This window comes from Opisthorchis viverrini (genome assembly GCF_000715545.1).
Source record: "Opisthorchis viverrini unplaced genomic scaffold opera_v5_99, whole genome shotgun sequence".
Classification (NCBI taxonomy): Eukaryota; Metazoa; Platyhelminthes; class Trematoda; order Opisthorchiida; family Opisthorchiidae; genus Opisthorchis; species Opisthorchis viverrini.
In genome coordinates, this window is record NW_008751754.1 from 1,272,548 (window position 1) to 1,332,236 (window position 59,689).

General features: G+C 43.4%; 2 protein-coding genes across 2 annotated transcripts; one reads left to right on the plus strand and one right to left on the minus strand.

Moving 5' to 3' along the window:
* Nucleotides 1-13,650: 13,650 nt before the first annotated feature.
* On the plus strand, nucleotides 13,651-46,866 carry T265_05293 (hypothetical protein; the record flags this gene model as incomplete). Its single annotated transcript, XM_009170268.1, has 6 exons — nucleotides 13,651-13,849; nucleotides 13,883-14,026; nucleotides 14,068-14,546; nucleotides 32,341-32,698; nucleotides 41,613-41,991; nucleotides 46,581-46,866. The coding sequence occupies 5 exons, from the start codon at nucleotides 13,651-13,653 to the stop codon at nucleotides 41,981-41,983; spliced, it is 1,551 nt and encodes a 516-aa protein (XP_009168532.1).
* On the minus strand, nucleotides 40,048-45,524 carry T265_05292 (hypothetical protein; the record flags this gene model as incomplete). The annotated part of the gene is made up of 3 exons (XM_009170267.1): nucleotides 40,048-40,290; nucleotides 43,130-43,283; nucleotides 45,382-45,524. The coding sequence occupies 3 exons, from the start codon at nucleotides 45,522-45,524 to the stop codon at nucleotides 40,048-40,050; spliced, it is 540 nt and encodes a 179-aa protein (XP_009168531.1).
* Nucleotides 46,867-59,689: the final 12,823 nt, after the last annotated feature.

The following is a 59,689-nucleotide window of genomic DNA, read 5'->3' on the forward strand; positions in this document are numbered from 1 at the left end:
GCAACAACGCTTTTGGTTATTCTTTACGCCTGTTGGTAGACCGACGGGGTATCGACCATTATCTCTGACACTGGTCCGTACATAGACACCCTAAGATACTCCAAACCCACCAGTTGAAGGCTCGCTTGCATCAGTTTGTTATCTGGCTCTTTGTACTATATGCGTCATACCGGCAATCTGAACAAGCTGTCAGCCGCTGGACACTCAACATAAATTTGCCCTGATCTAGGCATATATATTAACTTATCATAGATCCCTAAAAAGTGATAAACTTCAAGTTTTTCGTTTCAGAAAAATGTATGCAGTCAAGCATCCCACTATGCCCCGCCAGGTGCCATTAATCTCATACCATTTTCTACTCTTCCCAAGTTTCCGGGCGTTACCTGCTACGGGCGTTAGGCCTGGTCACCAGCCACTCAGCCTGGCCTATACTCGTCCTTTGAATAGACCTTCAACAGGATCGAATTTACAAGAATTTATACACTTGCGTGATTCTGGGTAACTCAAAGCATGCTGACCACAGTAAGGCACATTATTTACCCGATCACCTCGGTCATAGCTTTCTTTAAGTGGCCGTTCGGAAATCAACGTGCCAGTGCAGTGATGGCGCATCATTGCCATTCCACATCCGGCGTCAAACAACTGTTTTATCCACGTCCTCCGCTATTCATCTTGCCCTATTAAGCCCTTAATTGCAAACACAAATAAGCCGTATTTGGCCTCAAATCGGTTCGGGATGAGTTTGTCCTCATCCGCTGAACTCCTTCCCGGATTCAACCATCTTGATGTCCGATGACACTTTCTGCCTCTTTTGTCGACGATTTCAGTGATTTTTACAGTTTTCTCCCCGTCCTACGCATCGGCGCTTGCAATATCCCGCTAAGCAACAGCAAAAGTGATTATCCAGTTTCACTGTGCACTATAATTGTGGAATAAGCATAGACGTTTACCCCAACTGTGAGTTTCTTCATCTCGCCATCCTCATTTGCACTTCATGTGCCCTTGGGTATTAACTCATCTCCCTAAGGTCATTGAGCGCCAGCAACGGTTTTCAGTACGAGTTAGGGCTGACTGATATGAACGAATAAGTGCCCGTCGGCTCCGGTACTGTCGTTCTGTTCCTTCTTTCTGTTGTTTCCTAAAGTTTCTACTCGCTGTGAGAGGTCTAGGTCCTAGGCACTGTTGCGCTCTCAGCTTTCCAGAAAATGCATGATTTAGAATGGCTAAAACCCGCGAGCCACCCTCCTCCATTCGCCACTCAGTCTATGGCAAACCATGTTTAACTGCCGACTTTCGACAGTTTGTATGACCAGTTCAGGAGGTTGGTGTACAAGCCCTTCATCGTATTCACAGGCAAGTCGGACCGTGGGGAATGAGCAGCGCTCATTTTCTAGGCCCTGCTTTCGGGTTTGTCCACCCCATCATATGATTTGGGCCGGGTCTCTTATGGCTAAAATGCATTAGGTAAAACCTAAGCCCTTCGCACTGCCTCCATTTGCCTAGCGGGCTGTGCTGTCAAATTGTGCCCTGAAGTTTCTTTCTCGTCTGTTACATAATATCCAAAGCTCTGAATTTTCGCCATAATTGTGAGCGTGTTGCTCCATCATTTGACAAAAGTTAATTATTTGCTGTATTCTAACCTATGTACCAAGCTACGGTGTCCTACCCTTACTACGTTATCCCATGTGAGCTTTCGAAAAATCGTTAATGCTGATCTCTCTGCAGAAGGAGCCTTCCCCTCTTTGCGTCACGGCTTACATTAGACACATTTTTTGAAAGTGGTCCGAAATACTTATAAAGTGCGTTCTTACTTCAGCTATCCTTCCGCTTGGTTTCAGCACACGCGCTTATGGGCGAAAGCCTTCTTTTGTAAACCCGCATATGGGGATGCTTCCCTTCCTATACTTCTTGCTTAGTGATTGCTCTCTTACCTATCAATTTCGCACAAGTTTGGCGTTTGGTAGATGCGCCTGCACCCGCCTCCTTTGACGTAGATCTGTTGCCGACAGCGTCTAGCACTTGTCTTCGTAATTCTTTTCAGGCCCATATCCACTGGCCCCTTTATTTTTCCGCAGTACCATCCAAGAGCTTCTGCGGCCGGCTTATTTATGCCTGGTTTCTACAAGTTGGGTTCAATTTCCGGACTACTGTGTCGTCTCTGCTTAACTTACGGTGCTTGTTTTACCAAGTTATAAATGATATAGACCAAACCAAAGCCATGGCTTCGCACTCCTGAGGGTCGTGCATCCTCTAATCGCTCAAATAGTCGGTCTGGAGATGCGCAGTGGATAAAATCCTTGATTGATTCTACAGCCGATTTACTCACACGCTCCGCTTGGCATAGTAAATCACACGAACGCCTTACTATTAATGCGAGCTGTGCACGTTCCGAACAACTTTAATGAACTCATATTGCTTCAACTGCAGCTGCCGTTTTATCTGCTCCTTATGTGACTCGCCTCTTCCAGCGCTTTGTTGCCTCATGCGTGTTCGACCTGGGTGAGTTGTTTTATTGACCTGACGTTTTTAAGGGGCGAGTAAACTAAATGGCAGCTGGAGTTTACTAGTAATGTACGAGAAATAACTATGGCTGCCTGGCGGCTTGCTGCTTTGCAGATCTGGTAACATGACGGAGGGTCGAAAACTTCGTGTGGTGGTCGGGTAGGCCGTACAAAGCTTTTCGCCACGTTGCATTGCACCATGCTGGGTTCATGTATGCTTCATTTCTTCAGTAGCATTGTTGCGTCTTCCATCGTCTGACAAAAGTCACACTAATCACTCGCCTCTACTGTCACCTGGAGTGGTCACATAGAAATGTGAACACCTTATAGCCACCTTAATACTGGCATTCGCAGCTTGTCTCTATTTGTTTTTCCATCTAATACACCTTGCTTGGAGCTGAGAGTAGTGATTCAGTAGTTTGTAACCAATGGTAATACATTATTGTTCAGTTGATGGGACGCTTTCCAGTTAAACGACAGTCCGTATCCTATATCTATGGAGTTCCCTTCCAATTATTTCTCAGTTGTATACTGTCATTCTTCACAATAACCACCCACTTCACAAGGGGCCAATCTGCTTGGGCTCTTAACAGGGCGAAGAACTATCAAAGCTTTTCGTATAATTCAGCGCGTAACTGCCCCTAGCAATTGGTCTACTGGCCTTCCTTCTCGTTAAATTGTTGGACTGACTTAGCACCACGCCAATGCATCTCAGCAACACTCATCATGGCTTTAGGCCTGCTGATCGGCTGACACAGTGTACCACTTCTACCACCGATGCTAATCTCTTACGTCGTCAGCTGAATGTATTGCGTGCCTTCCGAGCAGAAGCACACTTGTAGTGGTATGCTTTCTTCCTCAATCTATCTATTTCCGTAAATATATCCATTCCTCCCCTAATGCATGAAGGAACAGCTTCAAACAACTCATATGGTCATTATTCATTCACTTCTGGGACGCAGCAAACGTTCAAATGGGCTTCCAACTTATCTGAAGTTACCTATGATTCTAAGGCCAATGAAGTCTACCCGTGTTGATCCCGTTGGCTAACCTAACTTCCGCTCACTTTAGAAGCGCAGCCCCCCTGTCCGGTGATCTCAATCATGACGTCCGTCACGGGCTCCCTCAAAACAGAAGTGTGACAGTGCCGCGATGGCGCGACATCATTATACCCAGTCTGGAGGCACATTCGCACTTGTTCTGTTCCATCACTCAGCTGCCACCTCTCGCCCTTGTAAACAATTACCAGCAAACACAAACATATTGTTTGTCCGGCCCCATCCGCCAGTGGGACGAGTGTGTTCTAAACCACTGAACATTTATATAGGATTTAACCGTCTTTGTGTCCCGTTGTATTTTCAGTTTGCTCTATCCACAAATCCGACCCGGCCCCATCCGCCAGTGGGACGAGTGTGCTCTAAACCACTGAACATTTATACAGGATTGAACCGTCTTTGTGTCCCGCTGTATTTTCAGTTTGCTCTATCCAAAATCCGACGATTTAACTTGCCGCACCCATTTGATCCTACGCGGTATCTCTATATTTCCCATCTATTATTTTTAACACCCGGCTTTCTTCAAGACGCAATGTTACTGAGTCTACTCAGTTTCGATGTACGTCCTACGTATGAGAAACAGATATTCATTTATTTCTTCTGCAGATTTCTCTATCTCATAACCACTTACACTTTTCACACATCCAAGGTCAATTATAGTCAGCAGTGGTGCACATTTTTGTTCAAATCAACCAACTTCCCACAACTTACAGCAACTTACCAGGTGAGGAGAACGTATGCTTGGTTTTGCTTCTTCATCGAATGCACAGTTACCCGCTACGTGCGAATTGCATCAATATGATTATGTTTTGGTTGGCATACTCCTTAAATTTTCGAAATCTATCCCACTATAATTGTTACATAATTAGAATGCGCATTTGTTTCTACCTTGGCCATTTTGTTGTTGCCTACCCCATTCAAACTGTGACCGATTGATCGTCCCCTATTTGGTGTGCGCACAACAAGTTGAGAAATAAGCCTTCCCTTACGTCTGTGCAGTAGCTCATGGGGGATATCACTCAGGAGGACAGAGTGAACGCTTGATAAAGAAGAGTCCACCGCCACTCAGCCTAGTTGTGGCGGTTGAATTTATTAGCATCCAGGTGGTGTAAGTACAGGAAAAGTGAAATGAACGTTAGGAGGCCGTGACAAGCTTACCCCCACTTTGATTAATCAGTGGACAAATCCTCAATTTTATAAACATTGGTATCATGTTAACTAGTGGTAAGGCTTAGGTGAATAAGAATGATAGAGGGGGATTAATGCTTAGTTCTGAGTGACGACACGATACGACTACAAATAAAGCCAAATGTACTTTAGATGGCAAATCGAGGGATAATTTCTGTATCAGGCATATTTGGGGTGAGCCGAGTTTCATCAGGTACAGTTGGATGGGGGATATGAAATGATACCTAACAGTGGGAGTCCGTGGAGCAGCTCAGATGTCTCAGCACACGTGCCATGCGTGAATATCTTTACCGAGTTTCATCAGGTACAGTTGGATGGGGATATGAAATGATACCTAGAAGTGGGAGTCCTTGGCGCAGCTCAGATATCTCAACACACGTGCCATGCGTGAATATCTTTGAGCACCTTTTCTCCAGAATATCTGTGACCCAGATGGCACGCAGACAGCTATGGTGGAACAGGGGTAAAGAATGAGTGTTTACTTTCTTGCCTGGCCAGTGTAAATGTTACTGATAATGAATAGCAAATCCACACCAATACTGGAGCGTGGCCATTAAACGCCATTTTTCCAAATTATTGGAGCGTAACAAGCATAGCAATTACCGGTAATATACCAAACTGGAAACGTTCCTTAACCCAAATTAGCCTTGGTGTGCTTGCCCTTCTTTGGTGGTGATACCGTCAGTTACTTAATGTAGTGGTCTGATGATTTTTAATGGCATTCTATGTAGAGGGAGACCGCTGACGTTATACTAGATTTTACAAAACACCTCTTCATTCCAACAGGCGATCGCTGAAGGAGAATAAGCCTCATTTATCGATGCCGCGACTCTGAAGATCGTAAAATCATGTTGAATTTTGTGGCGGCTATATGATAAAACGACTGGCTTCTATGGCCATTAGATGAGTAATCAGGGAATATACACAGGGCTAGTAAACTAAGGCCAGCATTTCCGGTCGAACAATCAATGCTGGATTTTTCAGCTACCGGAGCAAGGCCAGAGCACCCCTGTGGCAACAGGTTCTGGCCTCTTTGTGCTGCATTACAAGAAAGCTGTATGGCTGGTTTTTTACGTTCGCGAACATGTGCGGCAAAAATGGCTCAGTAACCTCCTATTACACGATCTCATGGATTTTCTTGAGGTTGGTGGGAAAAGGGGAGATATATATTGGTAAGTATACTAAGTGGGTTGAAAAGGCGGGGGCAGAAATGGAAAAATTCACACAGTTTTGGACTGCAACGAACCAAAGAACGATGTGCCACGACGGTCCGTTGGCTAGTATTTCAATCATTCGTAAGTCAGTCCCAAAGATGATGTCTGCAACTCGATGATTTGGTTGATTCCGCCTCTTCCAGGCTTAATTTTTCAGCGCCTCTCTTAAACAGCTTGCAGGCAACTTCAACAACTACCCCATTGACTTCAACGTAATATGCCGTTTTTTATAAAAATGCATTTTTCGCTGCATTTCATCAAAACTTTGATAGTGTTTTTGGACTTGAAATAACCCGAGAAAAAATATAGACAAAGATGCTGATAATTAACAATATATCCATTTTATTTACCGACTTTCACTGATGGATCTCAAGGACTCCCGGTTGTCGCCTGGTCAGGCTTTCCCGATCATTTTGGGTGTTCCAAAGGGGTAAGGTCGAGATGAAAATGCCCCTGAGATCAAGACAGACTGTGGAAATAGGTCATCAAGTTTACAGCGTTTTGCCGAACATTCAGTAACATGTTGTGGTCCTGCATCATATAAAGAATCAGGACAACACTACGGTGTTCTGAGTGAGGCCAGCCAGAAACACAGTAGTACGGAGAACAACAGCATCAAGGCGGAAAATGGAATACACGCGAAGGAAACTGACCACTGATAGCCCCAACCGAAAACAAACCGATAATATTCTGAAGATCGATAGTGCATCCAACCGCTTCACTCTAGAATTATTTTGGCGCATGTTGAAACTGTCTAGCACGTTTTGCATTACACGAGTACTGGTCTCAGGTGCCTTATTGCTTCGGTATCAGCGACTGGCGATCCTCAATCTTACTCTCCTGTTAGGTTGACGTAGTGGACCTCAGTTAAGCCACGATTCTTATCACTTATCTGGGTAACTGTTGCTTGTCCGCTTTTTACTTTTCTACTGTTCACACTAACCCCTCTTTCTGCACAACAAGGACCCTATGTCATGATGCTTTGGTAAGCCAAAAACTACCGCCCGCTCTCTACTAGTCCAACGGCTAGCCTCCCTTTTAGCCACCTCGGCAGCAAAGTTTTCACTTTCGCAAAACTAGGTACATACTCTGGCGAAACTGGTACTTGGCTTCTAGATCAGTAAACGTAATCGCCTTTCTCCGGTCTATTTAGCTTGCTGTAATCCCCCTTTAGACTTTTTTCTATTGACGCGATTGTATCTTATGCTTCCTGACACTCGTCACAAGCTACGGCTCTCATTCTACTTCCTTCTCGTTGCCCGTTTTCTCAAGCTTCAAATCTCGACTGCAGTTGCCCAAACGCCCCGTAGAACTGTTATTATTTCAAACTGGCTGGTGTCCGGTCTACACTCACACGTCCTCCACCGAAAGGGAAATTATTCGTAACCTACGTCTGGATGAATCTCTGCGTCAATCTCCGTCTCACCCAGATCCAGCTGCCACGGAACTACGTATCGCTTCTCCGATCGCGACACCTTTGACGACCGTTATGGGGCTGTTCATAAACCGAAGCGTGTCAGTGCGATGGTGGCATGGCACTGTCATATGCAGTGAGATGGCACTCCCGCAACTATTTTCTCCAGAACCTCGACTGCGACCCCTCGCCCATGTCAGGCCTGTAGTCACAACTACGAGCAAATCTTTCACCCCGTCCCATCTCTGGGATGAGTTCTTCCGTACCCGATGAATTTTCGCTCAGATATGGCTTGCCTGGTTTTCCTGCGGCAATTTCGGCTTGCCCTCTCCACAAGTTCAAATCCGTATACGATGTTCGCGTCACCCTGTGTATTAGCACGTTGCCCACATCCAACCTATCCCCTGCACCTGAATTCCTGCAGCAGTGCAAACATTGAGTCTGCTTGGTTTCAGATTAAGTCACATTTTTGAGACAAAACTCGCCATGTGCTCCCAATTTGAATTATCCTATCTCCATCTCCACTTTTGCTCGTTGTGACTCCGGCCATTAACCTACCCGTCCACGGTCATCAATGGCCAACAATGGTTTTCAGCTTTAGTTCATGCCAGCTGGCTATGTTTTTGAACTAGTCGAAACTCATGCCTATTGTTCACAACAAGCTGTGAAAGAAAACTATTATTACTATTTTATCGGATATTGCCCACTGCTTATGACAGTGTCCTCGTTTTGTGCAATCCGCACCCCCAGAAACCCCCCAGTCACGCTTCATTCTGACTGTAACCATATGATCATGCCAGACGGTACGCCACCCACAAGTTGGGAATGAACATTATTATTATTTTTCTTATTATTACTAGGTTTTTCCCAACTTGCGGGTGGCGTACCATTAGGCATTATCGTAAGTTTACAGTCAGAATAAAGCATAACTGGGGAGATTTGCATGTACTAGAGAGTGCTCATAAAAGAGGACAATGTCATAAACAGTGGGCAATATCTGATGAGAAAATATTATTAGTTTCATTTGCCAACTTGTAGGGAGCATTCTTGTTGAGGCGTGATTGGGTCGTTACAATCTAGACGTGGCAGGCAACAACACATCGATGAGGAAGGTACAACCGACGAGGCATGCTTATTACATGAAGTTACCGCAGTTGAAGAAGAAGAGAAAAACTAGGACAGTGGGCATGAGGTCTGACTAGCTGAAAGATGAAGCCGGCCATTACATGAAGTTACCGCAGTTGAAGAAGAGAAAAACCAGGACAGTGGGCATGAAGTCTGACTAGCTGAAAGATGAAGCCAGCTGACATGAACTAAAAGCGAGAACCATTGCTAGCCAAGAGTGATTTTGGGCGGTTGAGTAAATGGCCAGAGTTACAACGAGCAAAGATGTAGATGGAGAAGGAACGGTTCGAAGACGAAGCGAATTGCAAGTTTTGTCTCCAAAGTATCGTTCAACCTGCAATTAAATAGACCCACCGGTGCTACCATTGTAGGGGATTCAGTGCAAGAAATAGGTTCTACGGGGAGATGGCGCTAATGCATAGGGCCAGACGAACACCGTGTATGGGACTGAGCCTGTGGAAGAGGCAAACCGAAAGTACGGCAGAAAACCTGGTTGGTCCAATTCGAACGAATGTTTCATCGGGATAGAATGAACTCGCTCCAGATGCGGTTAGGGCCAGGTGAAAATTTCGCTATTAGTTGCTTACGCAGGTTCGAGTGGGCGAGAGGTTGTAGTGGAGATTCTAAGGAAAGAAGTTGCTGGGTTGCCACCACAATGGGTGTAGCAATGCAATGCTATCAGTGCACTGACATCCTTTGGTTCATGGACATGTAGTGGAGATTCTAAGGAAAGAAGTTGCTGGGGTGCCACCACAATGGGTGTAGCAGTGCAATGCTATCAGTGCACTGACATACTTTGGTTTATGGACAGGCCCGCAACGGTCGTCAAAGATGCCGCAGTCGGAGAGGGGCTACTCATTTTCGTGTCAGCCGGATCTGGGTAAGGTGGGAAGAGTAACCAGATATAGTCAGGCCGATGCAGAGTCATGGAAGCTCTTCTTTCAGTTGGAGGACCATGTGACTGTGACGGGAGACCAACCAGATTGAATAAACAACAGTTGTACGGGACGTTCGGGAAGCCACAGTCGGAGGTTGAAGCTTGGTAAAAGGAAGAATGAAGAGGGGATAGGATGGGAGCCCTATCGTCTAGTGAGTGCCGGGAGGCATCAGATAAAGCGGTGTCAATGGATAAAAATCTAAAAGGGATGATAACACGCCAAATGAACCCAGAAGTGGATTTGGTTGGTCCAATTCGAACGAATGTTTCATCGGGATAGAATGAACTCGCTCCAGATGCGGTTAGGGCCAGGTGAAAATTTCGCTATTAGTTGCTTACGCAGGTTCGAGTGGGCGAGAGGCTGTGGTCGAGATTCTGAGGAAAGAAGTTGCTGGGTTGCCACCACAATGGGTGTAGCAATGCAATGCTATCAGTGCACTGACATCCTTTGGTTCATGGACAGGCCCGCAACGGTCGTCAAAGATGCCGCAATCGGAGAGGGGATACTCATTTTCGTGTCAGCCGGATCTGGGTAAGGTGGGAAGAGTAACCAGATATAGTCAGGCCGATGCAGAGTCATGGAAGCTCTTCTTTCAGTTGGAGGACCATGTGACTGTGACGGGAGACCAACCAGATTGAATAAACAACAGTTGTACGGGACGTTCGGGAAGCCACAGTCGGAGGTTGAAGCTTGGTAAAAGGAAGAATGAAGAGGGGATAGGATGGGAGCCCTATCGTCTAGTGAGTGCCGGGAGGCATCAGATAAAGCGGTGTCAATGGATAAAAATCTAAAAGGGATGATAACACGCCAAATGAACCCAGAAAAGAGTGGATTTGCTTGCTGAAACACAAACCAGTTGCTGGCTAGGCCATGATAGGTGCTCAATTTTGAAAAGGTAAGGACTTTATCACTGCTAGCAGGGGAGCTAGCCGTTAGACTGATTGGAACGGGCGACCCCACGGTGGCGGTATTCATCCTACCAAAAGAATCCGGAAATGGGGCTTTCGCTGCGCAAGGAGGGGGCTAATGTGATCAGGGACAGTGAATAAATGACAAGTGGTCGGGCGACAGCTTCCGAGACAATGGATAAGAACCACAGTTTAGCTGAAATCTGCTACGTCAACTTAACAGTGAGATGAAACCAAGGGTCTCCACTCACCGAGTCACTGCTGTCGGCTCCAAGAAGCGAATGGATCGTGGCGAAAACAGTCATTAGGCGACACTTCAGACTGCTTGTATTCAGAAATTAATGAGGAATTTAAATTCTATATGTACACGATCAGAGAACAAGTGGAAGGAGCGCCTATTATATCTGGACGATGAATTGGTCTTAAAGTGGTGAAACCCAACTAAGACGAAGGTGGCGGCTCCCGCATGTCGAAGTTAGCCATAAGCCTCGCACAATACCTTCAAGTTACCCCATCGCCATTAGACTTTTACTCAAAGTATACTTCTATAGAAGAGAACTGTTTTTTGCGCAATGCGATAGAACTTTAGTTCGTCATTCTTGTTCGCACATACACTGATTTAACTAAGGCATGAAATGCCCATGGTCGAGCAATTTTCTCAATGGTTATAAATTTTAGTTCAGAACTACCCAATGTTATTTTCAACGTACTTCATATATGCTGTTTCCGTTATCTCAATATCAAGTTTTCCCGCTTTTGTAGCCTATCTAAGCTACCATCATGTCACTGAGGGTTACCATCACGGCTGCCCGACGCACACCGTCCCCAAGTTGTAATGACTTGGTCATGCCGGTTTTTTCACGGGTCCATTTGTGTCTGACACCACTTATTTGTACAAAAACGGTCAATTTTTCGATATCTTTCCGGCCGTACTTCTATGATCATGCCGTGGTGCCACGAGCGTGAGCTCCCTGCTACTTGAGTGCAAACGTTTATGAATAGCAACACCCATGGCTGCCTTGAGACCCAGGATTCACATCTGAGATGACCCAGTGAAATGATGATGCAAGAGCCAGCCGTGACTTCCACCTGGGGAAGGTGAAAGATGTATGAAGTTGGACTCCCTGCCGGGGTGAGTTGCTTCCGTCTACCACTCCGTTCTTGGTGGAGTATTCCGTGCACACACTTGGGTTTGAATCGGGAAAAAGGGCGATACAAATTGAGAATGCGGAAAATAATATGCAGAGAACGACTGCCAAGCTGGCGGAAATTCCTATATGACATGGAAGATTGAACAACTCACCTAAAAGTAAGCATTCATGCTTCAGCATTTTCCACCGGTTCGCTTTTGGTTCTGTATTTGCGCTTCCTTAAGCTAAAGCACTTTATGTTGTATATTCCATTCCTCAGATTTCGCACATCTCGCGAAGCTGGTGTTACGGCCGTAAATATTTTAAGGATGATTCGGAAAACCTGATCGCAAATGCTTTTGGGTAAAACACCCTATCACGAATTCCGGCCAGATGACCTGTAAGGGTGGATTAGAGCAGTGCTATCACCTGGCCTTAAAAATGAGTTAGCGACTTGTGCGTATGCAGAACGCAAAGAATCACTTATCGGAATTACTTATCGAACAGCACTATATGTGAATGCTTGAATTACCATTAGGCGCGACCGCTGATTTGTTTACTGATACATGTGATGACTGGAATTCTGCCCAAAACACCCTCCTGCTAACTCACGTCCCACTGATTGTGGCCTATTTTTGTAGCTAAAGAAAGAGATCTCCAAACGGGAAGATCCAACTTCGACCACATCTAGCCGAAGAGATATTTTCCCAAGCAGGACAAAGCCATGGACGGAGTTTGTTCACAAGCCGATTTATTTTCGGCTCAGGTTGGAAAACTTGTTTCGTTATACGCTGAATTCCCTCTCGGTAGTTCCTCTTTGACTCGTCTAGCACCGAACTTTTCTGACCTCCTGCATCGAAGGATTATGAAGAACAGAGTGGGGGCGTTTTTCACTATCAGATGGCGGTCTTTTATGGAGGTTGTCTGCGCACTATGAATCTAATATCTATTACTTTACTCCTCTTTTTCGGCGATAGCATCTATCTACCCAATCTTTGCTTCTAACCTCCCTTTATTTTTATCATCCATTCATCATTCATCTCCGTGCCTCACTACTTTACTATCATTCGCAATTTGTTCACTTGTCTATTATATTTATTTATTTATTTATTCATCCATCATTCCATTAATCCATCTGTCTATCTACCAGCCCGTTTTTTCCATTCCTCTTGTTTTCGTCTTGCATTCCTCTCAACACTGTCTCTGCTTCCTCCATCCCATATCCACTTTTTCTGGAGATTTCGTCCTGTAAGTGAAGCCAGTCTTTGCCGGAAGGCCGAGAAAAACTGTACAGCTGCTTAATTCTCATTGAGACCTATCAGCAATGTGCGTCTCACGAAACTTCGGAGACCTCCTAGCTAATAGTTTAAGCACTTAGGCGTTCGGGCACAAGCGGCTGCCCAGCAGTTTGTTGAACTCGCAATTGGACAGGATATAGCGCCACTCATTATTAAATAACGGGATTCACATCATGCGGTCGCACGGGTTGATTGGCTCCTTAAACTGCTGATCCCCCGCCCGTGACTGAAAGTCCAATTATCGCGATTCGAGACTCTTCGCATTTTTGTGGGATGTGCACTGCTGATGATTACCAGTAAGGATGAAGCAGCTGTACAGTGCTTTTTGACCTTTCAGGATGGATTGACTTTGCTTACAGGACGAAATATATAAGAAAATTACCAAAACTACTCACATCACCGACAGATCCTCTTTGCCCATACATCCCCTCACTCGTTCTTCCGTTCCTTTGTTGAATTGGTTGTTCATTCGTGCCCACACCTTTTAGTTTCCCATTTTGGATCCATTACAGGGGTCATCAACTGACTCCTGAAATGAATAATCCGTCATCTGAGTAATGGATCGCGGGAGGGTTAGAGACCCAAGTATGCCCCTTCATGTATTAGTTCTGAGTACATCCACCGCCAGACATTAATTTTCAGAGGTTCGGCATTCTGAACCATAGATCATGGAGGTAATGATGTTCTGAATTTGGTGGAATTGACACAAAAATTCGATTCACGCTTTTTACGGAGTTTAATTGCTGAGGTCGGTAAATTGTTTTACTACTCCACAAAATAAAAAGTTACTTGCACTTTTGAGCAAATATTATGAAATAATTTGTCCGTTGTTCTTGAGTTTCCCACGCATCCCTTTATTTGCATAGGGGTTCGATTTATATGAGCGGAGAGGCATCCTACAAAGACAAAGGATGGGCTTGGGTCGTTGTGTTCGGCGCATTTATTTCCCACTTTCTCACCTGTGGTTTTGAGAAAGGATATGCTATCCTCTATGTTGAAATCATCAACAAATACAACACTTCTGCTGCTATGGCTGCGGGGATCGGGGGACTGTCAGCTGCTATCAGATTGCTGTTTGGTGAGCTGCTTATTTTAGGTTAACCTTTCGCAGCTCCAATTTCGGTCACATTATCTAACAGGTTTAACGAACAGATCGTAGTGATATGTGGGGCAATAATGTGTTTCGGCGGCCTACTTCTGTCTGCAGTAACCGAGGAATTCATTGGGGTGGCAATCGGGTACGGAGTTATATTTGGTAAGGCGACATCTTCTCTCTCGTCTAACTAATTGTCTCAGGTTTTGGACTAACTTTGGTATACACTCCTTCACTGACAATATGCACGACCTATTTCAGTAAGAGACGCGCTACTGCCATCAGCTTATCCCTCTCCGGCTGTGGTTTTGCTGCTCTGTCGATACCATACCTCATAGTCTTCCTGATAGACCGATACGCGTACGACGGTGCAATGTTAATTCTCGCAGCAATAAGCCTTCACTATTCTGTCTCTGGAGCACTTTATCGAGACGTCCCAGATGACACTAAAGTGATCAAAGCCAAGGTTTACCCGTCAGACTGCACAGGCGATACGGTGCATTTGAAAACTGGACTTATGGAAAGGATGCGAAAGCTTATTCTTCAATGCATGCCGGTCGATGCTTGCACAAATATTGGAAGGGATCCCTGGATTCTTCTGTTTTTGTTTTCTTTTTGCTTCAACATGATGGGTTCTGGACCTGTTACCACACTCCTCATACATCATGCGGAAAATCTGGGCGTAAGTCCTAAATACCATGCATTATTATTCTCCACCAATTTAATCCGGTCGAAATGGATCACTATGCAAACTACCCTTGTAAATGCTCTAGCTAGGTTTTATTCGGATGCTAACGTTACTCGTCCTTGAATCCAGGAAACAAAACATGCAATATAATCAAAGGTACAGAAAAACAGCACGTCATCGAAACCAGAATGTGGTAGAGACTTCCGATGCAAGGACTTATCTAATCAAAAGTTGCGTTGATTTTACCTTTAATGTTTTTTGAGGTCTTGTTTAAAGATCCAACCAGGGTTTTTATGGATATTTTATATGATGAGAAACAGTCGGAAGACGTTATGTTCACTTTCGTAATCCCCTGGTCATTTCATTTAATGTTTTTTGAGGTCTTGTTTAAAGATCCTACAAGGGTTTTTATGGATATTTTATATGATGAAAAACAGTCGGAAGACGTTATGTTCAATTTCGTTATCCCCTGATCATTTCATCCCCTAAGCTATGCATAATATCAAGGACAGTCGGCAGGTTGCATTTCTTCCAACCAACCGATCGGAAAATTTATTTATTTTTCACGTGAAATTGACTTTTAAGATCGATGTACACAGTTCACGAGGCGGAAAGTACCACCTTATAACGCATCTGAACGGGCTCGTTCTCCAGTTTTTGCATATTGCATGAATCACTTCGTATGCTTAAGCATTGTGGCCACTGCTGGACACTAATGGGTAACTCGTTATATCGGCCTTCCTAAGGCCTTCTTAAACTACCCAACAAATATTTTCACTGGGACTTCCGAAGTTTGGAATTGGTCCCACTTGATTAGATAAACAATAGAAGAGTAAGGAGCAGGTGGCATAGCTTTTACGCTGCCACTGACTGGAAAGAGAATACAGTGGAATATCGTTTCAAACCGACAGTATTTTGACGTATGGTGCATAAGTGCAACAGAAGAAAATGTAGTCTTACTACAGAAAGCTCTAAGTTGCCATCGAAAGTTTCCTTCTGGCTGAAATCTCACAAACTCATTGTCAGATCGGGACAGCGTATTATGTGTGTACTTTGCACTGAGATAAACAGTCGTTAATTAAACTTTTTTACATTAGTCTCTTATGCTCGTAATCCCAGTCTAGAGCCGACTTCGGCGTCTGAAGGATTATTAATTTTTCAAATTTCAAGTTACGGTATTTCCATATACTGCAGTGATAGTTAAGTTAGTTAGCTCTCATTAGTTCTGAACCGCCCCCTTCTTTTTTTGTTGCATCCTTTATTTGTCTGGGTGGCAAGTGACTTTTCAAAAGTGTACTTATCAAGTGCACAACTTTAATGTATACATTACGGTGCACTGACAGAGAGACAGCCCTTCATCAACTGTCAAACACGACCAAAATATTAAAGTTCGCAATAAAAAGGAATCACTTCTGGGGCCAACTGACAACCATGAAGAACAAAGAATCTTTTGGCGTTTTCGGAATTTACCACAAAGGTGCATGATTTAGCCATCACTTTATACCCAGAAGAGTGACAATCTCATTTTTAAGTCACCTGCGTAACAGAAAATCCTAACGACTAAAAAGGGCTGATAGTGCTAACCTTAAGGAAGTAACCAGAAAATTGCAGTCTTCCGTTTGGCCGGTCTTCACGAAGGAGGTTGAGGTGGAGCTTCATGACTTTTGTGACGCCTAAGATTTGAGTTTTATTTTGCACACAGCCGAAGATTGATAGGCTTATTTTTGGGTATTCTGTGAAGGCAGTAGACCGGAAGGTCCATGAGCGTATAAGTTGAATTTTTAAATCTGTTCAGTCTTGCATTTGATCGGTTGAGAGTAACGTACGTTTATCAATAAGTTGAGTTACAGGGTGTTGGTAACGAGAAAGGGTCTTAAGAGTACGGCAGGACAGTCTTTGTAGCACACTTTGTGTGTCAATATTCCACAATAAGCAAGAGCAAATTTGTTTCAGAATCTTAGCAACAGATACGTTATTTTGGTATGATCGTACTAAAAAGATTGACTTCCTGAATGGTACAAACAATGAAGCAAGCTTACAAATTGGAACTGTCGGCAATAAGGGCAGCTAGCTGGTTTAGCTGGTTTGCCTCCAACCTTCTCCAACCTTAAGTTATCTCCAATGATATGTACGCATATAAATATGGAGTTGGTTTGGGAGTAGAGACAGACTATTGAACAGTGATCAAATGACACAATTGGGATATAACAAATGGACCTAACGCTTAACAAGCTTTCTCAAGATTGAGGAACTACTTTTTGGAAGTAGATGGTAGCTATCATGGGTAACCGTTTTAGTGAATTTTGGACGATCTATCTTTCAGACCCTGATAGTCACGGCAAATTATAACCTTTTCTGGTAAGCCCAATAACCGAGCGAAAGTTTTCATTCAGTGAGGGAGAGTTTAACACAGTAGTGAATGGAGGTAACGAGCCTAAATTTTGTGACGCAAGTTACCAATAAACCCATGACTTTTCATGGGTCATTGGAAAAATATGTCATATATCCAGGGGCTTTTGTACTTGAAACATAGTGTTGGGTTTCTTTTACATGTTCCAGAAAGACAACTTTTGGGCTTCATTGGCTTAATAGGGCGCTTCTTCAGGCGCGAGATACTCAGGTCACCTCCCAACTTCAAAGAAAACTGTCACAGTGTAATTTCTGGTACAGCCGCGACGCTGTTTCGAACGAGGACTCCCTCATACATCTAAATCAAAACAATAGAGCGGCGTGGGAAAAGTCTCTTCTTTTGGAACAAATAGTGAAACCGTTAACACGTGCTTACAGAGAAAATTGTACATACGCATATCACATATTTACACGGCACACAGTACTATTCTTGTCAGCGTCGATAACCACTGAGATCTTAGCATCAGAAATTATCGTCTAGAAACTCAGCCTATAGCTAATCCATTGTGACTTACACTAAGTTGAATGTGGCTTTGGCGTTCACGTCTATCCTTCTATTGATTGGCGTACATGTGTAACATGGCAGTTAGGCACAGAAAGAGCGCTTCAACTGGACGATTTTTTAAATATTTATTTTACCTTTCTATTGGTTAGCATGTACAGGTGGTCAGAATGACCACTGATTATATTTCTCCTGATCCCCGTGCATAAGTTGATGTTTATCAGTTTTCACAAAATGATGTGAAACTTTTAGTGTCCATTCCAGATATATTCCATTTTTTCATTAAGAGGAAGAACGTGTAATTTCTTACCTGTGAAATATAGCTTTGAAGCACTTTTGAACGACATCGCTAGAATGTGAACAACAGACAAACTACGAACATCATGTATATTGGGGAAGTACCTAGTTAGAATCATGCACCCCAGACTGCAACAGGAAAATTGGCATTTTCGCTTCCAATTCAGAATACTCTTCAAAACCCACAGAAGCAGCAGGGTTCTCGGGTCACTTTAGGCTTAAGGAACTACACGTTAGTGGACGTTGGTTGTAAATGTAACACGTTTGACACTTACGTTGTACATATAACGTTTTAACCATATTTTTACAATGGATGTCTGGCATATAATTTTCGTTCGTATTTGTGCATGAATACAGTGCACGTTGTCCACAGTTTCCCGCCGACCAAGCATTTGTTAAGGCTCAGAGTGATCTGTTAGCATTTATTATCCGCAGATTTTTCGTTCACAAGAACATCAATTTGGAGGCTAGGCTGCATTATCAGATGGGTGAGTAGCATGAGTGCCATGGATTCATTGTGGCATATGTGAATATTTCGGATGGTTTCATGACGTCTTACTTATCGTGAACGGGTGTCCAGCGGTGCTGAAAAAGCGACGTTGATCACAAAAGCCGAGTTGTATTTTTATTAGATGATTAGCTGTAGCAAATTATGTCTAAAATGGAGGTGCGTGTTGAAAATAGTGCGTGCTAATGTTGTTACATAGCTGAAATTTGTATCAGAAGGCACAGCATGTGAATCGTTTTCATTGTGGAAATTAAATTCCATCCGAAAGCTGCGTCTCCAAAATTTTTAGGCGGAAAATAAAATGAAAATTGTTTCATTGAAGTCGGAAATATAAATGTTTGTGTAAAATTTTTGGCTGTGTAGTTGGCCCAGTGAGAAAAGTAGTCAATGCATGGTGGTCACTGCACCACTAGATTTGGTTCGTCGAAAGAACGCAATAAAGGGAAGTTTAGCAGGTAAATATATTATTCTTTAAGTGTACCACCCCGATGTATATCATATAGCAACACTATTTACTGTAAACTACACGTACGTCACTCAATGCTGATGTGTACGAGAAGGGTGGCAGTAGGTTCGTATGAAGATCTGAGACAATAACTGGTCAACTATCCCCTGCGCTGAAGAGCTGTTGTAACCAAATCATGTCATACAACCTGCGCTTCCTAATTATGGTCCTTTGGCTACACCAAACAGAGTGCTTCATGCAACGAAAATCATCATCATCATTGTCAGCTGCAAGGATCGTGTACTAGTCGTACAGCGGTTGTGGCTGCCGCAAGTTTCGTTCCCGATGATTTTGGGAGGTGAAGTAGGTCGTTGCGCATTGGATGCGAGAGCTGACAAACTGGTGCGTAAATGCGGCGCTGCCATTGGGATTTTAAGTGAGCGAATTGAGAAGGGAGCTATGTATTGAAGGCAATAGCTTGGATGCACGAGCACCAATGAGGGCGCGATTGGGTCATGTCTGACAAGGATCACACGAACCTTGGTTCGTTTTTCTGCGTGGCTCCACTTTCAAGGCAGGCGTTGTTGTCTATGCATTGAGATTGCCAGGACTGATTGATTTCGTGGACGCATCAGCTGTACTTTGGATAAAGTTCACTTTGTCAGGTATTATGAAAGTGCGCGCAAGTTTGAAAGGCACTTTGATGAATTGGTTGACGATTTAGCCGGACTTCGCTTCGAATATAAACACACTTGAGGGTACGGACACATTGTTTGCGTTTTTTCGCCAACGGTTGTGGCGCACAATAACCTGGCTGGGAAGGGTTCATTGAAGTACTGATAACCGTACTCTGAAAACGCAAGTTGGATGGTGTGACGAAATGGAAGTAGACCCTTAGTAAAGATGTTAACTAATATACATAAGCAGAAATTTTAAACATCGTTCACGCATGTAACACACCTTCACCTTCATGGCACTGTCTGAGTGGTCTGCGTGCGTTCCTTGCTAACTGCTGTAGAATGCATGATTCCATTGAGCCACGCAGGTTGTAACAGGTGGAATATTTTCAAAAATTCAAGGAACTTTTTGTTAGGAGTGGGCACTCTAAAGAAGGCGAAGGCGGAATTTACATTTGCAATACTCTGAGGGTGAACAAAGTTGCTCCATAGTTGTTGATGTTGCTTGATTGGGGCTGAAAGTTTGAGGAGGTTCAACCTTGACCACGTACACAAGGAAGTAGTTTAGTTGTCAACTACTGGCTTGGTGGATATTGACCTTGGATATGTTTTTTCTACGTACTCATTATGTTTCAAAACCGGCTTAGGTTCAGAAAGCCACTAAGTTGCCTCTATTTCAAGACTGAAGGTTACACAGGACTATCAAAACGAGGGTACTTCCCTCTATCTACTCACCATCTAACCTAGATACTTTCTTGCTTTTTACGCGGAAGAAGCAGGTTGGCTATAGTTAGTGGAAGTTGTTGGGCCTTCAAAGATCCTTTTGTACTCGTGTATTGCGTTCGGTTTTCTCGTAGCTTGCGTAGTTCACTGTTCACACTGAGTTCGTATAATCCAACTTCCAGATATCCAGAATAGAATCAATCAAGTACGATAATCATAAAATAAGTACAGTCACAAACAGACTAAACAGGGTTTTGGGACAGTTATATGGACGTGAGCACATTGGTTACGAAGAGATGGGATTGCTGATCACATTGGTGACCTGAGCACATGCTTCATTCCTGTACGCGCTGTACGGAAAAGCCAATTGCTCAGTAGCAGCAGAATTTCGGCAGGAACTTGAGGCTTAAAATCCTTGGTTTACCTAATTGTTATCTCCAGTAAACGCCATGTACGAGGGCGTATCTCGAAGTAGCTAATAACAGCTATGTGAACACAAAAACTGTTTGAATTGTCTTGAATTCCTAAGCAAAATTTCAGTCTAGAACGTAGGCAGCATCAATGCAAGGCGATTTTGCCGGTGGAAAATGAATGCTTCTAAATGATAAGAAAGCATAATTTGAGACACCAGTTGAAGTAAAAATGGCTGGGCTCAGGTTGGCGGCATTTTATCAAAGTATGAAAGAGCAGCAGTCATTTTGGCTAGCTCTGAGTAAATGCGCTGCGAACCGAATAAGTATAACGCCAATTTATGTAGTTGATCGTAGCTTCTCAGTTACCTAGAAGCGCCTTGAGAAGACACAGTCAGAAATTATGACCTGAGTTGCTCGAATATCACAAAATGCAGCTCCACAAACGTTGTACTAGTTAGGCGCATCTTCTTTGTGGATGACGAACAACGCATTTGCGTACCACAACAGGACAGGCTGCACTGGCTACAGAGCAGCATTTCTAACGCAGGAGGTGGCCGGATTGCATATCCAGTGTATTGCACTATCGAAGCACCCTTCTGCCTGCTTTTATTTCCCTTCTCTCTCGTTAGACGCAACTTAGCGACTATTGCAGCAGTGTCTCTTCTGTTGCATCACATGATATTAGGTTATCTTGATTTTATACATCCACAACTATAAATGCGCTAAGAATGGCGTAATACATCTACACCACACTTTATTTTGTTACTTAACCTTACAATCTTTTTCAGTAGACCACTGATCTGAGGTAATCCATTCAAGAGTTACAACTAAATCACCGACTTTGACAAAGTAGTTTGATACTTGTTCATTTGTTTCCACTAGAAGATTTTAGAAGTAGTGTAACGTGAGTTTTTCTGTCAGTCATCGTTTCATCTTCCGGAAAGCAACAAGTCGGGTTGGATGCATAAGTACGGCTTCAGGTGTAACTCTCCTTATGAGTAATGAAGCGGGGTGATATTTGTAACAAAGTTATTGGCGGTAGCAGTGAACCCCTTATTCAACAAAACATCCATGAACTGACAGAAAACAGTTACGAGAACCTGATCATTTTCAACTGTCTTTTGGCAGGTCCGTGTTTTTTATGAGCATCTAAAATAGACCGTGCATTTGACCTAGTTATTCGGTATGAATGTGATAAAACAGGACTCTGTTTCTAAGAGAGCTTTGCTTTTTAGTGCAGTTTAAGAATTCTCGGTTGGAAGAGTTGTGAATACTTCACATTGGTACCTTAGATCGATGTCATTTACAAAGCCCTCTAGCTTACTATAGCTCGACACGTAAAAATGAATGTCCTATCCTTACGCTCAGGCAACATTGCCCTGTGAAAACGTACTCATTCTTCGGCACATGTCGTGTATCCAGTTCCTTGTAAATATTTCGTACGTTGGTTAATGTGAAACCGGAGCAATTAGCGATGACATTCTAGCAATAAATCTACCCTGGGTTAATGCACGATTGTCCTGCATCTAAGGCTGTTTAGGCAGTAAAAGTACACGTCAACGTTCGACACTGACTATATCCATACTCGCCGAATCTTTGGATGTATTCCATAGCATTTTTGCTTTACATGTTTTGAGGCTGTGAGTCTGAAGCTTGTTTCGCGTCATTTTCCCTTGCATGTGTGTTTCACGACTCAACCTAAAGCGGTATACTGGATCCAAACTTATCAGTCAATGTTCTGCGCTAAAGACACCTCCAAACAAATTTATTGAGGCGCATTTGACAGCAGCATCTCTTCAAAAGCAGATAGACGGTGGTCAACTATAAAGGACATACCAGTGGAAGGTAAGAGTAAATGCTCGGCAGATCACATGAGTCCGATCAGCAGGGCCTGTATACGAGTGATGAAAACTCCAAAGCTCAGTTAGGCCTCACTGGTGCGCCCGCATTTGTCTCAGTTGTCACTAGTCCTCAAAGAAGTATTTGGTAAAGTGGGCTCTGCAGACTGAAGAGTCAACAAACTTCAAATCTAGAAACACTCGTGACAGCCTGAAGACTAGTTACCGTCAGCACAGCAGTTTAGCAACGTTCATGAATGATAGATACTGTACGCTTGATCTATCCAATGTCTGAGCCTTGTTCCTTTTTAATGTGGTTGGTACGGGAACAATTTCCCAGGAAATTGATTACTGATATTTTACATCATCATCCGTTCTAAATTAGAGCTGTTGGGGAAAACTATAGTTTAACATGACGGTGGAAAACTGAAAATTGGCTGTTTTTTGGTTGAATTTATCTTCGGAGGATTATACCTAGAGTCTGGTCTGAACAGTCGCGCAATCTGGACGTTTTACTGTTTCGGTTAGTCAATCATCTTTACAAGAACGGGAATCCATTTACCCTGATATTGTGGTTTACTTTCATCCGGTGAACAAATATGGATCAGTCTAATTTATTGGATACAACTCCTGCTAAAGCTGGTTGTTGATGCTAGGAGAAGAAAGGGATCAAAATAATTGACGTAAGGATACAGTTGTTGCATTAAACTTTAGAGTCAGGCGGATAATTTCGTCATAGTTCAATTTTCATACCTGAAGTGTTGTTTCGAAATGTTATCGTCTGACTGCCGGCAGACCATCCGTTTATCTAGTTTTATCCGAATGGTCCTTTTTGCTGTACGTTGCGCGTATTTCATCTGTTGTAATTTAATGTCAGTGGGAAACACACGGATGCTAGATAGAGTAGTCACTAACCCTGATAACCGCTATATTCTGGAAGCGTAAGCTAGTTTCCTTCATCCAGCTGACTCCTGCTTGTACCAGGCCTCAAGTGGTCTAACCACTGTGGATCCTTTGTTCAAATCTTCATTAACACCTATCTTGTCATCATCATGCACCCAACACTTCACCTCCAGTTCTCTGTTTGAGAATTGGTCGGCCTCAGATGGCAGACTTCTACTGTTGTGCGTGTTGATTCCTCTACGCGAAATTCATATAATCATATAGGCTCTCGTGCAGAGCATCATCTACGCATGAGCATTACCGGAATAGGTATTAATTCATTGCGTAACGGCGTCCGCTTGCCCAACTTCTGTTTTCCGGTAGAATTCCAACGTATGTATCAAACCAGGCCCCTTCGGTGTCGAAAAACTATGTTGAAAAGCCTGGACAAAAACTGAAGCAGTCTTTACACCAACCGAAGCGCATGATTATCCGTTTGAAACACGACGTAACCTTCGATTTGTTTTATTTCCATGCACTTTTTCACTTGGTTGCACAGAATGTGCAAACGGTCAAAGTTGGCTCAGCATCAGGTTGTACCAATTGGATAATGAAACTTCAAACAATATGCATTGAGGTTCAATACTGGAGTTGTCTTAATGATAAGCAAGATAATGGAAAAAAACTGCAGCGTATACGACCATCTTGCAAGACTGGTTAATCACTTACACCTGTTCATCTCAATAAATCAAAATCGGTGTGGTTATTCGTAGCACTTTCAATCACAACTGAAAACGGAAATTTGTGACGATAGTTGAAAACATAGAAAAGCCACATGCTCGAGACGGTTCATTAAGGTACAGTTCCCACCTTGCCATGTGTAACACACATCTGATACACAGTTTTGCGGATAATTTGGCTATTAGCTGGATGAAACTTTTATAATATGGTTGAGCTGTCCCCTTGATCAATCGGGTGTAGGTCGGTAAAATGTGCCAAATGCTGTTGAGACTGCATGTTTTTCTTCACTTCTCCACTATCATTTAACTTTGGATTTTCTAGTTTTCAAAGTGTAACACAAGGCGGTTTCTAAAATGATCACAGATAGGCTTGTATGTACCGTTTCTTTATAAGTAACATCACTTACCCAGGATGTATAAAATGGTAGTATTTGATCCCTTACTGACCATGTTATCCTTACATATCCTGGCATTGAGAATACAGTCACAGATGGACTGCATCCGGCCACGTTTAGCAATCTTCCTAGTCAACAGAAGGATCTCATGAATTTAGGTGATGACTAGTGGGAAAATTCTTTCATCCAAGGTCACCGAAATAAGCAGCAGATATACAGCAACCAAATGCGGCCATTCGTAAACACTTTCCTTCCAAAGTAATTAGAGAATTTTCTCAAAATTCACTTTGAACAGCTAGTAGAAAGTCACGGAAGCCACACAACCGAAAACGAGTACCTCAAATCTGGAAAGATGTCCTTACGTAGTCTTGTGTGTAAAAGCATCGCTTTCTAGTAGTCTGTTCCTTCATCAGGATAATAATCCTCTATTATTCTGTAGAATCCGATCGGCGGGAGTAGTTTTTCTACGTAAAGATGCCTCGATCTGTACTTCCCTGTTACCGAATGTTATTTCGTTTCCAGGATATTTATTTGTCAGTGCCCGCACGCATATGAGGATCTAAGTTCTCGAAAACATAAGGACCGAATGAAGGTGCATCTGTATTACTGGAATAGGCTGTTGTATACAGTGATTGATTGGAAGCATCAGCGACGGAATTCGAGGGATGTTTATGACAAAAATTACACTCGAATCCACGTAGGATGCGCTGGAATGCTGTTGTTTAACGGACAATTACATAGGACCTGGCATAAACTGAAGCATGGTTATTTTTGCGCTCAGTTTGGGCATGCCTTACTAGCATTCCGTATCTCATTAGTGTGCGTCTGAAGTCCTGTGGATCTCATATCACTTTTATGAGGAAAATTCAGCGAACAAGCCTCTTGGTTGATATGTGCTGTTCTACTTTGTTCTATTGTGGATGGAAGTAGACAAAATCGGAGAAAACTGAGAGAATTACTGGCGCTTTGCACATCACTCCGATAGCTTGGAAAGCACACATGAAACATAACCAACTTTCTCACAATAAAGCAGTTGCTCTCGTACTGTAGAATGGGAGGCTTTGATGTGGCCTTAAGCAGACCGTCTGTCCGACCATTAACCATGGGAGAATCGTGAGTGCGGATTTGCATCCAAGGCATCGATGTCAACGAAGGAACATTTTGAACATGAGTTGTAACCACACATTTCACTTTCCGTTTGTAAACGTAGCTTCGGCAATATTTGTGCTAAAAATCTCAACATTTATCTTCAATGAATGCTCTGGTGGAATCCCGCCAAATCAAACCACTTGTGAGAAATGACTAGAAAACAACATCAAAGATGGTTTGAGGGGGTGACCATGAAGGCCATATGCGGTGTTTTCAATAGTTTATTCGGTCTTGCTCATATTTTTAGGGACTGCGTCTGGTACTGACTGGGTAGCTCTGGCGCAGCCCCTTAGTTTTGGTAATTTTGTCAGGCGCACACGGTACATACTGCCCCCGGGAAGACAAGCATGGATTTTTGGAAACCAAGGTAGATGGTACCGGTGGAAAGCGGACTACAGCAGTAGAATGTCAGAGAGTCAAGTTCTAGAGTCGACGAAACTGAATTGAGAAGTCAAAACGAGAAAATTCTGTCGTATTGACTTCCGTTGACAAAAACGCTGTGCGTTATTGCGGTCAATGTTGAACACGTGAGGACACAAATGTGGCTGTGGTTGCGTGCAGATACAGAACCGGGTGTCTGATATCTCATCGGCATTTTTGTTTATGGACTTGTTTGGTGAATAGAATTCGGTTCGGCATCCGGGAACCGTTTTGATGTGACTTGTAAGCATAGGCACGTGTGTAATGCACGTGTGTCCTTCCCTTGTTTTTGGTTTATTTCGCCGTCACTTATCTACTCCGTGATGAGGTTCACTAATACCGATCTCAGGGTAAAATTCTATTTATATACTGTGTTTTTAGTGTTAGGCGAATTAAGTTGCTTCGTCTTAGCTGTGTGAAAATTACCAGTCTTCAGTACAGCACTTCCCATAACAAACGCCCTACGATGTAGTGTTCTCTTTCCTGATACGATGCCCGGTCGTATAGCAAGAGATATGCTATTGGTCACTTCCGATATATGACTGAATTTGCTTGACATATTTTGCGGTTGTAAACAGAAAGGTCCGCCATATTTGCTTAGATGTGTTGCTCACTATCCGCATATTGATGGGTCAGTTAATCATTCCAATTTTGCGTGCGGCCGACTATACAAGATGTTGACTGAATCAAGTGATGCTCTATAGGCTACAACGGTTCAACCAAACAAGAGGGGTTGGTAACAGAATGGTGTCAATGGTCTTACTCTCTAAGATAACTAGAAACGTTTTAAGTTTCAGAGATTCAGGATAAAGTCAATCTGTTTTGGAAAACTGAGAATTACTATAGTGTTTTTCCATCCTTACTGGGGATCATCAACTGCGGACATAATGCAAATGTTTCGGGAGATTCAAACCCGCAAATTTTCGAACGTTTCACCATTCTGCGAAGAGTAGTTGATTGACATCATGAGTAATTCACATTTTAGCTGTATCCCACCTATCTGAGAGTTAGTTACACTGGTAATCAACCACATTCATCTAAGTGATGGAGTGTTGAACCACCATCCAGGTGGTGGCAAGTTTGAGTGTCTCTAGAGATTTATGAAACGCACACTGCTCATGATCTGCGGTGAGGGTAAAACAGCACCACAAACTTCTCGCATTAATATTTATCATGGGTTAATTTCAGTTTCGGGATAAAACCGTTTGCCATGTGGTAACTTCGTTACCTATAATTCAGGGACAAACAACCTACTCGTACTTATTTTCGCTTAGGATTAAGGAACAGGTAACTTCAAATAAGCGTCACTGAGGTTTACGTGAAGCCTTGAAATGAAACGAAGAATGAGGATTGGGCATCCTTCGAACGTAAAACCTGCTAAAGCGGCAGGCCTAAACATGAGATTGATTTGAAACATGCTGCCTTGTCACACTTTATTTGGGTCTTTTCTTATTCGTAGTGAGACGAAATAGGTTTCCACTTTTTAGGCACAATTTGATTGGGGGGGGGGGGTCACAGGGCATTTCGTGCTTCAAACTATGGGGTAGGTAGCGAATAGTCTCTTTTTATTCACACCCAGAGAATTAATCTATCCTGGCTGACATGGAGAAACTGCTTTATACCAGTGTGCAGAAGCGCACTGTTTTTTGTTCAGATTTGCAAACTCTTTGAGCACAATATCAGCTAGATACCAGGTGCGTCCACAAGATACATTATTATCGGCTGCGACATAAATCAACCAGTGCATTTGTTTAATCATTAAGGCGTTTTAACTGTCTAAAAAGTCAAGTGTAGCTTCCAGCTGGCCTGATTCTTGGGGGTCAGGCTCTAAGTCTCTAATATGTAGGTCAAATTGTGGATTGATTTACCAACATGACTGACACAACTTGCTTTGGTCATCATGTTCATTTTCGGGCGTGACAGTACTCCAACAGCCAATGCCAAAAAGTAGTCAAACATGGTGTTTCCTCACCGTAGGTTGCTAAAAACAGCATATGGCACCATTCTTCTTCATGGCTGTCATCAACAGCATTGACAATCACTTTATGCTCCCCAAGGTTTTTGGAGGTTCTCTAGAAGATGGGATGCAATTGCGGCTCATCGCTTACTAAGTCTTACTAAGGCGAAGATAATACATCCCGAGATCATCTGACTAGCATTTGCACACCAGAGCTGATAACCACTCTGGTACAATCGTTCCATTTGGGCTTAATCATCAATCTCTGCATTATTCATCTCATGGTCGACGCACGAACTATTTTCGGTCTTCCGTGTGTTAACTAGGGGGCATCACGCAGGAAGAGACTTTTGTGGAATATGATTTTTTTGGGAGGGAAAGCGGGGTTCAGACTGAACTTTGCCTACCAGGAGCACTACTGTGATCCCTCCGGAAGAGTGACCCAGTTTATGTTGTCGGTCTTAGGGCGTTTCACATATTCCCCCGCCTCTTTGTACTTTCCCGACCTCTTGCTTGACTTTGAAAACACAGTCGCCCTTGGAGGACAGCCGTTCTTCCCCTTGTCATATATGTCTACGTAAGTATGTCGTCAAAGGGAACGGCCATATTTCAGCGAAAACTCTTGTTGACAGTTACTTGAAGAGTCAAATGACCGTACTTTCCTCATTATATTAATCCTGAGAATATGCCAGGGGTAACTGGAACGACAGACCAGTTTAGTTGTAAATTTGTGTGTATCGATAGTAAACGACGAAATACAATCCACAAGCATCCCAATGTAGTCACCAGTCCTTCTACAGAATCCTTTATTAAAGCCTTAGTAGCGGTAGTAGTATTGGTGGTGCCTACTGGGTAGCCAGGACGTCATTCTGGGTGAGCTAAGAGTTCAGCAACTCCAGACAATGTACATCTGGTACCAGCATCATCTGGCGCCTCAGCACCATTTCCAACCAGTGCACAGGAGACACTCATGGGGCTCATGTGTGAGGACCGGCAAGTAATGCAAACCGAAAGCTGGCTTAGTAGTTCACCTTCGAGTCCACATCTGTGAAAGTGTTGGCACGAATGTGGTTACCCTAATTGACCTGCGCTGATTGTTCCCGACTTTTTTCGACAAAGACTGACCTCAGCCAACACCACCGGCATGCACACTCCACCCAACATGATGCAGATAAGCCTGGTCGAGTGAAGAATTCTGATGTTGGCTGATCCAAACAAAATTTGCAATCACACTTGCGCCTAGCTAACATACGCAAACTGCTCTTTTCGTGAAATTGGAACAGTATTTTCCTAGCCGACCGGCTACTAGCATCAAAACTGGGCTACGTGTGCTTAACTGGCAAGTCGTTTGGACAAATCTCCATCTAGCGGCCTTGACCAAATCATCGGTTAAACAATTCTACATTCGTCAAACTCTAGAGACTATAGCACTCGGTTCAAACAAAGCGTGGATTGTGTCGTGTCACTCATAATCCCATTTTGACAGCTCACTCGCATTTGCCCGAGGGTTGCAGGCTGGCATCATGACACAGGAGCAAGTTCTGTCAATTGCCGACCTCCACACATGCAGGACATTTACAAACGTGAAAAGTCCCTACGCCGTCGTCAGCTAGCCCATCGTGTACCAGCAAACCGAACGCAGATTCACCAAGTCAACTACGCCACCATCCAGACAATGTGTCTCAAAAGATGGAAAGATTCAGCGTCTGCTGTGCTCGATGTGTCGTGGAGGGATCCATAAAAAGTTAACTGTGGTCTACTTCTGGACGCGCAGTGCTACCATCTGATTGGAATTTAATCGAGTCCCGAAGGTCCCAAATCTGACTTCATCGGGCCAACTGAGACCGATTTCCGTGTTATCCATCTTTGTTCGATGCTTTCACAAGGTGCTTGCTGATCACTGGAGCCGTAGATTGCAACTGCCTTCGTTCCACATTGCATTTCTACATCGAGACGTTTGCTCGGAAGCTACATTGCTGTTACCTATCCTGCTTCTCCACTCTTCATCAAGTACTTTCAACCTCAGTTTGGCTTTTGTTGATATCTCGAAAGCGTTTGATTCGGTTTCACATGACACAATTGACAGATGTGCTGAGGCGCTTGGGGAACTGACACATTTAGTTCCATAAATCGCAAGGTCCAATGAGAATGCTGTAGCAGTACTTCCTAATTTCGAAGTTCACTGCCACTGAGGTGTGAGACNAATTAGACCCACTCTTTCAAATATTTCCCATCATTAAAGTGGACGAGGCTGTTGGATTTTCGATGCCACATCTAGGACACGAGTTCGATGACACATTAGTAGATGGTTTAACCTCTGCTGACGACTGGGTCGTGTGTGAAAAAATCAAGCTCGCCTTAAATAGAGGCTTAAAACTGCTGCAGTCGAGTTGGGAAGCGCTGTAATGACGATGAACCTCCGAAAGAGGAGGTCAGTAGTGATTTGTGGGACAGAAAAAATCGGCCCACCGCTGTCTCAGTCAAGCCTTTTTGCCTTGCAGACGAACTCATCAATCCTTTGGGTCCCACAGACAACATAACACAAGTGAGTGTCCCCTTCAACCTCAAAAGTAAAGAGCTCTGCAACCACTGAGTACAGCTGCTGAAACTGTCCGATAAAGTGACGCATGTTCCGTTAAAGCCACGATAACGAATAGGGATCGCAAGGAACTATTGTAACAAGGCTCACATCGTGCCCCGGCAAGGCCATAGGAACACACTCAAAGGTGGAATAATCACGTCGTGCAATCTACTCGTGCCTGGCTACGTCTACTGAAGGACACCCCGATCAGCTACATCCATGCTGGTAAACAACATGGGAGACTGGTATTTCAAGCCTGAGTTCAACCATCCAGGTGCAGTAGAGAAGCTTCTACTTATCCAGTGCTAAGTACTATGCGAAGTGGTCAATGGTTCCACATTTGGTATGATTGATCGGGGTCTCACTCTTCCGATCCGAGTCCAGGATGCATGCATGAACACCAAATTAGAGCTACTGGCTGTTTGAGGCGATAGTCTGTACAGCAACGTCGACGATCGCGGTTTTGGGCTCACTGCGGACTAAGACACTTATGCGTGATACATAGCATCAAGTATTCATACTTGCTATCGACTTTCACACCTGACCCAGTGTGATAGACACTTTTTGCCTGATGTGCGAGTCTTGAATGTGGTGGCGCTGACGGTGCCTTGAAGAGCAGTCAGCATTGTTTGTCCTTTCTTCGGTTGTCGATCTTTTTTCCATGCTTCTTCTTCTTTCCATGCTTGTTTCCATATCAATCATTCTTACATATGTTGGGATTCAGCTTGTCTGATTGGATTCGCTGATGGTACGACTTCGAATGGGACGCTTCCTTCGGTTTATATAATATCCTCTTGAAACCCTTCCACATTGCTTGCATTTACTCTTTATGTTTGTGACCATGCACTTCAACAAGGAACATCGGTAAATATGCTATTCCAGGCACATGCAGTGAAACTTCAGAACGGCTGAAGGCTTGACTCATTATTGGCCGGATGGACGTGAAATCTATAATATTCCATACAAGTGATGATGCTGGCCTGCATCAAAATGATACTTTACTAGTGGTGTGACTTATTGTTTAACGTTCATTACCAAGCAGATCCGGTACTTTCCCATATATCCCTTTCATATTTTTTGATGCTTTGTCATTTATTTTTATGAATAGTAGTGACTGTAGCCACCAAGACGTTGCTTAAAGGGGTCTCAAAAGTAGCGAAATACACTCATTTGCAAAGGTTCGCCGTATCGATAATTAATGTTGCAGAATTGAGTTGCAATGAGAATCTTCGAAACGACTAGAACATCTATTTTCGAAAATAGGAAATCTTTTTGGTGTTGCCAGATTTCATGCCTACGATGTTCGTTGAAACAGTGTTCATCCCAAACAGTTTTTTTGGGGAGTGACCACACAAATAAGTGCCAGAAAAGCAAGGCATTTTTGGATGGTGATAATATCAACCAACTTCTTCGCAAAAGAGCCTGAGAAATTGTTAATTCTTAGTGATATATATTCACCGAACTAACACTTGACAAGTCTTGTAGCCATCGTATCTGGTATTGTTTCATTCAGCAAAGGCAAGCCAAACGCAAGAAGCCCTGTTCAGTCAGGTTATTGTCATTTTTTTCAAATAGAATCACGGTTACTGAGACGTAACTGTGCATTGCCTAATGATTCAAGATCACAGTGCCTGTTGCACGGGCCCCGTGTGATATGGTCAAGCAGACAATTCGGTGGACTGAGGACTAGCTAGATGTGAAATCAGGTCACAGATTCAGAATTTTGTGGCTTGGAGTGTGGTCGTTTGAAACGCAACGGCTTCAATTCCGAAATCCACTTCCAAAGCCTTTTCCAGCAATGAAGAGGTACAGTAACGTATGGTTACAGACATTTTATTGTCCTTCCTTTCAGTATCGTCGGATATCGACAGTCCAGTTGCTGGCAATTGAGGGAGTCGCGCAGATCTTCGTTCGTGTTCTTACTGGGCTTGTGTTTGATCATGCTCGAATCAAACCTCATCGCGGCATCATTTGGGCTTGCACCATTTCCTTCTCTTCACTTATAATATTTCTTCTCGCCTTCGCGCACAGTTTGTGGGTCTTGTCTGTGCTCATGTGTCTACGTGGGGTGTCGCTTGCCATCTACATCTCCCAACAGGCCGTGATTGCATCAGATATGTGTGAGCACGCGCCTGAATCACTGAAACAAACCATCGGATTAACTCAAATTGGAAAGGGCGTCGGTGTGTTCCTTGGATCGTGGTTTTCCGGTAAGTGGTGTTTACTACTGATTGTGATACATCGATTTTTATTGATTTTCCTCACAATCTCAACAGAAAGTAAGCGAATTCCTCCCATCATTCATTCCCCTAAACACAAGCTTCTCTGATTCATGTGAGCATTTTGTCAGCCTCGAAGCTCGGTCTAGGTGTCTCAGGTAGACTTCACATTATTTCCCACATGTCTACTTTATTAACTTTATACCTTATTGGTGAAATGAACTCATTTTCAGACTAGGCTGTTGTTAGCATATGGCTGCCTGATGAACCCCAAGAAGAACTAAAATGACGGCGAGCTGTCGGAGAGTTTTCAGCAATCTTATGAGTAGTACGTTTCAAACGACGTGCTATTTACACTCCGCCACCATTCCTGTTAAATTGTTCAAATCCTACAAGCTATAGCCTTAGCTATTGTTCGTCGGTGCGAGCCTTCCCAAGTTGGACATATAAAGCAGACTGAGCCAAACGTATGTGATCGCTTAACTGCATTGGAACATTCGCCCCCTATTGCCCCAGGAGGTTCACACTGGTGACTTTGGTATTTGTGCTTCCAAGTTTTCAGAACGCCATGCTTAGACCAGCTATCATTTACACCGCGACGAATAGAATTCCAAGACAGAGTGAGTTTAAAAACATTTCCAAGCATTCATTCGGTGCTTTTCGTCGCAATAAAAGACAGTAATCCGACTAACCTGTTTTGAGACAAGGTTGTTGCCGACATATAACGGGCATTCTCTCACATACACGGCAGTTCAAGCGACGAAGTGACTGGGTTGCCTCTGTTGGAAAGACCAAGTGATTATGGTCGTACGAAGTTGGTTAGCCTGGCCACTCAATTTGGACACCCTGGTGGCGTCTTTTTCGTTTACGCGTTTGTATTTAGGCGTTTTACGAATGGGAACAAGGTACTGAAACTCAAGGCTGACAACAACAACTCAGCTTGAAGAAAGAGTGAAACTGACTCCAAGACGAACGTGGTCTTTAAATGCTCAAGAAAGTCTGATCAATCTGAACGTAGTCTAATTTTTTTACTTTGGGACAGAGAGCAGGGCACCGAGAGGATATAGGAGGTGGGAGTTCGAAGTTGGACAGAAGGATGGCGGGGAAAAATAGAGGGCCATGGACTTTCTTTGGTATTAACGTTCAAGAACACAAATGATTTGCTCATCAGTATACCGTTTTCAGGTGTCATGCGCACACCGTCCCAATAAACGTCGGTGTATAGCCTACTGAAATGAATATGTGGACCACAGCCCTTGAATGTATGTAAACAAATATCGGTGGCCTAGGTTTATTGATAACGGACTTGCACTGTTATCAGACTACGCCGTATGTATATATGTACTACCATATGTAGCCTATCCTCCCACTCCAACGTCATTGGCGGTCTATTGGGTAGACTTGAATACAATCCTTGTTTGCCGAGGTAGGTGCTTTATGGTTGCACTGTCTCATCAGGATGAAAACTGGTCAGCTGCAATTAACTGCATTTGAAATGAAATAACCATTAAAGACAACTGATCCAAGATCCATGTTGAAAAGGCTGCTGCGCATTTTTGGCTGCTGGAGGACTAAGCTAACACTACGTAAAGCTGAATGCGTTCTCAAAATTGTGCCTAGATGGAGGACTTTTCACTCCACTCAGTATGCTCCTTTCAGGACTTGGGGACTTCTAACTTTTATCAAATGAATAACTATTGTTTATATACAAAACCTAACCAGGATTTTCGTCACTATATTTTGAAGTACAGTAATTCTCCAAAAAATGACATGAGTTTTCACCAAGGGACTGGCCGTATCTTCAAGAGGCGTCGAATGGTGCATTCCCGCACGGAATTCCTACACATCGTACAAGGTTATGCGACTGTTTCTGTCTTACTTTATGTAGTGCATACATGGGGCCGAAGGACAATGAGATGAAAAATCTAGGGGTGCTACTTTGAGTGAATGCATGAGATTGGCTGCTGTAAGTGTGCCCGGTACTGCAATTTGAAGAAATTCCAGTCGGATATATTTTCGTTCTCTCTTAAGGTAGCATGTGACTTGGTCGAGGCTTAAACAGAGCGTGTTTTACAAAGAAATTGAACGACCTGTTGCGTTTGAAAGATTCCTGTGCGTATTCAGCCTCACTTCCACAGAATAAAAGTTCCTTTTGCCCCAGTGAGACAAATTTCTAAAGTGGGGGAGATTACCAAATTACTGGTTTTACACTACACCATTCTGCTGATTAAACTGGTTGAAAGTTGCACTCCAAGCAACGCGTATTTAGGGCCTTCGTTGTATCCAGTAATGGGTTGGGTATGGAATGCGACGCGTTCAAGTGCAGGAGAGGGTACGTTCTGACGTCTTCGGACATCTCTACGTACGGCACACGTCTCACCCATATACTGCATGCGAGAACCTACATCACCGATTTGCTCTCCTCTAGCTCAGTCATAAATGTCTGCTTCCATAGAATACCTTGGAATATGAGCTGGAATTTTGGTGAACCAGTCTAAATTCACCATTGGTGATCGCTGCTTCACAAAAGTCGACTTTATCCTAATCATGTCAGAAGGACTGACTTACAGTAACGCCAAATTGGGAGCTCGCCATTAATCCTATGGAGACTGTCTTTAACAAGGAATCTTCAGCCGGTTAACCAACCTCCTTTGTGTATGGCCATTACTTCTTAATCAGGTTCGCCTTACCACTTCCAACACTAACAATATTAGCGATTTTGTGTTCAACTATGCATCTCTGCACGCCATTTCAAAGGCATGTGCGTTCGTCACTAATCAACTTGGTGGATCTGACCCGTCAACTTCGAGCTATGGCGATTAATCAGAAGAGTGTGCCACTTCACGAGCTTTCAGCAGCCTGGTGATGGCAGTAAATGTGTCCATACAGAGAAGTTGGAATTTGACGGGAATGACAACGTGGCTAAACTGGTTATGATTCTGAAACAGGATATCCTTTCCGGCATACACGAAAAAAGACTGCTTTCAAGTGTGGTGCCTATGTATAAAAGGAACTAAATTTCTGAAAGAAGAAAATATGCAATTATCTAAAACACGCTCAACTCTCAAGAAGTGCAATGGTCATGAATTCGTGACCTACACAGATGGTGTGCGTTACAAGATTAATACGGCTAACAATGTGGTCAAGTAGCGTGTAAAACTCCCCAGGCCCATGACGCAACATCTTTCTCACCATAGCTTGAAGGATAGCTTTTAGCTCTGAACTAATGTGGACTCGTTGCCGGTAAGTACCATATCTCGTAAACACTCTGATCTCTCCCCTTGTGCCTCCACACTGTAATTCTCAAAGATGAAGTGAATCGGCTATCGTGATTTCCTAGTAAAATTCTACAATTAACGTCGAATGACATTCAATAAAATGAAAAAATGGAACTTCTCTGGGGAGAGCAGGTGGGCGATATATCGGATGGCCAACAGCTCTTTTCGCTCGATTTGGGGCTCATCAGATGGAGACGATCACGAAGTTTCCTTCAAATCTATGCCCCATTTGAACACTAATTTGTATGTAACCGGTAAAATATACCCATTTATCAAATCAGTTCAACGTTACTGATGTTCGGTCTTCAGGACTGTTTCATATAACCAACAGTCAGGATAAGGTTCCACTTTTTATACGAGGACCAATCCACGGACTGTCCTTACTAGAACACATGAAGCATGTGAACCCAATGCCAGTGATTCCGGTGATTATTCGTCGACAATCTTAACGCCGTCTTCTAGCTGCCATTCTATCCTTGAGCTTCAAGAAAGTGTTTTGTCAAAATGGAAAATTTAGCCGTTAAGCGTGATGAGCTCAGATCCGGTCAAGGCCAGTTGTTTGCTGTTCGTGAATTTGGGTCAGTTGTTTAATACGACTTGCTTACAATTTCACTGCAAACAGTTCAGATTTACCTATTATTTTCGAACTTCTCGAAAAATCAACATTTTTTATGTTTCCATATTTTTCCTATATGCGAATGCTGAAACTGCCCGTCTCTACTTTAGGGAATCATCAAGTAAAAAAGTCGTCGATTCGTGACCGGAAAATCTAGGTTTTGGTCATTCCAAATCTTTTGGCTGCAGACCTAGTTAAGTTGCCCTACTTTTGCTTGTCTCTGGTTGGTCCTTTATCCAGCAGTCCTTGGCGAGACGTAGGAACAGTCGTACGGCACCAACGGCAACATCTTGGCAACATTATCATCACTAGCTGTGAGAAAGCGTACTTGACGTACAGTGGTTCTAGCTACTGCAGCTTCGTCCACCGCTGATTTGGGGAGACGGGCAGTAGCTGATGTAATTGATGCTTAAATACAGGGTTGTTAGTGGACATTTAACTAGTGAGATCGGGCAGGGTGCTATACACTGAAGGCAATAGCTTGGTTGCACTAAGGGCGCGACTGGGCCATGTCTGACAATGTTTCTAACCGTCGAAGTGTCCACTCTCGGGATACGTACCCAGGGGACGGCAGTGAACATCGCAGCTGAGTTTGCCGGTAATGGATTTCATACTTCTCTGCCAAGTCATTGTTTGGCCTCCCCTGACTCGGTTCTACCCTTCGAATGGTTTTGCGAAAAGAGCCCTTTGAGAAAGTCGGTCCATTGGCATACGCAGAACGTGGCCAAGCCAGCGCAACCTCTGCAGTGTGATCAGTTTATCTATCAAGGGTGTTATTTCTCCCGAATACCATTCGACGAACTTCAGCATTGCTGACCAGATGTTCCCACCAGACTCGGTCACTGCTCTGAAGATATCGGTGGTCAAACACTGAAAGCCTTTTGGTGTCCTCGACGCGCGGTGGTCAGGTTTCTGACCCGTGCACACCGCAGCATTGTGAACCCGACCTCTGGCGGTTAAGCTCACACAACAAGTGACGCAGGTTCACGAAAGTTCCTCTGGTCTTCCTAATTCGGATAGAAATATATACTTTGTTGAGACCAGTGAGACTAACAAATTTGTCTACTACCTCAGTCGGCTCATCCGCAAGTATGAGGCTAGGTACCGATCCCACCCAGTCTTGCAGCAGCACTTTACACCTTGTAGATGTGGAGCGCATGCCAAACCGAACCGTTGGCACACCTGTTTATGAAGTATTTTACGAAATATGTTTAGTGGCACAATTGTATGTCACAGCACAAGCCTCACACCGTTGTCCTTAACACATAACTGTAAGCACGTTCTTTAAACAAAACAAAACAAAACAAAACAGGATCTGACTCCTGGATTCCGTTTGACAATAGCCGATCGATAATCAGATTTTTCCGTCACGGTTGTTTGCGTCCGGCCTTTTTTAAGGAGCTCGCTACACCTGACTGTGCAAAACTTATTTCATGGAAATTGAAAACGTTTTCATACAAAAATTATACGAAATTCACCAAGAGGAAACTATGTAGTCTAAAGTGAGCGAGTTATAAGTTGAAGGTTTGTATAACTATGGCATTTTTAAAACTTCAAACTTCCTTTCAACCCATAGATAGCCAAAATTTGGCTTTCCAGTCCGGTCTGTGTGAAACTAAATTTCAAGGTAGACGCAATAGCTTTTGGAGGTTTTGGCACCTGGAATGTTCATACTCGGCTGGTCCCAGGTCTTTCTCCTCGATTATGCAAGTAGATTCACAACGTTTTGTGGGCATCCTTGGTGTCGCTGTCAGTGCCAAGTGATACATTTAAATCAAATCCCTAGAAGTGTTTATTTACTGTGACCATTTCTGGTTGAAAGAAGCTATTCAGATGGGGGAGTGTGGAACAGAAACCACCGAGCACTTTGAGTTAGATGCATTCAGGGCTACTTCTGTCGGAATATACGAATATTTTCCAACTATATTTTGGGTTTCGTCACCAATTTGCAAATGGTGGAATTAGACAAGTTCTCGCTGAAGCATCTACGACGAAAACTACAAGTAACTCGCTCATCGGTAGGCCGCATCCCTTCGTTACTCGTGGTAATCCGTTGGATCCCTTGGAAACGGGCGCCGGCTTTGTCATCAGGAATAAACTGTAAACTGATTCATTGGGAATATTTCGCTTTGAAAACCAATGACTTTTTGGATTAACTGGACGTTTACCTCATTGGAATGATTCACACGGGACCTGTACATACCGTCTGTGTCCCAAACCTATTTGAAGTGATGACTCACACTCCTACTTTATCCTCATTATCCCCCTCATGGATAAGCTGTGTGGACTGCTTCTGAGCTCGAGGTAGCTCAGTGGTTTGGGCGTGAAGTTACTAATCAGAAGGCCAGTGGTGCGAACTCAACCTCCGCTTCTCGACAACTCTTGCACTTAAAGAACCTGGCAGTGTCTCAGCCCTCGCTTATCCTTCGGGTGGCACGACAGCTATGCACCGGAAAGATGTTACAACTGAACGATTGTTTTTTATTTCTCACTGTTTCGTAAGAGTACCCGGTGTCAGACCAGGTTACTAATAGTCTGACTGAGCGCAACATAATGGTACGATATATATATATATATATATAAACAGCATCTGCACGTCTCACAACTGGGGTATTATGACGGCATTGATGTATGTTTCCACCGCAGCGCACTTTCTATGTTCCTTTAAATACAGAAAAAAGCAATTTATCAAGTCAGCACGATGAAGTCGAGTCCATTAAAATGCGGTCCACTCCTTAAAATGGAACACCCAAAAGCGGCGACACAGTTGTTCGGACATTGATCTAGACGATACCTAGTGTGTCAAATGGGCCAATCCCAAGCTGTTCGTGTACCACGCGGTCTCGAGTGCAGGCGAAGTTAACAAATGCGTAACCAATATTTCGTTATTTCGACTGAAGTCCACATGATCAGAAGAAGCACTCTTGTGGTTGTTGTGAAATGTATTAGAATTTGCTTGCAGAGTGTAGTATCGAGGGTGTGATAGTTGAACTGGCTAAAACTACAACCGCATTTGTTTCATGGCCAACTATGATTAAAGTAGGTGTAGCTCTGCCAAGGCTTGATGTAGTTTTATGTAAGTGAGAGCTGTTGTGGAGGAACGTTCAAGGTAGGATTAAAAATAGCAGTGCAGGAAACCAGAAAAAGTGGTACTGTGCAGATAACGCCACCGATTATTAGGCGTGCACAACAACAATACGATCAAAGTAATGGGTATGCTGCAACTAGAATCAGCAACAACGCTACACTCGTGCACTGAACACCGGGAACAAGTAAAAGGCTCTGTAAAAGCCCATCGTAGTCAGAGTTTGTGCATTAGCGAATTATAAAAATTCAGGTATTCGAAAAATACGCTCGTTTGCATATCAGTTTGGTTTTCATAGGGGACTCAAGTGAATCTCTCGTTTATGATGTTCTTCAACTGAATGTGCTGCACACAGGATGCCTCATGTTTCAGCTGGCACGATATTCGAGATATCGCAGTATATTATCATAAACGGAACTACTGTGTGCAGCACATTCAGTTGAAGAATATCACAAACGAGAGATTCAGTTGAGTCTCTCGTGGAAACCAAATTGAGATGTAAATGAGTCCAATTTGGGTTCGAGTAGAACATAAGGTTGACGGAACCTCTGGGATTGCGCCTACCTGATGAGCCCCAAGAAGGACGGAACCAGTCGTGGGCTATCTAAGAGTTTTCAGCAACCTTATGAGTAGTTTCCCTTATGAAGACTCAGGTATCTTCTGGTCGCGGTGCTAGAAACTGTCATCAAACAAACACCGGAACATGGCTGAACTTCTGATCCATACCGTCGATAAATAACAGCCTGCCATGGTGCCGCACGGTGTCCACCAGTCTGTCATTTCGGTCGACTACGTGTGGGTTATTGCCACTGCGACGCTCCGTTGTTTGCGGCTAGGCGGTTTGGGTGAACTCCTCCGACAGCCGAATATTCATGGAGGTGACTAAGATTCAGCGGCGGCAGAATTATGAATTCGCCAAAGAGAATACAGTGATGGCTTTTAGCCATTTGCTACGAGTGCATATTACAGGTCAAAGATAAGCCGTTTTTAGGTGCCAAACATTGGAATTTGATCAAGTGGCTTTTGATCTGCTCCTCAAATTGGTTTATTGACTCGCAAACGTTTCGTAAAACTATCATGTGGGTAGTAAGCAACTCAGCAACTCAATTTTGACAAGCCTAGCCGCTTCCACGTTTTGCAGGATCCAGTGTTTCACTGGGGATGCTGTGATACGTGTTCGAGAAAGAATAGCATGCATGCCCTCCCGATTGTATGTTCGGTGGAATTTCCAATAGGTAATCACCAGTTTATAAACTGTAAAGATGGGTCAAAACGCAACAAATGGCTTTGGACCTCAAGCAAGCTTAGTAACTTGACTGTGATAATCAATTCCCAAGTAATCCGAGAAAGACGGGTTGAAACATTATTTCAAGGAAACCAATTTATCAGGCCAAATTTGTCAGATTTGAAAGTAGTTGGTGTAGTTGAGGGTCTCCAAGCTTTCTTTGAATAAATGCATTTGCATCCGACCCACGTTTTTTGATACTAAGGAGACACCTGGCACAGGTTGATGCAGCTCCTCTGAGAGAAGGTCAGATTCTATACAGTTGTTAAAAATACTTTAAGAACTATTCTCACCCTTGGGTATTCATCTGAAAGAAACGTCGTCAAATCTCTGCTCAGGCACGGGACGTAACTTACGAAACCCTTTGGAGTATTTCATTAAAGCTATTATGAACGGCGTGCGGATCAGTAAACAATCATCTTAGAAGATCGAGACCAGCTGTCAAAAGCTCAAAAAGTTAACGTTTATTGGATTCATTTTAAGTAGGTTTTCTACCAAAATTTCCATCAATCCCATCCTGCATTACTTATTGTTATTGGTATTTGCTGTGCATAGAGACTGTATCCAGCTTCTTGAGCTTTGTAAGTTACCTATTCACGCCTGGTGATTTCTGAAGTTTTATTTCACATTGCTGTCCACAGGTGCTATTCGAGACTATACCACTCACTATCGACCGGCATTCTTGTTTCTGAGTTTGATGCAGTTTATCGGTTCATTGACTGCTGGAGTGGCTGTACTATATGCTGGTCATCCGACATCGCGGTGTGGCCCTTGTTACAAAACCCGGTATCGAGCTGTCTCCAATTCTGAGTACAGTGTGAACACAGACCTCACGGAATGTGGCATCGAAGAGAATAGGCACGACGAATCTGCCCCGGTCGTTGGAAAGAATGACCGATCACGTGATATAAATCTAACAGAGTCCAGAGCAAATCTGTCAAGCTCCTCAAGTGTTAGGCGGAGTGGGCGCATAATCACTGTCGAGGATGAAGAACCAAAACCTCCAGTATAAATAGACAAGTAAGCCATCCTTGTTTTCATTTGTGTGTGCTGTAGAAGGTCAATGATCATTTTTTCTCCATATCCGTTGTTGGGACATTCCAACACGCCAGATTCGTAAAAAAACTGAATCTAGAGTATTTGAGAAAAGACTTGAGTTCTAAACAAATAGCTTTTAGCAGTCACTTCGTAAAGATGTTTGTGTGAGTGAAATCAGACAACTGTTCCGCTAGTGGTTTTTTATCCTCCCACTGGGAAACTTTTGGCACAGTAGACCGGAAAATATTTTGTACCCCGTAGGCTGTTGGTTCAAAGTGCATGCCTGATGATATTCGGAAAAACCTGTTGTTCAAGAAACATGGGCATTCATGTATTTCGAAGCTGATAGAGTTTCCGCATTACACTGTTTCAGTTATGTGATGATCCGCCCTTAGATGAAACTTACAAAAGGAGCGCTTCGGTATCCAGAACTTTTTAAAAACGGCAGCTCACTTTGCCAACAACAACTTTGGAGAAACAAACTTGCGCTTACTCTAAGGTTATTGAAAAATGGCATTTCAAAGTTGAGTTTGACTTTCCGAACCACATTTTGTAGTTTTTTGGCTGATGAAATAATTGAAACTCTAAGTAATACGTCTTTGTTCTTTTTTATCCATAAACCTCTTATCCCGTGTACGGAAGAATTGGGTAAACCAAATGAACAGAGCGACTGACGATGCTTGAGTAATTGTCTGGTTCGTTTATGATCTCATATTCCTGTTTAAATGGTAGGAACTTTCAAACACACTGCTTCTAAAGTCAGATTTTATTGTTTCAGGTTCTGAGATCTTCCTCACGCGATAAGATCTGTGGGTGGACTGTGAAATCCACACTCGATGCGCAAATCACAGTCCTAACTAAGCCTAGTGATACCTCGTATTGATGGTTACCAAGCTTAATGGACAAGCTGTTGTGGCAACACGCCTTTCTGTTGGTTTAGAGCTTTTGATTTATGCGTTCCACAGCTACTTGTTTGAACTTCGACCAAAGAAAACGGAATGCATAACACAGTTGCGAAGTGTGTTACAAGAAGTATCGACTGCTGCAGGGAACGTGCTGGAAAATCCGGCTTGGGCCATCTTAGAGAAATATATTCTTCCATTTCTTCCGTGTAACAAACGGTTCCCCACAACGTCAGTTGTTTGACTTCGAAAATGCTCAACGATTGCTTGATGTGATGTGATTTTGCAACTATGACCTGGGGGAAACTGACATTATTTTTCACAGGTTGAGGTAAAAACTCGTGACATTTTCGAAACGGTCCGATTCCGGTTCTTGCACGAGTGAATTAAAAACACACATGAAATGTTACCTTTTGCGCTGATACAAACGAGCAATTCCATTCTGAACTGCAAGCACCTAGGTCCATTTCTACACTACAGCCACCTGAATTCGACATTCACCAGAAAGTTGAACTGGAATCAGAAAAAGGCTGCACACAGAATTCTCGGTTTCACTGGTGGCTTAGAAGATACACAAACGGTAACGCTTGGAAAATTGTCTTCTCTGTCGACTTGTTTCACTTCTTGATTGGATAAGATTTTTTCTCAAGGTCTAGACAAGTTTCCTGAGGTCAGAGTCCTGATTTCTATTGAATATTACGTCATTAAAATACTACAGAGTGCCACAGAATACACTTTCAACCTCCTTGAAAGTCCCTTTTATAAGAAAACTTCAGATAAGCGGTGCTCCAGTCGTCTTCGGGAGTATATATTATTGGAGGAGCTCTGTATCGTGTTAAATATCAGTAGTAATACCGACGGCAATCATGTTGTTACCACTGATGAGAATAAAGTGACCTGTGGAAGCAAGCATCGTAAAAAACGGTCTAACTATAAATGCAGGGCCGGGTTTCGCGCCTTCCAATGATGATCATATGAAACAACAAAATGTGTTTCGTCGCGCTTACTGCATCGAGTCACGTGATTCTTTCCGGGTCATGGTTAAACAGCGCACACACCATGTCCAGATTTATTGTTCGCAGCCTTATTATCGGAGTGCGTAGGCTGAATAATTGCGCTGGTTTCTCCATAAACACATGTTGGTTTTTGTGATCGACGACTGGGAAGTTAATGTCTAAGAAAGTATATCATGATGAAGTATCGTACGTGGCAATAGGATATGTTGTCACACGCCATGGTATACTGTAATTTCGTATAAGGTGGTAGAGTGTAGTATTAGATGGGAGGAGATGGATATTCCAATGGAGCGTGCTGCGGGTTCGAATTCGTGAAATTGACTTACATATTGAAAACGTCGAGTGTGTCTCACTTTTCAGATGATCACATTGCTGTTTGAACGCAAGGAACATGTAAAAAAAATGTTCACATTTGCATCAGTCTTAATAGGATATCTTTCGAACTCCTCACTCATCCTGAATTCTTACCGTCTGGCATAATAGTGGAACGAACACACTTAAAACGAAGCAAATAAATGTATGAGTATTGAGCAGTTGTTACAAGCAATTAATTCGGAATCAAAAGAATAAAAACATTGGCTCCATAAACACATTTTCTCGAATACTCAGGCGGTGTGGTTTTGACGAACTCATCTTTCTACATTTAAAATATAGCAAGAAGTTATGATTTGTCTGCGTGAGAAACAGACGCTGCGTGTATACCTACAGATTGTGCAGATTTTTTATTTCCGTACATCGATTTTGCGTGCCTTACCACTAAACTAGATCAACTCCGGTGCTCACTTCAGTAAACTGTTTATGAGAAAGTATTCGCACGATTCCTGTTCTCCATCCAGTGCTTAATTCTTTCATTTTGAGGTTTCAACTATAACTTATATTCATCGACAACACATCAGTGTTTACCATTGATATTTCGTTACTGTACAATCATAATTCATGTGAATACTCTATTGTGAAGAAAAGGATAAAAGTGTACGGAAGAGTGGCCCAGTGTTAATCTGCAATCAGTTCCTACTTCTGACACTCCCCAGGCAAGCCAGAAGTAGAGTGGCAGCAAGAACACCATTAGCACTGGTTAGCCTCATCTTGCACCGTCTTAAACCATACGGTATCACTCGGTCTCCCTCCTGGAAGGCTTGTCGCACCGTCAGAAAATTCGTAACGTATTTCTTGTCTATCTACCACGTCACAAATACGGAGCCTCTGTGCCCGCGCCACTGAACTTGGCACCCTTTTTGGTGAACGGACGACGAATACCAAGTCACCGTAGCGCTTAGCACGGGACATGCTTTGAGTGAAGTTTTCGTTGCACAGTCAAACACCCAATTTCTAAGTGTCTTGATGTGGCTTTGACAGCATCACTCCACACGAGCTATTGTTCCCATACAACGATTATCGGAGACCTGAAGCCATCACAGTCGACCTGCTCCCATAAATCACGTCCCACAACGCACAAGTGAGCAGCTGGCACTTTAGCCTGATACACATGTCCCTTGAGATCCATACGCGTACCGCTAAGCCACCATAGACGTCTTAAATCAACGAACGCGACCCGAGCTTCAGAACCTCGTATATTGGCTTCATCGGTTGACTTCATGTGTTATTCAAAATCTATACAGCTTACACGATACGTTAAACACATCACAACTCCGAGTGTCTCTCCTTGAATTGTAAGTGGGGTGTTAAGCGCCTGCACGCCCTGAAGCATAACCTTGCAATTCGGGTGCAAGACGCATTCCAAAAGACGGGACATCTTCGGTTAGTTCACTATGGAATGTTTGCGCTCTCCTCTTTAATAGTGTCAGAATGTTCCACATCCACAAGATTTTCTTCAATGACCAGTTGAACATCAGATGTTTTAGACTTTCTGCCATTCTCCTCTCATTCTCGTCGATTGAGAAACTGAATATGAATAGATATAGCTTTTTGTACAGGAGCTTTTGAAGAGGTCCCCACACACTCTCGCAACCTCGAAGGTCTGAAAACAAAGAACTTATTATGTTCACAAACTTTTGGGGTGTTCCTTGATGGACAAGCGTGTCAGAAAAAACAGATCGTTCGACCGAGTCAGATGCATCTGAATAAATACAGTTGAGTACAAAATAAACTTCCTCACTCGATAGCTGGGTACGACCACTTTTTGTTCTACAAACTGAGTGTTCTGCCAAATAATACACTGATCTGCCACCTATGCTACTCCTTGACATGGTTTCATTTTATCTTTCAGGTATTTCGTTTCATCATTAGCAATCACAACAATGAATCTGTCAATCACAGTTTGTCCACAACATCCTTTCGCATATGATTTTCGGAGCATCTTGAACGGCGTGCGTTTTAAATGTCAAGAAAAACGAGTTAATCCACCAGCGCACGCTCGGTGCGCATGTTTAATCAGGTCTGAACAGGTGGATGATTGAAGCCCGAGCGTCGGATGATCATGACGTTGTTCCTTGATGGACAAGCGTGTCAGAAAAAACAGATCGTTCGACCGAGTCAGATGCATCTGAATAAATACAGTTGAGTACAAAATAAACTTCCTCACTCGATAGCTGGGTACGACCACTTTTTGTTCTACAAACTGAGTGTTCTGCCAAATAATACACTGATCTGCCACCTATGCTACTCCTTGACATGGTTTCATTTTATCTTTCAGGTATTTCGTTTCATCATTAGCAATCACAACAATGAATCTGTCAATCACAGTTTGTCCACAACATCCTTTCGCATATGATTTTCGGAGCATCTGTACCATATTTTACCCTTCCTGATATTTTGCACCCTGCACCGTTTGTCGTGCTGTATGATCAGAGATAATTTGTTTCCATTTTCCCACTTTTACTCCTCCATCCACAAAAATTTTGTTTTTACATATTTTGACGTCAGTTTTTTCGGCCGAACCCACAACCAGATCAGTACGTCGATTATATCATGCATGTGATAACGTTTTCTTTTTTAAATCTGATTTAGGTCGGATGTGGTCCTTTTATAGCGAACGATGAGAGAGCGTTCTACGAGTGGCAATGTTTCGCTTTCTGTCCCTCCCTTTCTCTGGAGCAGGCATTTTCAAATTTAACTCGGTATTGCTAGCAATACCGAGGTATTTGACGAAGCTAGGGAAGATTGTGACCCTTTCGTTCAAGGCTCCCAACATTGCTGTTATCATCAGCAACAAGTCGAGGAGTGGACCATCGAAATCGTAGGGTCACCATAGCAGTGTTCCATCTAAGTGCGCCGCATACTCATCTAATGGTGTATCCGGAGGTGAATAGACTAATAACCCAATAAGTTTCAACATGTATGTTACTTTTTGGTTGTGACCGATATTGCCGGAGCTCAGCTGAATTGAGGACGACGAAGCACATATAGCCTTGCATTTGCTACGCAGCTGATCAACGATTGTGGAATTTATGTGGACTGAATGGGTAGCACTGCGTGATTCTTAAAATGCCGTAGGAATCTTTGGCACCGGCCAGGGAGGGACCATATTTGACCGGTTCTTTCAGGCAACCTCTTCAGAGTGTACTGGTCAAGTTGGCGTCAAGTAGATAAAATTCATGTTTTGGGATCCGCAGCCATCTTACGATCAGTTAGGGTTGTAGATTTACGGTTGTGGAATTAGTCCTACACGTGCCTAGTATCGGAATTTGAAAAAAACCCTAGAGTTTTGTTTCCTCATCTACCCTTCTTTTGGAAATGGAGTAATTCCGTTTGGAAGACATTTAAAGCAGTCTTTTTGCGAGTTAGAGGTGATCTCCATCTCTGACAGGACCGGACTAAAGCGCTCTTATCGAGGGTAGGTTTGTTTCATTGTACTTTGAATGGTATTCGGCTGTTTGTCGAATTATTTCAAAGCTGGTTAGTTTCACCAATATGACTGTCACCGCAACTGCAGCCAAACTCAAACGTTGTGACTTAGACGCATGAAATTGGTCTAAAAACCAAATTGGTATGGACTTACGTGCTTGCATGTATGAAGGAGTGATGGTCAATGCACGTGCTTAGTAGATAAACTTAGAAAGAGGGTACTTTTTTCGGTTAAAGAAGTCAGATACAGAAAATACTGAATGTGTGCTCAAAGCTGCAATCCAACTTGCGGATTTTCTGTGCGTCTTACGAATCGGATAGTAATGCCTTTGTGAAAAACGTCCCTGTCGAAAACTTAAGCCACATGTCTAGAAATTTCGAACATGGAGATTTTTGGGTTCGAAGACAACCCTATTAGCACGCGTCTCATTCGAAGTTTTTGAGGTTCATCAACAAAGGATCAATTGTCGCTAACACAGTATACGATCAACTGGACTTGGCGCGATAAGCGACTGACAATCGACTGGGTCGACTTTGAAGTAGTCAGACGCCATCAAATCCGCGTGATTCCTCATACGCGGTGCAGATATGTAAAATCAACAACATTTTCAAATAAACTTACTTGAACTGCATTGCTTGTGGGAAGTTACGCTTCTTTGAATCATCCTGCATTCCTTCGAAGACCGGTTCCAGTTTGCTTAAGGAACGCAAATTATGCTTGAAACTAAACATGTCGGCTACACACCAGGGGAGACTGTTGGTTATCGCCATTCCTCACCCAATAGCGAAATATCTACGAGATCCGTCATAGTTTCTGATGCTGTGAGTTCAGCTGCACTATAAATAATCCTCATCATTGTTACTTTTGGGCCGTTGTACGAACGCATGCGAATCTATCGACCCAGGTTCCGATACAGCTGTCGTCTACGATTCCGTCATGAAGCGACTGTACACGCATGGCACACCGGTAGATGCAACCATAACTAAAGCGACAAACGAACGGAATTTAAACTATATCGAATTTCAATCAGATATGTCAGCGCCATCGTCCAGTAAGTTTATATTTATATTACACAGGCGTGGTCGGTGAAGCAATTTTCAACTTTTGGAAGGCTTTTAACCAAACCTAGTAGACTCAAAGCCTGGCAACATGTCCGAGAAGTTCATTTCCCATATGCTGTCAGCGAATATGCCGAAATACGCAACAAAATGGTAGGGGTCTTTTCAACCCACACAAGGCCTACGCTGTACGCACCACATAGGGTTGAACGTTCCCTGTTTAGCCAATCAGAAGAAACATGTAGCTTCTCCAAAGTAATTTCCAAGTGGAATTAACCGCAGGCTGACAAAAACGTACTCAGTGATTCTCTCTTGGACCGGCAATGACTTGGACGACCTTGCAGCCCTTTTGAAATCACAAGGCTTCATTTTCCGTGTGACTGTCATCGGGAATTTGTGCGAATCGTATTCGACGTAGTGATGAGACTTCAACTTGGACGACCTGGCAGCCCTTTTGAATACACAAGGCTTCATTTTCCGCGTGACTGTCATCGGGAATTTGTGTGAATCGTATTCGACGTAGTGATGAGACTTCCTCACTAGTAGTTTTTGCCGAGCAAGCCACAGCTGTGCGAACTCAGCTGCACGCATGTTGTAGATACCACAACATCTAGCGTTGTACCTCCATAAGCCTGATATATTTCAGAGAAAGCCAGTGCAATAGATATCACCGGAACTAGTGGACTCTTTCAAACCATGACATAGTAAAACGTCTTCCTTGTTCACGTAGCATTCTTTTGCATACCAGTTTAGTCTTAGCGGGAGATTCAACTATTATCCTGGATATTTCGTTTATGGATAGTTTTCTTCATGTATTCCCGCTATTCCAATGCGTTTTTGCTTGAACTCTATCCCTATCTTGTCTGCTTTGGAGGCAGTATACCATCAGGTGCCCCTATCCAAGAGCAAGGCAAGGATTTCCAATGATTCTGTTCTGTTCTTTTACACGGGTCAACGTATTCTCCTAGTTGTTCTAGTTTCACTCAGAAAAATACAACTAGATTCAAGCATTGGTCACACTGCAGGGTCAAGATTTTACCTAGCTGATCTCTCTTTTACACGGGTCAATGTATTCTCCTAGTTGTTCTAGTTTCACTTAGAAAAATACAACTAGATCCAAGCATTGGTCACATTGCAGGGTCAAGATTTTACCTAGCTGATCTTCTCGCTTACCATTCCGTTGAATTTTCCAATCTGTGAATAGGAACACTTGGATATGTAACAGAAGTACTATTGTTCGCCCGTGCGACTGACTAATACCCGGTCAATTAGTATATCCTCTTTGAGCGCGTTTTTGTTGTTAGGTAGAATCTATTACATGAATGTACGGTGCTGCTCTTACCAACTTTAACTGATTGGTTGACTAAGAGGAAATTTATGATCCTTTTGGCACGGTGGCACCAGTGGATCTCGTTACGATATCTTGCTTTAGCTTGAGTGTATTTAGAAGTTAGCCGGGAATGAGTCGTTGTCGGAGGCAAATTTGATGTTGCGACAAAACACTTGGTTTGGATTTTCCCTATGTCAAAGTTACTGGAGACGTCTGTACATCGACACATGTTACCCGACGCTTGCGAAGATGGCTACGATGGCTACGGGGCGGTTGTGGATCCTACATCGTCTTCCAGAAGTTTTATTACCAAACCAATATTTCTGAGCGGGACAGCGTGAATTGCATCTGCGAAGCCTGTCACTATCGCTTCACCAACTCGGGCTGTGAAGATGGCATCGATAATTGAGCTGAGTCGCTTTGTGTAATTCTGTTACGTTCTCCACAGATTCGCCCATTTTTCGCAAAGCGTTAGAAGCGAAAGAAAGCATTTCATAACCTCGATTAAGGTTAAGAACAATCGGGTTGGCGTAATGGTATCTCAGGGATCGATCCAGGAGGCTTAGTCTCAGAGGTGTTTTGGCTGAGTAAAGTGATTACTAATATGGGCCGAATCAAACTGGTGGTGACTTTCACTGAGAAGTGGACGCTCAACACACTGCGGACGAGAACGGTTTGACTGGAATAGGAGCATTTTTCCCAAATACAGATGCGACTGATTCGAATTCGTCTCTGTCTGGGGATAAGAGCTATAGCTCCTAGGCTCATTTTCAGTCAGTGACCTCCTGTTCATTTCACCATGTTGCTTATATCCAGCGACCATGATGAACAGCTCTCATGTTCCTCGGGAACATATTCCGCTGGAACAGTTTCCCAGATTCATTTGCGGCTGATCACTCTCAGCAAGGAGTTACACTGATCGACTCCAGAGTATGAGCCTAGAACTGGTAGTTTCGAGAATGTTAATCAACAGACCAGCTGCTTCACAGGCATACTTCAGGTTGTATGGAGAAGCCGATGACCATCAGTGACATTTTGCTCGTAGTAGGACACCTCAGAAAGTAACAGTCTCTTTCCCAGTCAGCTTGTCCTTTAAATTTGCGTTTAAAGCTTATAATCAAGCTTATAACCTAGAGTGCAATGGACAGGTGCGTTAAGGAAAAGCCGTTACACATATCAATGAGTGTTTCTGAATAGTTCCGAGCGCCCATGAAAGCTTTCGTCGACTACTTTGTTTGTGTATAAATTTTNCGCCCTTGTTGAAATGATGAGATCCCAACTTCTGATAGAACATTGGATAGCACAACTCACTCCAGTGCTGTTGCACGTGACCGTTTTGGCCCTCTTTATTTCAAACATTTCTGTGCACCGGCAAACATCAGAATGGTTGTTTACTTGCTTGCAGTTCCAGTTGCTTCGAGACGTGGTTTCACAGTGAAAACTGCTCAAACTTCTATTGAGTTGAGTGTGGTTTGTTGGTGAACATGCAACGACTGCGATGAAGAAGCCATTGCCATTGTGACTGAGCGTCTGACCTACGGAAAACAGTTCGCCAGACAGGCGTCTGGAAAGGTTTTTCTATTCTTAAAATGACTGAGTGTTGGTGAACATGCAACGACTGTGATGAAGAAGCCATTGCCGTGTGAACACGCGACTGTGACTGAGCATCTGACCTACGGAAAACAGTTCGCCAGATAGGCGTCTGGAAAGGTTTTTCTATTCTTAAAATGACAGATGGTAGTTGATTTCCGAGGGAAGTTGTCAATCGCCAGGGTCCTTGCAGATTTGCTAATCGCGATCGAAAACATTTTCAGTGATATAACCCCACACCAGGTCCTGTGTAGATCCAAAAGGCCAAGTTTCTGTGAAGCCCAGCAAGTTATTTCTCCTTTACAGGGAATCGTTAGTTTCGTGTGATGCTCTGAACTTTGGTGGCACTGGGTTCAGCAACTAGAAAATGTATTTTGGAAGGAGTTGCCTGAACAAAATTTAGTATTCCTATTTCTAAGTGGCAGCGAGAGCACAGAAACCTGGCGGAGGACGACTTGCTCCAATGCCTCCTCCAGGAGGCCCATTGTTTCAAGGCGGCTGTCACAGGATGAGTAACTCGGACAAGAGATTAGTGCACGAGATGCTTTTTGCGCTGGTGGATGGAACATCCAAGTGACGTGATGGACTTCAGTGCATTGTTTGAACTGTTGCCATTCATTTGGTCGGAGATGTGACAACGTGTTGATTTAGCATTTTTAGTCGGCAAAACTTGTTTCATTGTTTTCTGTACGATCATTTCGGCCTAGCTTCGAAATGCTAGTAAGTGTGGTCTTGCTCACCCGAATGTACTTTCTACAACTTCTATGTATTCTGACATGCTATTCGATATATTTCGCTATTAACGTGCCCCATATATTTGTTTGGTATGTTATAACAAGACACACTCTACACTACGATGCCGCGATGCTGTTCTACCCATTCGGGATTGGTCCATCTGGTAAGAGAACTAAGTCAAGCCATGTTCTCCAGGTTCAGGATACTTGTAAATACAAGATAATAATCTTGTATGAGTTTACCGTGTACCTTCCGTAAAAAGTTCGATGTGGCAGTAAAATGCGGATGAAATCAATCGTCTGTTGTGCCAGTTCCTGCTTTGTCCCGTTCGGTTCCCCTACGGTTCTTTGTTGTGTATTGACTACAGCATATGTTTGGAATAACTTCTGCCTAGCCCACCCAGTTGAACTCGAGAAAGTTCAGCGGCTAAGATGCGGACTTACTGAGCGGAAGGTCCGTTGTTCGGGAGCTCCACTGCTGCTGTCTAGGCTTGGGCAACCTAAAAGCATATCAGCCTTTGTGGAGCGACATGTAAGCACCGGAAAGTTGTTACAGCTGAACAACGGCGATCTGGTATGGGCCTGCTGCGCATAGTGCTACATTTGTCCTGTTCGGCTTAACAGCTGTCCACGTTTTCCAGCTGTTGTCAGTGAATGATTGAGAACTGAGAGTCCATTGGCTTTTCGAAAATCGATTTGTCCCACAACCTCAAAGATAGCACCTCTTAAAGTACAATATGTTATCCGACGAGTACAAAAACTTGGGAAAGCACCGTACGACGGGCTGACGCCTTTCCAGCGTTTATCACACACATGTCAGGTTACGCGGTCACTGCACTATGCAAAACCTGTTGTCCAAGTATAGACCTGGATAGGTGGATAAATATTCATAATAGGTTGTATAATGCCGATCTTTGCATCATGCATCCAGGTCGTAACTAAGAATACCAAAAATGCCCATGTACTCACTCTCAGCTCGTTGCTCCCTTTGACCTGAAAGTAATGATGTCAGCAACGATTCACGGAATAGCTGTCAGAGTCAGGAAATGAACCTGTTAATCTGCATCGACGAACATAACGGGATGTATGTGCTCACAAAGTAAGTTGATAGGTTTTTACAGATTCTGGTCGGATTTCTGGTTGCAAGAACGATTCACAAGTGTTGTTTGTGTGCGTTCAAATAGATGAACTTCACGAATAGTTTGAAAAAAGACCAGAATTCAACCTCTTTGATCACGAAAATAAGAAAAAGCTTGTATACGTTGACTTTTACAATGGGAAAGAAAGACGAGAGGATCGTCAGTTGACAGTAGGTTTTAGTTCTTCCCTAAAAGCATAAAATTCGCTGCTGAGGGGTTGGTTATATCAGTAACACAGACCTATTTCGCGATGATAATCCTCTTCATTTGTCTTAAAATAGATGAAACTACCGGCCAAGTATGACTTCACAGCATCTCAAACGTTCTCTCGTGGTCAGTAGGCCTCCCAAGACCACGTACAAATTCGTATATATTGCCTCGGTTAGCCGTTGGCTTACTGTTGACCACCGTATCCTGGATGAGTAGATTGACCTTCCCTGGGCCACTATACATATTGACAGTGTTCGAACAAGTAAACTGGCCTGCTCCGGCAATTGCCTTATTGGATTTGCTAGTGACAGCTGAAAAACATGCCACAGCCAGTTACTTCTACACTCTTTGGCGCAGCGTATGTTGACTTTGTAAACAACAGCGACAGAACACACGACATATGTGACATTAGCCAGTACACACTCCCGACACTGGAAAGGCTATACCCTCACGTATGTACACAACCACAAACTCATACACGAACACACGGGTCGACATTGCTTTTTTCTCGTCTGCCCCCTCCCAAGGACATCACGTTGGTGATTCGACCCGAATCCTGCGTTGTTTAGAAATTTGGTTTTACTTTACCAGGCATATATACATTTATATTCCAGCCTCTGCGGTTGTATGCTCTAAACGTGACTTACTGAAACTACATGTTCGTGAACACTTGTATAGTCTATATATTCTGCGACCTACTACGACCTTTGCTCCACCATGGGACTTAGGACACGGTCGGTCGATTCCGCCTTTCCTCCCCTCGACCGATTAGGCGCAATCACAGTACAACAACTGGTATCACCGCACGACCAGATTAAAACGCGTTTGTTTGTTGCTCCATTGATGATGTTACGCAAATCCGTTCCATCTCGTCTAAACAACCGGATCGGTTGGCAGCAACAATCCAGCTAAGTCAGCTAACAATACCTCGATTCGCAGGTCTGTCAAGACTACCGGCCCACGGATCAAAGTTACAGTCAATTCATCGTTCGTTTGTGTCCACCTCAGTGTCAATGCAACCAGCATTCTCTGCAAGAATTTTTGGTCCTTCTGGGATCACTCTCTTGGAATTGAAAAGCTTGTTCCCTCCCAGGAAGAATGAGCTCTTGGGATGATTGATCCTAGGGGAACCTCTGAGGACAAACAACTGCCGCTTCTCACCGAACATCTCACGTACAATATCCATTATGACTGTACTGCTGTATCCGTCACTTCTGAATTTCATGAGCTTATGTTCCGTGCAGTACATGATCAAGCCAGGCAACTTCGCAGTGGAGACCACACGAAAGCCACTCCAAACCGTTCATGAAGTTGGTTTGAAGTGAGTGATGCTGGTGTTGGGCGCCTGACACTCTTATCAGAAACTTTGTCGCGTTGTCTTCTAGTAGTCTGTTGAGGTAGAACATGGCGCTATGGAGTTCGAAATGTGAGTGCTTAATGCTGTGACAGCCAGCAAATCAACTCCGTCTAGAGGAGGCGTGGCACTGACTACTGGTTCCTTCGCCAAGCTGGCAAAAGTATAATTACTAAGCTGTCTGAAGCCCACGCAACTCTGGCAACTACCACTCGGTTCGGCGGCAACGTCACTCTTGTTTTCCAGAACATTCCAACATCCCTGGAATCTGATAAAGGCGCTTGCGGGACGTAGACCTTCCGATTTTTCGGTTTCAATCATAAGAGTCGGGACCCTAAATTGTCAGGTGTTTCAGATACACAATATCTCAGTGCATCTCTGGCTTGTTGTTTAAATGTGTTTATAACCCAAGTACCAGTAGGTTGAGTATACGCGTTTGTATTTTGATGCATATTTTGATATTTATGTGACTACACTTTCAGACGGAACATACACTGAACATTTGTTAATGCTGAGAGCGAATTTCGTGCACTCTGAGGTTATCACACACGTCTCCGAAGGAGTGATGATAGTATGTGTGTCGAAAGGTGAGTGGTATAACCGCGAAGGGTTATTATTAGTCAAATATTTCTCACGCTGATGCAACCAAATGAGTTCCACTAAGACGGACATAGCATTCGGTGGAGTTGGTACTGGGTGCGAGTAAAACTTGGCAGGTGCACGAAATTTGGTTGTAGGCTGTTCTTGTACTACTGGTGTACTAAGGATGGCCGAGAGCACATCCACTGCGGCCAACCAGAATTAAACTTGGTACCTTGATAGTTTGGCTGTTGGCATTTGATTTCACTTATTCATCTGACTATCTAAAACATCGCTGATTGTCTCTATCTTTGATCATTTCGCCTAGTCCCTCAGCCATTTCCAAGTCACTCCACCAACACTTACGTTACAGTGCACAAGAAACCTAATTTACACAAAGTCTTGAAATCTTCATTTATTGGAGGAGGTGAAGTTGGATAACCACCCTGATCCGGTGAGTCTTTGGTGCCAAGCACACGTCAACTGCGATTTACCAAGTGAGAGGACTAACCAACCCCCCGAGGTTTCTTCTCATCGTGAGTAAATTCGGGGTGGTGAATGACCACTCTTCGGATAGAATTGGGAATTCGGTGCACCAGTAAGGCTTTTAGACCCTCTGGGTTCAATGTTTGCCAAGAAAGCAGAGCGTAGAAGTAGCGGAATGAATGAACTTGAATAATCTTATCGGGTCTCACAATCAAATGTGAGAGCTCATTTGCAATCCGCCCTGATGGGGGACAAAATTTGAGTCTGTGTGCAACATTGGGATAATCAGATCCCTATGCAACAGAAGCATTCATAACTAATTCAGTGGATGGAGGATGCAGAATATACCAGACTCCTTCCAATGAGAAACGGTAAAACACTACTGAAAGCCTTGCTACAAACATTCTGCTGATATAATCCTTACTATATGTCGTTTAGGTAGCCACATCCAATTTAGTAGTTTTTCTGAAATTCAAAAAATGAATACTTAATTTTATGTGGAAGTGAAAACAAGGTTCCCAAATATGGATCTAGTTCTTCTTATGGCAGAATTTTTAAATGATTTCCGTGTTTTTAACCGTTTTGGTTTGCAACGCATTTTTGAGAGAAGTGGTCGGTCGGCATTTTGCAATGTGATTAAATTACTGATTGGAACGCTTTTATTTTGGTAAAGTACGCACTCGTCACACTAGTTGAAACTGTAACAAACGCAACATCCTGTGGCCTTATTCTCAACAACTCGCTTACATGCAATAATATTCCATGGGCAATTATGGCAGAGAATTTGGAGAATTCTACAATGGACCATTGCCAAATGAGCAGAACGGCCCGTAGAAACCGCAGGGTAATGTCCAGTAGCCTTGATATGTTATTGCATACTTAACCACACGAGAGGATGAGTTAAGCTTGGGATCCAGTCAGTTTCGAACGAACGTTGATGGTTGCTTCAACCTGCTGACTCAAAATTACGGACGATTCGTCATTGACTGAAAGGGTTGGAAATGTATGAGGGCTTGCTTTTCTTATACGGTGTTGAGGGATATGTTATCGCTAGCCATCTGCTAAATTTGATTTCCTGGGAGGAGGAGTTGCTTGCCTGCACACTGCTTAAATCTGCGTCTGAGTTGAGTATAACCTTCACCTCGGTTGGCCGCTGGTGCACTGCTAATCTGGTGTTATTATACGACCGGTTAGAAGCACTTGGCCACTAAGCGAAGTCCCTTCACATTGTGTCAGTTATCAAGAATGTCTCTTCAACCTATTTTGTTACCAATTTTGTTCTGTTGTTTGATCGCTTATTTGATCTCCGACAATTAGACCGCTTTTTCTAAAACACAGTTTAATGACTCACAGATGTTGGAGATCAAAAGGTGACAGTGTTAGTCTCTAGAGAGCTCTATGGTGTACAAACACCAACTGGAAGGACACTACGGAGTTAACAGAGGATCCAACTGTGAATACCTGTAAGCGTTTATTTAAATAGTCGCCTTGTTCAACGATTTTTTATACCATACTGGGCCAGAATTACTAAGCTGTTTACATTATACTCCATCCAGCCGAATCATATTTCCGTACGTATATGGTCTTACCGTAACAGATAAGCTGTCAGGAATCATATACGCATGCGTGCCCCTTCCCAGACATTGGTGTTGATAAACATAAGACATTTTCACCCACTGCGTCTCTACCCGGTCTTGGTAGTCCTATCAGTCCTATCTGTATTCTGAATAGGAGTGGTCTGCCTTTTTGTCCAGGTATTCTGATTCCGGATCTGTTATGAAATGCCATACGCTCATTTCTTTCAACTAGTGGTTTTCACTGGTGAGACATCTTCAGTGAGAATGGTGTAGTTGGCATACTAAAACTTAATATCATTCCTCAGTTTTCTTTTGAAGTTCAGCCATTTTGACAGACCCTTTTTCAATAGTTACGGTTGTCGAAAATTCCGTTACTATAAAAGTAACGATTTGTTCAAGAGTTTTGGCTAGCTTTAGGAGGGCGTTATGCTGTTATAAAGTGCATCTAACAACGCCAGAAGCGACCAAGTGTTGGCAAGACCATTAGGCTGAGCAAAAGTTCAGGTTTACAACAACCCTTTCGGCGCCGAAGTTCTTTGTCAGTGGTTGATTCGTGTCTGGTATTCACAAGCCGAGCAAATGTACCCGCTTCTCTGCCTCCAGTAGTATCTAAACAGTTCCACACTAGTCACTCAGGCAATAGACGGATGAAATCATTTTCCCGTAGGTGTTTTTGTTTGGCATGAATCGGTAGTACCCTGAACTATAAGTCAGTTACGCACATGTTGTGCTCTTGCAACTAAGAATCCACCTAAACCTCGTCTTACCCTGGAGCTCCGTGACCGTGACTGCAAATTAAATTTGCTGGTCCGGTTGGTGGCAACAGTTACTTGATTGCTGTTTAAACATGTTCTAAGTAGCTTGGTGCTTTTTCCGTCCACCGCCTATCGGTTGGCACCACACATCCTTCCTCTGACCTCTGAGCTATCCCGACAGTCTGCTCGTCAGTAGTGCAACATAGTCTATCTTTGATACCTTTCGATACTTTAATCCCAAAAGTGACGGCCTCCCTGCGCATTCAGCTCCAAAACACTCACAATCAAATGCTCAGGCAGAAGATCTTACCAAAAAATCCGAACAAGCATTGGTCATCTGTGGAGGGGGGAGAATATCAGCGGATTTACTGCTGTCACAATTTACTGCCTATCACAACCTTCCTCCGGATGTCTGGGAATCAACCAGAGAGCAGGGGTAGATGCGCTACCATCTAGGCAATGTGCTTCCGGCGAACGTACCTACGCATTTTCAGTTCCGCATGGTAAAAACAGAGAAAAGGGATCTAACATTGAGGAATCAGTTTGTTCCCTAATTTCAGGATGCTGGTCTCACGCCGCACGAATGTTACAAATCGTTTCATTTGTGTAGTTCCGATACGTAGATAGGATAATTTCAAGCCCCCCCCCCGAAAACATCAGTTGATGTTTTTAGCACTCAAACGAGTGAATCCCAGTTTAATCTCCTACCATTCACATTTAAGCAAAGCCGTGCTAGACTGCGCAGCCCAGAGTGGCTTGGTGATTGCGCCTAACCTGGCAGTCGCTATGCTCACTTTGCTTGTTCACCTCGTTGTTTAAACGTTTCTCACACTTTTCACGTTGTCTGATCAACACTTTTTGTTTCGCATCACATCCCAGACGATGCGAGTCTAGTAGGCATCGCTGTCTGTATTCTTCTCTGACTAAAAAAGTACGAGAAGTGCCTGATTATAGTGTTGACGCAATTGTCGCCAAATATCGAAGAAAATACTTCAAAATTCCTGGTATCGTTCCAACTAGACAGCATGTTCTCCTGAAGAGTTACAGACAAAGGATCCATTGCAGTCTCCCACTGCTGCTGAGCTAACATCCGGTGTTGCATTACTGGAAACCTGATATTCCTGGGTTGAAATCTATTCATCAGG